At 50.1% G+C, this 60,948-nt stretch overlaps 1 protein-coding gene across 1 annotated transcript; it reads left to right on the plus strand.

The window, feature by feature from the left end:
• The first annotated feature begins 38,814 nt into the window (after positions 1-38,814).
• JDP2 (Jun dimerization protein 2) lies at positions 38,815-57,095 on the plus strand. The gene is made up of 4 exons (XM_074909226.1): positions 38,815-38,938; positions 49,438-49,661; positions 54,451-54,555; positions 56,069-57,095. The coding sequence occupies exons 2-4, from the start codon at positions 49,461-49,463 to the stop codon at positions 56,252-56,254; spliced, it is 492 nt and encodes a 163-aa protein (XP_074765327.1). The 5' UTR covers positions 38,815-38,938; positions 49,438-49,460; the 3' UTR covers positions 56,255-57,095.
• Positions 57,096-60,948: the final 3,853 nt, after the last annotated feature.

The raw sequence follows: 60,948 nt of genomic DNA on the forward strand, positions 1-60,948 counted from the left end.
TAATGCAGCAATCTCTGCCTGGAATGGATTACTTGCATGTGCTTCAATTATAAGCTGTATCTGATACATCACACAGATATCGGTACAAAGCTTTGTGAAACAAAACAATGGGACGAGATAAGACAAGCAGGTAAAACACTTGCATTGTTTCGGATGCCTCCTGTGCTCCTGATCCTACGGCGTGCAGTAGTGTAATTCATTCTTAGAAACGAAACTGCAACATAACGCAAGGAATAGTGAAATTGTTATTATGAATTACAAAAAGTAGAGCGGTACAGCTACAGTACGAAGAGCGGTAAACACGTTTATAAGAGAGTAGCACAGCAAAGCAACCCCGGATACCGGAGGGCGCTGTGGATTCGGGGTTGCTTCGGTGCTGACAGAAGCTGCAGTCCCGACACGGTCCTGTGCACCCCCCCTCACGCCTCGTCTCCAGCGCTCCTGCCCCTCGGCTGCGGCGGGGCAGCCGCTCTCCCCCGCCGGCCCAAGGGCCGGGCGCAGGGGCCCGACAGGGCACCACCGCCGGTACCTGAAATCACCGCGGAGGTTCCCAGCGTCAGGCCAGCCCCAGCGCGACCCCACGGGGCTCTCTCACGGAGCCGGGTGAGCGGCGGGGCGGCCCAGCGCGGGGCTGAGGCGGGCCTTCCCCGGGACCCTCCGCGCTCGCCAGGGGCTCCGGGGCCGCTCCCGGGAGCCGGGCCGCCGCTCCCGGGCCCGCCCTGCCGCAGGTACGGCCGCCCTCCCCTCAGGCGGCCGGTGGGTCGCCCGGGGCCGGTAAGGGTAGCAGGTAGCGGGACGCTGCGGATCCCGACGGCAGCCCCGCGCCGCGCCCCGCCGCGCCTGCGCGCCCGCCGCGCCCCGCCGCCGCGCCCCGCCCCACCGCCGTGTTTACTGTTTGGTTGCCAGGGCGCCGCGCGGCGGGCGCGCCAGGGACGTGACGTTCCGCTCCCCGCGGAGACGCTACGAGCCAACGCCGTGACGCAAGTGCTTCCGGCCGTGCCCATATATGGCAAAGCGGCGGCGCCCCGCTTCCCGTGGCGAGCGCTGGGCGCCGGTTGGCGCGTGCGGCGCTGCGGCGGGAAGGTTCCAGAAGGGGGGGCGGGCGCGAGGGCCGGGCCCAACAGCCGGCGCGCGGGGGGGCGGCCGTGTTCCTCGGCCTGGCCCGGGGGCAGCGTCCCCGCAGCGGGGGGCAGCGTGCCGTGCCCCGTCCCGAAGCCCGTGGCTGGGCTCTGTGCGGGGCTCCTTGCCTGTCGGTGCCTATGGTGGGCTGACAAGGCTGCGTGGGCTCTGTTAGCCCTCCTCCCGCGCACTCGTCCCCTTCGCGGGCGTGCGGTGTAGGAACGGGAGCTTCCCCAGCTCCCTGCAGTGCTGGGCGCTGAATCCCGGGCGGGTTCACGTGTAAGAGCCTGTGGCTCTCGCTGTCCCTAACCAGCGTTCCCTAGCATCACCTCTCCGACCTGCAGATCTCCGTGATCAGCTCTTAGCTGGAAGAATTAATTGACCCGTGGCAGTGGGAAATCAAAGGTGATACAATTTGACTTAATGTAAAAGTTTCATAATAACAATTAGCTTTTATCTCATGGAATTAGGTGGAAGAAAACAGTTACTGTTTTTTTACTTCACTTGCAGTACAAGAGTGACCCGTTGAAACCTGACTTCAGAGTAGCAGATAGCACCTGTGTCCTTGAACACTTGTTCTGCCAGTTCTCTTGTCATTTATTTTGTTGTTACTTTGCCAATAAATCTGACTCTTCTGCTTTCGGTCGAAATAGAACAGGAAGCCAGCCAAAAAAGTTGTCAGAGCCAGTGGACAGTCAAAAATAAATGGATTGTTCAGAGGAGATAAGATTCTAAAAAAAAATTAAATTAGTATTTTGTTCTGTGCTCACTGTAGAAAAACTTAAGAGATTCCTGTGCTTATACTCGATTTTGTGAAAGATTTATCAGAGGGTGTGTCTCAAGCTGAAGCATCTGTAGAAAAGGTTATGAAACAAATAGCTAAAATAAAAGGCGCTGAACAGTTGGACTTCATGATATTCATCTAAGAGTTCTAAGAGAAGACAAGATTAAATAGCTGAGCTGCTTACTAATGGTTTTGTGTAACATCACATTTAGAAGCGCTTTGATAACAGAGAATGGGAAGATAGTGAATATGCCAATTTAAAAAAAGGTGGCTAGAAAAGTTCTGGAGAGCTGATGAGTGATGAGCCTGTTACCTGTACCAGGCAAGTTAATGAAAACTCTCTAAAAAGGTAAACTAGTGGGCAGGGGGAGAAAATGGTGTACCAGGAGAGCTGGCAGAACTTTTCTAAAGAGAAGTCCTGGTCTCTCACATTGTTGGAGTCCTGTGAGCAGTTGGCAAAGCATGTAGACAAGAGAGATTCAGCTGATGTCATCTACTTGGGTTTCTAAACAAAAAACCCTTGGGTTTCCACAAAATCTGTCAGCAAAAGCTTCTGAAGAAACTATGGAATAAGAGTTTTCACATGGGTGGATGACACTGGCTTAAAGACAGGTTGCTGTAAGCCAGAGCAAAAATGTTTTCTCAGTGGAAGGAGTCAATATGTGAAGTTCCACAAGGATCAGAATTGGAGCCTGTGGTCTGAGAAGAACTTTAGTAAAAGTAACAATACAAAATGAGTGGGTGATGCAATTTGATGTACATAAATGTAAAATGTTTTGAATGGGAGATAAACAATACTAACTTCAAATATACAGGAACAGCCTAGAAGCTGATTTATCACTTGAGAACAGGATCTTGGCATAATAATAGTCCTGTGAAAATTTCAGTTTGAGGCTTGGTAAATGAGTGAATCAAATGCTAGGAGGTAAGAAAGAAGAGCTAGAGAACAAAGCAGAGAGCATCATTATGTCACAGGGTAAATCTGTGATGTGCCAGTGCTTTGAATGCTGTGTACAGTTCTGATCTGAGCTTCATAAGGACCTAGAGCACTGTAAGAGGTACAGAGAAGTAAATAGGTGCTCTGAGGTGTGGAACAGCTTCTGGGTGAGAAACATAAATTAGTAAGGACTCTTCAGCCTTACAGATACAAGTGAGGGGAGATTCCTTTCAACATAAGAATAATGTGCGTTGGAGAAAATGTGGGATAAAACCAAATTTGAGGTCACGTTCCACGTTGTGGTTACTTGTGGAAAATCTTGTTGCATGATTTTTGTGGATACTATGAGAGGGGTTTTTCTGAGCTGAAAAGAGTCCATAAAATGAACAGAAGAAAAAAACTAATGAGGATTATTAAATTTAAAAATATCTGCTCTGGCTGTGGAAGTCCTGATTTTTGTAAATTTCTGGGGCCTTGGGGAATACAGCAGGAAGGCAGCACTAGACCCTGAGGGTTGTCTTTACAACTGTCTTCGGGGGGGTTGCTGTCAGGTAGTGTCAGAAGCCTGTGGCTGATAGCAGAGAGGGGGAAAAGGTGTGCTTGATCTGATCAACTATATCTCTTCCTATGTGGGTTTGTAAATATTTAGCTGAACTTTTGCTCTTAATATGTGCTTCCTTATTGTAATGGTATTTGAAAAATGTTTAGATGTGATCTCATATGTCCGTGCTCCTCACCTGCTCAGATCTTTTGTTGATAAGACTGTTCTGTGACGCTGCTTCCGGCAGGTTTTCCAGGCAGGATAGATAGGCTGATGACCCGGTGAGGTTCTGAAGTGAAACTAACAACACTCGTTCTTCTCATTTGGAAACAGCGGATGTCCACAAAGGACCTGGATATTATATCAACAGGATATCATGGGAAAACAAAAGGTCATAACTAGCATGTGGACAAAGTATCTATTATTTCCAATTATGGATCTCTCTCGGTCTGGTTGCGTGTGTGTGTGTCCCCCCTCATCTTTAGTCTGCAGAACAACAGATTTTCAGCTCCTCTTCACTGATTATATTTGAGCTCTGTTTTTATACAAATGTTGTGTAACTTGATCCTGTGGGCTAAAGACAACCAGCTGCAACATTAAAGGAGTCATTTTAATTCTGATTGTATCGCATCTTCCATTTGGTAAGGATTTAGCTCTTTTTAAATAGCCCATCTTGAATCTTCTCATGCTAGGGAATAAGGGAAGTGAAACCAACTCATAATACAGTATTTATCTGGTTTTATTTGCAAAACTAAATATTTGTTTTGAATAAGTAACAGTATTTCAAAGGCCATAAAATACAGTGTCAGTTTTAAAGCATATATTCTGAAATGTACAGGATTCAGGTATTACCAGTTTATCGGGGGTTTTAAGTAAAACACTGTTTTGACACTGCTCTGAAGTGTAGTGGGTGCTTCAACATGAGAATGATGCGATTCCTGCTATGAAGCATTTGAACTCTAATTGTAAGAGAAATTACAGTTGCCAGTAGCATACAGTAGAAAGAAGGATAAGCTCTGTTACAGCATTTAAGCATGAGGTATGGCAATTGAATTAAAATAGTAATGTAACCTAATGATGATGTGTCACTAACCTCGAGGACACCGAGGAAGATAAACCAAAGTAGTTTGCTGTCATTACATAAGAGTTGAGTGCAGAGCCAAGAATGGGGTTTCGGCACAGATAAGGATTTCACTTTGAGACTTTTAAAGAATTCAGCTCTTCACAGCTTTAACTATTCATCAGAGTCTCAGATCCTCCCATCATCTTTTTTTTATATCTTTTTTTTTTTTTTCCTGCTTTTTGTCAGCAAGTTCCAGGTGCCACAAGCCTGGGTTCCTTGGCTATGCTGCTAAATCAAAGGGGGTAGGTAGCAAGCTTGGGCATTGGACTGTTGATTTTCCATCCTACTCTACTACACAGTAGTAACTCTGGTCCTTGAAACAGTCTTGGCCTGTGTCAGCTGGCAATCTCCAAGACAGTGCTTGGCCATAGTTCAGAGGGTAGCATGTGTCTGATGAGCAGTGGGCAAGACTACATAAACCAAGCTCCCTCTGCTCTACTGGGTCATCCAGCAATATCCCAGCAGGTTTCATATGATCAAACATAGCTCTGTGCTTTAACATATAACAAGTCCTTTAGCTTCATGCTGTAAATAGCCCCTCTGGGCTACAGCACAGCCCTTATTTCTTCAATTCAGTGTGTTTGAAATAACAGCCCTCAAATAATACTTACGCCTTAGGACTACAGGGACACCACATATAGTTTGGGGGTGACCGCGGGCCAAGTGCAGTGTCATGTGGATGTGATGAGTGTACCGCCTGGCCCTTCCACCACAGAGCAGTTCTTGGCCCTGCTTCATTTGCTATTGTAGATGCTACCTGTGTCACCACTCTATAAATGAGCTTTGGCAGCTTAGAGGATTTACCTCACTGTAAAGGGTTGTATAGGGTGTTCAGTGCTCCAAAAGGAATCCTGATGACTACAGTGTTTGGTAAACTACCCCCAAATCATCTTAAATATTGGGTGAGATTTAAGGGAAACATGAACTAATGTTTTTCACTGAAAGGTAGATACATAACTGTAACTGGAGACAAATACAGTGAAATACCACACAAGAGTAACAAACATGTTACTCTACCTGGTTGTTTATCTTCAAGATCTTTGTTTCAGTCTGCAAGCTGAACTGAGGGGCATGGCAAGCTGATGGGATGGTTTCCACAGCTTTTAGAACTGCAGAATGATACTCAGACAAGCTACCTCCCCCAGAAGGCATGTTCCAAATTAGGAACATATATTTGCGAAAAGTTTTATGTATGCTCTACATACCTCTATGTTCCTAGGGACCCTACTGACAGCTTTACTAGGTATGGCTTCTGGCTCTTAGTCCAAGAACATTTGGTCGAGACCCAGACTTGTAATCACTTCCCTAATGAAACTCCTTTTGTTGTGGCTTTAGTCCTTTATGGAAAGGTACTACAGGAGTGCAAGACTCTTGTTTGTTACACCAGAGCAGGATTAACATGGCTTCTTTATAAACCTGTCATAATGATGTAAACATAAGTAATTTTTGCTGAGGACTTTAGCACTTCAGAATTGAAACGTTTAATTTTTTTCATAATTTTTAGAACCTATAATTTGAGAAACATTTTACTGTGCAAGTATTTTCATGCCAAAAATAAATTAAGGTTATTTGCTGATGCCTTATAGAGAGTATTAATAAGACAGTTCTGGAATCTGTGATACTTGTGTGTTTGTGATCAAAGTGCCAACCACTTCCATTTGTTGGATATCTGGAATTGAGTATAACTCCATACAGTCAAACCCCAGCAAAATCTCCTTTTCCCAAACCCCTTTATGACCACAGTCTGCGATGTTTTTCCTCTCCGTGCCACATTGTCACTTACTGTTGTAACATCAGACACTGGCTGCTGCTAAAGGCCTGAACTGTGTTGTGCATGTGAGAATGATTATCATAGCTAATTTAAGGCACGTGTAGTTGTACAGGGAATGACCTCACAGCTTCCAATCTTGTCATAAATATAGCTTAATTACTGGATACTGCATGACAGATTGTGCCCTGCAGGTGATCAGGCACAGAATGTGGTAAAGACCAGCTCTGACTCTTAACCAAAGGTTTGTATTTCCTTTTAAGATACATTATGCACTGAAATAATCATCTGTGTTTATGAGGACAAAGTATATATTCTATAATAATTTCCATCTGAGGATCTTGGAGCTCCTTATGAGCACTAATGATTGAAGTGTTCTGTTCAATTCTGCAGCTTACCATGAGCCATTCAGAGTACCATCAGAGTACTCTTCCATGAACCTCAAATGTGACTAATACACAAATTTGTGGTTTGTTCCCCTCTCCTCTCCCCAGCATAAATTGTGTTGCAGTGTGTATACTTTGCAGGTGAAAGCAGCACAGCTTACAGTCTGGACAGGCAGGTACCGAAAGGGTCCCTACTCCCTGGGGAGCTCATTCTCCAAATTTGGACAATTCCTTGGAAAATGGGGTCTCTTACAGAAGCAAGCATTACATTACTGCAGTCTTCTTGTGCCAGAGGGTCAGAGTTGTTGCCTACAGTCTATCTTGGTGTTTCAGGAGACCTTTTTTTAAGACGTGCTGGTGCCAGGCCACCCTTCTGTGATCCCATCTTAATAGCCAGGTAAATTGAAGTGCTGAAACTACAGTTTCAGGATATCTTAAATCCATCTACATGTGTGGTCCTGCTATCTTCTCTGCTCCCATCCATCTGACTTTCCTTCCTGGCTTCTACACAGTTACTTATCTGACCTCTCAATGAAATGGTTTGGGAAGTTACACTGGCACAGCAAACATATTTATGTGGGAGGGTTAAGTTCCAGCTGGTCTGAGTCCCTGACCAAAGTTACTGCAGGATCAGGCAAATGCTAATACCAGAACAATGGAAGAAGCAGACCCTGTAGCTGACAGAGCTGTATAAACTCGTGTGGAACAGCATATTGAGGGCACAAGTGATTTGCCTAAATTCAGTTTGTAGTGGTGACTCTTCAGAGTGTGTGCCAAAATCCTAGTGTTTTACCATGAAGGTGGTCAAACACTGGAGCAGGTTGCCCAGAGAGGTTGTGGAACCTCCAGTCTTGGAGGTCATCAGAACCTGACTGTCTGAGGCCCTAATTAGCCTGCTGTAACTGGCCCTGCTTTGAGCAGGGTTGGGCTCGGTGGCCTCTAGAGACCCCTTCCCAACCTACATGATGCGTTGGGTCTACGATCGATGGGATCAGTTGGGTCAGGGAGAGTAGAGGAGTAATGTGTTGGTGGCGTGTGTGAAAGCAGCCAAGTGGTAATGTGGTTTGCGGCAAGGAACTACTCCAGATGTATGAAGCGTCTCTATGTATATGTATGAGCATCTCTAAGATCTGGATGACATGCTCTGACAGATCTAACTAGCAGTTTAAAATATCATCTTTGCTTTCTGTAGTGGGTTGCTAGCTCTCACAGGTGACAGAAAGGAGCCTGTGCGAACCCACCCCTGTCCCCAGTGCTGTTAGCTAACCAAGCGACTGAGGAAAGGGGCTTGTGCAGAGCTCCCTGATACACAGCGACAAAGGCTGATGTTCCCATTCCTTTCTGCCTCCCCTGGAATGGGTGTGTTAACCCAGCCTGGGAGAGCAGGGTGGAGAGACTGGCATACTGGCATGGGAATGCCTGAAACCACCCCAGCCAGTTGCATCAACACCTGAGGCAGTGCTTTTAGGCTCAGCCACCTCTAAACCCAGGTCTTTGGGGTCCTGAGATCAGTTCACTGGGATTTCTTTCCTCCATGGCTTATTTCCCATACTTGTCATCTGTGGGTAAAGTGCTGTAGTTGAAACCAATAATGCTACAGTTTTTACTGGATCTCACAGAAGCATGCGAATGTCTTTGTGGCCTCGGTGTTGTGTGATGGATGTGAGCACAATCCTGGGCTGTAGGAAAATGGCACAGGGCTATCTGTGTCTCCTGGGTCCTCTGTCAGTGGAAGAGTCTTGGTGCTACTCGGGATTTCATCATCCCAGTGCCTGGAGTCATGTGGTTATGTAAGAATTTAAATTTCGGTTTTTGTTAAGCATGTATTTAGATCTCAAGATCAAGGAGGAGAGTTGGGCAATCTGAACCCTGTAGCCCCAGACGCTTGAAGCAACAAGCAACGTTCAATGCATACAGCCGCCATACCGAGGCCATCTCGGGAGTAACTGGGGATCTGGCTCGTGGGCTGGCACCCGTGGGTGCAGCGGGCCCCCCCGCCTGACTCCCCGGCTGAAGAGAAGGCCCCCCGCCTCTCCGTGCCTCGGCCGGGTCCCCCCGCAAGTCCCCTCCTGCCACCCGCGGCTCCCCCGCGGCTGCCGCGGCCGGGCTCCCCGGCCGAGCCCCTTCCCCGCCCGGCGGGAGCCCCCCGCGGTGCTCTCTGTTGGCCGGCGACGGGCCGGGCCCCTGCCCCGCTTCCCTGGGCTGTGCTCTCGCAACAGCAGCAGCCCTGGGCCGCCCCGGCGGGTTTTTTGCAGCCTTGCAGGAATGCTGCTGGGCGGGTGGGTAAGTTTTCATTCCTCGCCTTTCACTGCTCCCTGCTGGTCTCCAGGAAGCTGAGCACTGGGGGAGGGAAGCAGAAGCGACTCATTCTAGTTGAGGAGTACTGAATCGGGATGCTATGACCCCGGACGTGATTACTGCCCCCCGCCCCCAACCCCAAGGAGGTCGAACAAGACCTGTGTGTTGCTCACAGTGCTGTCCAGCTGGATTCTGAATGACCCTGGGAATGGGGGTCCTACAACATCTCTGGGCACCTTGGACCAGTGTTTGACCAGCCTCACGGAGAACAATCAGGATCTTGGGGACATACTTTGAAGAGTTATCATTTCCCTGTGTTTCCAAACTTTTTGCAACTTCCAAATGCTTTTTCAGCAGAGTGGCTCCACAGCCAGGTGGCACCCTGTACTGTTGCATGGAGTTATTCCCTCCCAGGTGGGGGACTTTGCATTTGATGCTTTTTGAAAAACTTCCATGAGGTGCCTATCAGCCTTTTATCCAGCCTATTGAGATTCTTGAGTGGTACGACTGCTCTCTGAGTATGTCAGCTACTACCCCTCATTTGGTATTGTGCATGAATTTGCTGGCCATGTGCTTTGTCACATCATTCTGGGTGTTAATAAAGGCATCACAGAGTATTGGCCCCAGTATTGACCTTTGAGAGATGCTGCCTGACTCCACTGGTTGTCAGTTGGACTTTGTACTGCTGATCAGCTTTGAGCTTGGTGATCCAACCGGTTTTCAACCCACCTCATTATTAATGTACCTGGTGACTATCTCACTAATTTGGCTGTAAAGCAGATGACATTGAGAGCCTCACTAAAGTCAATTATCGGCTCAGTCAGAAACAAAGACCTGATGCCCCACCCCCAGTGTAACAGCCTGCTTTGCCAGCTGCCGCAGAGAGACCCTCCAGTCCTCTCCACAAAACCTCTACATCAGTCACTCACCTAATCCCATCTCCAATCTGCACTGACACTGCCCTCTGGCTGCCCTCCTTGCTCTCACCCGTCTGCTTTCCAACCATTGCCGAGCCTCACAAGGGTACTTCCTGGGGCAGGATCAGGTAAGCAGGTAGAGTTTTGATGGAATGGACAGGTTGTTGATACATGGCCAGACTTGCTCTCGGAGTCCTTTGCTTTGCTGTGTATCTGCTGTGCAGTCTGATAATTGAAATACCTTCTGATGAAATCTTGTTCTTAATCCTCTCAAATATGTACATGTGCTGATACTGAGTCTAGTATCAGCCTACTGAAGCTTTGGATAGAGTGGTCTGCTCCTGTAGACATCATGCAGGCCAGGGGCCTGGCAACCTCTTATCAGATTTTGCCCTAGGAAACAGTAAAAAGTCTGAGAGAGACTGTGGGGTTGGGATCTGGCACTTTTGAAAAGTGCTGAAGACTAAAGCACAGCACACAGGGAGCTTGGGCTCCCACAGGCTATGCTAGTCAGGGGCAGAGCTTTGCTTCTGTTTACTTTGTGAAGTCTTTTTGACTCTTTGAACTGTGTTCTGCAGGAAGGACTTGGGGAGATCTTGGGCTAAGCCTGTCTTGGACCAGTGAGAGGGCTCAATACTGAACGGCCGACAGAGGGCAGATCCTTGAAGGAGTGTCTTGCTGTAATTACTGTTCTGGCAGAGAATGTTCAGGTAGCACTGAGGCTTGAAGGGCTCTTTGAATATAGAGGAGACTGTAGGGCTTGTTGGATTCAAACATTGCACTGTGTGTGTAAGTTGGGGGTGATTTCTGAAGTAAGTAAAAAGGTAGGAAAATACAGCTCTGGTGGAAGGTACCTCAAAACTTTCTGCACTGCTAATAAATTATTTATGTCCTTGCAAAATCGATAGCAAGAAAAAAACCCTGCCCACATATGGCTCATGACATTTATTTCTGATCTTTAGCACCCAGAGCAGGAATCCCTGTGTGGCAAGAAGGGAAGTCGGGAGTAAAACTTGGGTAAGAGTTTGGGTAAAGTGTGCAGTAGAGCTTCCTGCTCTATGAGCAGCAGCACTGCAACCAGATCTGGAAAGTTAGCTTGTCTTCATTCCTTGCACACTGGAGGAGGGAAGGCAAGTCAGAAGACTTCTGAACCCAGCACTGATCTGTTGCTTCTGCTGCTGTCTGTGATGGCCAGGACTTTTACATGGTTGAAGAGTGGGCAGGGGACAGATGCTGAGGGCAGCTTGGACATGGCTGTGGAGAGCTGAGGAGGTGAGGCACTCCAGAGGCAGCAGCCTTACAGACATGCCAGGTGCAGCATTAGACGGGTAGCTTCCTGAGCCTGTAAAGGTCTGTCCAACCCGAGTGACCACTGTGTGATAGGTGCTACAGTGCTTTGCTGGGTCTGCAATTTCTAAGGCATTTCCAGAAGGTCATGTTTCTGGCTGTTTTTCTTTCCTTGCTCTCACTAAAGAAGCACCTATAGGTTTAAACTAATCTGATCTCTTGACTTCTTTTGTGCCTGACAGCTGCTCACCATGCCAGATCAGAGAACTGACCCTGTGTAGTTTCAGATACATTCCCTTCATTGCACTTGGTTGGGTTAACTGGCCATTCGTGTCTTGTCTTCAGAGTGGCCCATGGAGGTGTCTCTTCAAAACCAACATAACTAATTTAATTATTTTCTTTTCTTACTGAGGACCGTCTTTCTTCACGCTATCTGCTGCCATTCAACATATTGAAAGCAGAGCAGTGGGAGCCCTGGTCATTGCAGTCAGCCGTGCCATAGGAATGGCCACTGTTGAGCTTGTAATGATGGTTGATTACCTGAGTTTGAAAGGAAACAGTTTGTTAGCAGTTGTGCAGCTACAGAGTCCTGCCTGTCTTACAAGCTCTACTCTGTTCTCAAGACCTTCAGAATAAAAATAGAGACATAGTGAAATGTACATGCAGTAACAAATGCTGTCTGGTTTTGTTGATGCTGGGAGCAGGGGTGTTTTTCTGTGCTGAGTTTCCTTGAGAGTGAAGGGTGTTAGTTACGGGGAAATGGTCTTCCTCTCCTGAGGACTGTCAGGCACATTCTGGCCTTTCCCTTTGGGAGCCCTGTCACTGGAGTTGCAGAGCTGTAGATGGTGTCTGCAGAATGATCTCAATGATGCAGAAGGAGTGGGCTTTGCTGAGGAGGTCTAATAGCTGCAGTACCTGAGGAGCCTCCTCCTTCTGCTGAGCCTGACAGTAAGGTCCTTCTGCACCTCCCAATGGCCTCTGCCCAAATCCCTTGGTACATGAAGTACCTCTTATCAAAGCTGGAGGGGCAGGATGAGTCCAGCCAGGTGTTTGGCTAATGCTTCACAAGGAGCAAGTATTTCCTTTGCTTCCCTCTGCACTGCAATCCTGCTGACAGGCAAGATGTTAAAATAAAGGTTGCATGGTCCGTATTGATTCTACCTAAGGCTTTTTTTTTTTTTTTTCCTGTGGAAGCCTTACACGCGAAGTCTTGCAGTCTTGCTCTGTGCCTTTCAGCTCAGGCTTTGGATGAAGTCTTGCAAAGATTGGGTGCAGCTGCAAGACTGCTGGAGGGGTTTTTATCCTCACATCAGATGGATCTGGGGAAAAAAAAAAAAAAAGGGTAAATCACAGAGCCAGCAACTTTCTTGGCGTCTCTGGGCTTGTGGCTCCTCCTGCCCCTCCAGCCTTCAGAAATGTACTCGGCAGAGCTGCCCACATAGAAAAACAAATGCATCCCAAACCAAAACAAACAGAGTTGGGTGTTGGTAGTGAATGGGCCAACACTGTGTGCTGGCGTCATCTCTGCCCACTGCCAGCACGTTGTCATAGGAACAGCTGGATTATTTTACAATCCAGCTGTGGAGCCAATTCTCCAAAGGAGTAGCCTGGAGGGAGGAGAGAGGGGTGGGCAGAAGGGAGCACTGCTGCGTTTTCTGGTAACTGGAGGGAGGAGGAGTATTAATGGAGAGAGGGAGGGAAGGATTACCAGTGAGTGCCATCTATCACAGCCTGAAACCGCAACCAGTCATTTCCAGATAACTGACTCTTTGCTGTTAGCTGCATCTGGGAATTACGAGCTGCTCTGTGGGAGAAGGGGCGTGAAGAAAAAGGCAAATCATCTTTTTGTGCTGAGGCTGATAATGTGTGTACCACAGCACATTGTCCTGCAGTGACTGTGGCTTGCCCGCTGTGGGAAGTGCTGTGCACCTGTATGGGGCCCCACCACCCCAGAAAGTTGGAGCTGATCAAGTAATGGGTGTTAGCTCTCCAAGAAAAAGATTCATCACTGTTTCCCTTGCCCTCTTTGAAATATTTGTTGCCCTGTTTCCTCTCTGGAAGCTCCTTGGATCCTGTTTTGAGGCTGCAGAGCACCAAGGGCATTGTAGGTACCTAAGTGGAGGTTTAGTCTTTATGCTGGTGAAGGCTATTGTACCAAAATGAACGTGCCTGGCCCGATGGCAGGATGTTTGCTCTGTAAGCGAGCTCGTCACGCTAGTTTTGTGCTTGACGAGTACCCTGCAATGAAGATTTGGTGACAAAAGCTGAGGCTGCAGCAGTTGTGAGAACAAAAGCAGTGCCTTTGGTCTCATAGAGCTGGGGCTGCTGCTCTCCTAGAAGGGGCGTCCTGGCAGAAGGAAGATCGCCTGCCTGCAAGAGGGCTCCTGGCTCAGGTGGGAGGCAAGGTAAGGCGGGAGGCCGGACTGCAGGTCGGTGTGAGCGGCTCTGTAGTGTGCCGTCCCCAGGACGCGGTTACACTCGTGGTGCCTGAAATGAGACACACCCCCCCCGCCCCGCCCCAATCCTGTTTTAGCCCGTTTTAAAGCTAGAAGTGGCGGCACGGGGTTCTGGGTGGCGAGGGCGGCGGGAGTCGCTGGCGCCGCAGTCCCCGGTGATGCCTGCGGGTCGCGGCCGGTAGAGGGTGCAGCCGGCCGGGCCCGGCGGCGGGGGCGCGGGGCAGCGACCCGGCCCCTCTCCCGCCCGGGCCGTCCCGCCGCAGCTCGCTTCTGGCGCAGACCTAGTGCAGCTCGGCCGTGGCGAACAGCTCAGGGAGACTCGGGTGGCCTGGGCTCGGGTTAGCGCTCCTGCAGCTGGGGCTCCTCCGCGTTATCGGGCACGGGCCTGCGGCTCCAGGGGGACATGGCCAGCCACCCCCCCACGCTGCACCCGCCTTACCTGGGGAAAGAACCCAGGGCCTGGCCGCTGCCTTCTGTCAGCGCACTTTGCAGCCTGGCTTGGCTCTACAGAAATTCCCCTTGTATCAGTGACAGGGAAGGACGTTGGAGCAAGAGCTGAGCACGGGTTCACTGCCAGGATAAATGAATTAAACAGTTGTAGAAACCAGGGTGTTGCTGCCCCCTTGCCAAGTCTTCTGACTGCTCTGATAGGCCTGGGTGGCTCTGGAGACCCCTTCCCAGGGCAGCACTCTCGCAACCAGCCTTTGCCAAAGCTGGAAGGACAAGTCCAATTTTATTGTTTGATTTTGAAGTCATGAGTGCATGACAGGTAAGAACCACAGAATGCCAGGAAGCTTGGAAGACTCTGGCATTGTGATGTAGCCCTTTTTCAGAGTTCAGAAATGATACTGAGCCGTTTTCCATGCTTTACTTGGCATTTTTATTTATCTCATATATATGGATTAATGCTGTAGATGTAGACTAGGGTCTAGGGCAGATTTGAAAAGGCAGTATCTATTCTGTACCTTACTGGTTCTTAACATTTTAATAAAATACAAGTCAGAGCTGCAAAGAAGTATTTTAGGCCTTGCAGTACCTTCTCCCATGTCTCCTGCTTTCTCCCTTCTTCCAGCTCCTCCCAGTGGTCTCTGGTGACCTGGCCAGTGAAGACTTGCAGCCCCCCTTTAGGGGCACAGTTGGCAGGGCTTTGAGTACTCATATCCAGCTGAGCTTTCAGCATGTGGGCTTCTTTACCAGTGCATTGCCAAACTTGTGAGAGAAGCTCCAGTGAGAACTGACAGCTTTAAATTATTTGCAGGATTTGGTCTTACTAGTAAAGACACCTGTTTGAAAAAACGGCTTCTGGGCTTTTTCAGTAGTGCACTTGTGGACCTGGTCCCTGTTCTGGAAGAGTTATTTACAGATGGAAATAGCATTGGAGAAGCGGTCAAAGTTTGCCCTGTAAAATATACAAAGAAAATTCTTTGCCTAGCATCTAACTGCCACACCAGTTATTTCCACGTTTGTGAGGAGAGATTCCTCTTTTCTCATTGTATTTTTGGTCTCTACTGCTTTGGGGACATGTTTGAGGAGGCAAGCTGCAGGCAGTGACTAATGAAGTGTCTCACATGTCTTTCCACGATGAGACAGCCACTAGTGTGGAAAATACTGCCCTTCTTCTGGGGGGATTTTTTTCTCTTTGCTGTAGGGAACCCACTTTCTTGTTCTTCCTTATTTTAGCCTTCAGCAGGGGAGGAAGATCTAGGGGGGTTTCAGGTAGGTCAGCAGGACCCTTTTTTCTAGAGCTTCAGCAAATTCTCACCACTGTGACATTCAGGTTAATTTGTTTCCAACTTATCCTCAGTCTCAGCTGTTACAAATTTACCTGGATTCATCTCCCCATGCAGCCCATCGCTTTGATGCTGTGCCATCAGTTGGTAAGACCTGCCACCTGCCAACTGTACTGCTGTTGCAAGTAGTGTATTGAGCCAAGTGATTTGGCCAGAGCTGTGGCACCAGGCAATGTGGTGAAGCTATAGCAGTGGTAGCCCCCAGTATGCTGATATCTGGGATGTGCAGGCAGGTGGCTGTTGCCAGTGCATGGATCGGCTCTTGCGATGTGTGTAATGAGAGCAGCAATTGCTGGGTCTGTGGATTTAGCATGTATGCCATGTAGGATCTCTGGTTGCTTGTCATACACCTGTATGGGGCTGTTATTTAAAAGATTGGCACTGATGGGTCATAGGACTGTCCATTGTCTGAAGATGAGATGTGGAAGCTGGGGCAGAATGCGGGAAGGAAGCAGAGAGAAGAGAAAATTAAATTCATATAGGGTAATTGCAGGGGGACAGGGGAGATGTGACTTTGGCTTTTATGGGGAGTACACCCCCTTGGTGTGAGTTCAGGGAGGAGCAGGTAGCTGAGGACATTATTGTCCTGTGGAATTATTTGGGCTAAGCCTGATCCACTCCACATTTTGAGGGTGCCATGTGGTAGCTGGAGCCCAGCTCTGCTCCAGGAGTTCCCCAGCAATGACAGGTCACTGGCAAGGTGAACCCAAAACCCTGGAAAGTGACCCAGGGTTCAGCACTGCTCCTGCCAGTGGTGGTGGTGATGCCAGTGCAGGGAGCACATGCAGCAGAGTTAGAGCATGCTTCAGCCCAGCTCCTTCTGCCTTTCAGGTTCTGTCTTTTCTAAAGTGGTACTGTGCAAAGCACTCATGGACAGTCATGGATCTGGGCCTCCTGTGCTTGGTGCCGCATCTCCAGAGAAAAAGCAGTCCAGCATGAACCAGGGTTTAGCTGCACTTTCAGACAGAACTGCCCATGCAAAAAGGAGCTTCAGGCACTCCAAGGTATTGTTTGTCCAGATTTTCCCCAAACTCCTGTGTTTGAGAGTATCCTGTAAGGAGTCCAAATGCTTTTTTGAAAAGAATCATTAACAGACAGTTCTTCAGAGACCCCAAATGTGTTTGTTACCTTGAACTGGAAATGTAGGTAATATGGTGTTCCTGGGTCTTGGCATTTAGTGCCATTCCAAGCATCAAGTAGGACACTGGCCTTTGAGTAGTAAGGCAGTAAAAAATAATTTTGTAACATGTCTGAGGTGATTCCTCTTCCTCTGTTTGCAAGAACTTTTTTGCTTGCAAGCTTTTCAGTCTCCTAAGCTAGGCATTGGTTGTAAATTTTTTTTGTAAGGAAACACGATCAGATCAACTTATTGGAATCACTTGATGGTCACAAATAAAGATCAAGTGAAGACTTTCTCAAAAAAACCACACGTGCCTTTGCTCATCATGCTTACAAGCTTGGTATTGCAGCCATGAAATCCTGTGAAGGAGAAGAGCTTAAAAGCATGGACAAATGTGAGATTAATTAGCTTGGTGTCGTTGTCTGAGCTGAATAAAGTGCTGAAAGAAAATAAACATTCGCAGTGAAACACAGCATGGATCTAAACAAATTCTTTCAGCTTTAGTAATAATCTGTACTGCTTCCTTAATAAATGAATGAATGGAGAATTTTTTATTTTAAAGCTCGGGTTGTACTCTGACACCATCACTGCCAAGTTTGCACTGCTCAGCATGGACCTGCTTTTCCAAAGTGATTTTGCCATGGAGGCTGGGCCAGACTTTCTCTCTCTCCTGTCAAAGTGTTTCTTTGTGCAGGCAGTTATGCTAGCTGCATGTGTCAACTAAGCATGCAGCTGCAAGCACAGCTTTTTTACTGTTGCTTTGGACTCCTGCCTTTTAGAGATCAGGTCGTGAGTGATTATGGGTTTTAAATTTGCTTTGCAACTAGCATGATTCCTGAGAGTGCCTTCATTTCCAGAAGTAGCCGGTCAACGGATTTGTCTTTAGATGAGGAATTTTCTATACTCTTCCCTGAGTGGAGCTTGTCAGCTGCAGGGAGGATTGTAGCTGCAGTTATGTCTGCTGTGAAATTCCCAAGATTCCCATCACCACCCTCATTTAAACATCCCCCAGCCCTGCTATAAACAAGTGAGAGACACTCACCCTGCATCCTGGCTGGGAGCCAAGGATATTGGGCGCTCAGGCTGGAGACAGAAGGGGAGCACACAAAATAGTGTCAAGTCATGAATCATCTCATCCAGGATCGAGAGCCACCATCAACAAAACCAGACAAATCTGGGATCGCTGCTGCAGTTTCTTTCTCGTTGAAATTACAAGGTGCAGGTGGAAAGGCAGCAAAGCACCACTGGCAAACAGCTGCCTATGCTCTATGCGCATAGGGCACCTCCTCACCATGTCCTGTTGCAGTAAGAAAGATACCTGTAGGGCTGTGGATGTAGTGTATGGGCCTCTCAGCTGTTTCTGGCCTGTTTTCTAACGTGACAAAGCCTGTGTAAGCATGCTGTTTACCATGGGGCCCTTCTGACAACTTTTGAACATGCTGGATAGTTTCAACCAAATTTGAGAGAAGAGTAGAAATTTCCAAGATTGTTACATTTCTACATGCATGGCACTCTACAAGTGGACAGAAGAATCAGGCCCAATTCAGCGCTGTGCCATGGGAGAGGCATGGAGAGAGCAGCTGGTATGGACCCTGGTCTGGCAGCTGTGACCAGTGCCTGCAGGGTGCACGTGTTGGTAACAGCCAGCGCACACATCCATCAGGACCAGCCAGAGCAGGGGATGGGGAGAGGTGTGAAGAGAAAGCCAGGATTAACGCGGTGTGGGAGAGGTGTACAAAGGCAAAGGACACCAACGTGGAAACTGGCTCGCCAGCTGTTTTCTTCTGTTCCAAGATCCTTATCCAAACTGGCTTGTGTCTCTTAATTCTGGAAAGAAATCTAGACATTCTGTGCTCATGAGTGAAGATTTAGATACAGCTGTGTAGCTTCATGCACTTGAGTTTGAGACTCACTTGGTTGACTGCATCCTAAGCTCCTCTTTAACCAGGGTTGAAGCTTGAAAGTGGTGCCTCCTCCTGAGGGACTATGGGGGGATTTAGGTGCAGCCCAGCAGCTCTTGGCAAGTTTTCAAGGTGGCGTGGATTCTTTTCTTGGGAAGTCCTCACTGCCTGGTCTATATATGCTGTCCCCTTGCCTCAGGTATATGGGACAACAAAGATGAGGGGGGTGCTACACAGCCTATACAGCCTTATGGATTTCTTTTGGCATAAACAACATCATACCCGAGCAGGAACCATAGTTTTTGCCTTACAGAGTATCTTACCACATTACTCTGGAAGAACTGTAGCTCTGTTTTGCAAGGTGATCTCCTGCCATACAACTGATGCCAGTGGATTCTTGCAATTAACTGCACAACCCCGGGGGTTCCTCCTTCATCTGTGCCACGCTGCAGTGCTTCTCAACTGGGCTGATTTGCTGGGTCATCTGTGAGCTCTGTGACTCTGGGGTCACCTTGACCAGCCTCCCTCTTTTCCATTTGAATCAGGAGTGCCTGGCCTCTTGTCTGTGGCTGGAGGGTGCAGCCAGCCCACTCTGGTCGCCATGCCCCCCGCTTCTGCAAGGTTATACAAGGAAAACTGAAACTTTCTTGCCAGAGGCAGGGGAGCAAATTCAGTCTCCAGCAGACCTGGAACAAGGAACAGCTTGGAGAAGGTGTGCTTCCAGGACACGTGCCAGCACTGAACCAGCACCAAGAAATTGCGGCAGGTTTACAGAAATGCCACAGGCAAAACGAGAGCTCTGGTAATTCACAGGCTCCCCAGGTTTGACAGGCAATCATCCAGCCTCACCTCTTGTATAAGACTGGCCCCTTCATTTCATGTAGTTACCCCTGTCCCACACCCAATAATACATGCCTGCCAGCAGTGCTTTTGGGAAGTTAACCAGCCTCAGCACAGAGTCAAATGGAGTCAGGGAATCTACCATGTCTACAGGTTGATCAGCCACACTCTGCAAAACAGTGGTTTGTTTCTAATCAGAAATTGCCTGGTTATGGCATCTGGCTGTGGTTCCCATTCTTACTTTCTTCAGGAGATTAAAGACGTTTTGAGTGCCCCATGTTTACTCCTTGGGATTACAGTGGGATAAAGGCACTTTCTTCTGCTTGAGAGGCTGAACAGGCTGAGCTTACTATGGGGCAAATAGTGCAGCTCTCAGCCACTGGAATCTCTCTTTCCCCTTTATCCCTCAGTAGTCAATATCCATTTTAAAGCAGGGAAGTAATGCTTTTGTCAGTGCTGTACACTGGTGTCATGTACCTTCCTTTACCCCTACATGCCATGTCGTTCTCTGAGTGTCTACTGTGAGGAGTCAGGCTCGATTTTAACCCATGTTCCCAAAGGAAAGTGCTTGGAGCCATTTTATATGATGCAAGGTGCATGCTGAATCAGAGAGGGACAAAACCAGCAGTTACAGAAAATCTTTTCTGAGTTGTAGGGACCAAAAGGAATTAATCACTTCAGGGAAATGGGCTCTCTCCTCTACACAGAGGGTGGGAGAGAGAGAAAATAAAGTGCTTTAGAAGGGAGAAAGAAAGAAAGGTCCTTGAAGTATCCCTGTCAGTACCAAAATAAATCTCTGAAGAGAGAGAGAGAGGAAACAATAGCAGCAGAAAGCTGCCAGAGCAATGGTGGAGCAGATCTCTTCCTGACTAAAGCCTGCCAGCTCTGGACCTTTGTGGTTAGTTTGCTTTGGTGAACCCAGTAACCACTGGCATGTACTTGTCTTTCTCATCCGTGGACTGCTTGCTAAACAGGCTGAGTGGTGATACTGAGGGCAATATCCTGACAGGAATGTAGCTGAGCCATTGGATCAAATACTGGATTTGAACCAAACCAGTCCTGTTTTGGAGCAACTAAACTGTCCGGTGGGCTGGAAAAAGCTCTGGGGAACCTTGACCAAGGTTGCTAGAGAGCAAAGTAGCAGAGAGTTTCCATCCAAAAAGGATCCAGGCAACATCTCCTTACAGTAAACAGAGGAAAGCCTTGCAGTTCTGTGATCCTTAAGCATAAGGGGGAGTGGATGAGGCTGCTGGGAACAGGCTGACAGCCCTGGGAGGTTTTATACTGACAGAGCACATCTGTAGAGGAGAGCTGCCAGGCTGTCCTGCAAACCCACTGTGGGACCATCTCACACTTCAAGCACATGCTGTCTGCATCTCCAGGGGCTCCTCACACCTTCCTGGACATGACTGCAGGCAGGGAAGCAGGTCAAATCAGCAGCATTATTAACAGCAAATCTGACATCTGGGCTGGCCAGTGGAACAGCCCAGGCATTTGCTTTGTTTATTTTTCTTCTGCCTTTGGCACTTTTGCTCTTTACAGAAGAAGGCCTGAGTGCGTTGCTAACACACCGCTTGGGGTAAGTGCTGAAAGAGACTCCCACTATTTTGAGGAACCCAGTTCAGACATTTTTAAAATAGCTGCTGCTTTTGTGTGATTCTTAGACAAAACTAAAACCTCTTCTTGGACACACTTTTTTCTGTGGTGCTGGTAGGCTGCTCTGTGGTTGCAAATCTCCGACATACTGACGTACCCTAATTCTGCTCACTTGGCCTAACTTGACACTCTGGAATAATTGCATTAATGTCAGTGGAGAAGTTTCCTTTTTATGCTGGTGCAGAGCTAGCTTGGATGTAAGCCCCCACCATACATAGAGGAGAGCTGCAACTCTCCCCTCATGCAGCTAGCAAGATCTGTGCAACAGAGGTGAACTTACAGGAATGCAGAACATGAGCACGTAACTGCTGGGGACTAGGGAGAGCAGCTCTCCTTCCTCTGGCTTGCAAGTGACTTTGCCAGGAGCAGATTTTCAACTGGGAACTGTTGATTTCCCTGATATGTGCTCTACAGGACAAGGGAAACAGACCTTCACATTGACTGTGGCCTGTTTGGAGATGTTCTTCTGACACCTGCTCTCCTCCTTTTCCTCTCCACTTCCAAACCCACCCATCAGCATCTTGGTGCCTGGCATCATGAGCTGCTTCCTCTTATGACAGTGGGGCTCAGAGTGTTAGACTCTTTGGAGCAATTAGGGTTTATTTTTAGCTGAGTTGCTTTCAAGAGCAGTTGAATAGGTGCGGGTACAGTGACCGGGGATGAGTTCTTGGGGGCTTACGACTGCTGAGATGCTGAGCAGAGTTTTGGTCAGTTTGGCAGTAGGAGGTTCATTGATCCCTCTGGGGGTGTTGCAGGGAGGGGGCTCGAGTGGGTGTAGCTGGTGATACATATAGGCAGCCAAAACCTGGTGTTGTAATGTCTGAGACGGTCTGAGTTTGGAAAAGGCCCCGATGATATCACCCTGCAGAACTGTTAACGGCAGAGTGCAGGAAAGGAAATGTTCACAAGTCCTCTCCAAATCTGTAAAGGAGAGGAATTAATGCACTCTCTTCCCATCCCCACTGCTCTGCTTGGAAATGGCTTTCACTTACTACCAGGCAACAAAATGGTCAGTTCTTTCTCTTTTTTTCTTCTTGCTGCTGCCATCTCTCTACTACATGTAGCAGAGAGGGCTGAGGGCAGAGTGCGAGAGCAGTGACTCTTCTACTCAAGCTCCCTGTGAGGACACTGAACTCTGCATAACATCCTGCAGTTTTGCTTAATCCTCTTCCAGAAGTGATAAGCAATGGTGCTTTCACTGCTGCCCCAGAACATGCAAAAAGGAGATTAAGTTCTGCAGGAGCTCTCCCATGCTACTTCTCCTTTGTGGCTTGCTCTCTGCAGCACTCTGTACCCACTGGCTGCCCTGCATGACTGCCAGCCCCCATCTTAGCCCCTTCCAAGTCCTGCACTGGAGGCCTGATTGGCTGCAAGACCTTCCCAGTTCAGTGTGGCTGTGGCCAGCACAGTGCAGCCCCCCTGCTTAAGAAATCAGCCATTTTCTGGAGGTGGGGAGCAAGACCATGCAGAGATTGCTTAGTTGCTCTCAGATCTACTTTTTTAATGTGATCCACTCGCTGTCACAGGATCCTTGGGAGGATGGGAAGGAGAAGCCCGAAACTGGAGCCAGTTAATGTGAATTAAGTGAGCCATACCCTGCACGACACAAGGAGCCTGAAGAATGATGTCAACCAGTGACTGCAAGAACTAGGCAATTATCTTTGTGATTTTTCTCAACCCAAAACGTGGAGAATGTGTGTGAAATATTTCCCCCTAGAACTTCATGCGGCAAGACCTGCAGACTCACAAGGCTGGTGTGTTGTACTGAGAACAAGTGAAAGCAGGGCCTGTTAAGTTGTTTGAAGGGAGGAGCTTTCTCTTTTAGCCAATTGCTCACTGCCAATGCACAGTCTTGCTTTTACCTACCCTTCCTCACTGCTCAGGAGCATGGGCTGGGCTTCCTTCCAGCCTGATGAGATCGGCATGGAGTTCCCGCCTTCCTGCATGCAAAAAAGCCAATGTTTTGGGCAATTCAAGGAAGGGGCAAGGCCGATAACAACCCTTCCCTATGGCTTTCATAAAACCTCATGTTCTGGAGTCACTTATTCCAATGTGGACACTTGTCTGCAGACTGGCTGCAAAAGCACTATGCTAATTTATTTATGTTTATGAGCATCAGCTTGGTAGCAAGCATGGTCCTACCCTTATGGAAACAGAAAGATAAAGGTGGAATTGACTTTCCAATAACTTTCACTGATTTTTGGCGTGCAGCCCAAAGGACAGCAGTGGGGAGCAAGTCAGGCAGAGGATCTGAGTTGCATTATGGCTGCAGGAAAGGTCAGGGTGATTTTCCTCTCTGAGGAGGGGAGTGAGAGTCTTTCTCTGAACATTTCACCAAATAGTTGCGATCTGAATTGGGGACAATGGAACTGTTGACAGACTGAGCATAGTGCTAACCAGTTTAGCCAAAAGATGACTAAGGTAGGGGAAGCATTGTTGTCTCCAAACATCTGTGAGGAGATGGGGATTATGTTAACAAAGGAGAAAATTTAGACCAAGCATCAGGAAAATGCCTCCTAGAAGTGAACTGAGTCTCCTCAGGGAGGGGGTGGGAGTCCCATATCTGGCAAGATGGGAACAGCAATAAGTAATAACAAGTCTGATTACTTGCCATGTAATGATAACAAATAATGTAAAATGAGTCTTGTTAAAGAGCTAGAGTTCTCTGATAACAACCAAATGCACAAGCCAAGGGATGAGTAGGGTGGGACTTGGGGGGTTTCTGATGCTGGCAGAGTGCCCCTGCAAGTTCTGCTGACATCCTTGGACCATAAAGCCTGTATTTAGGCTTTTGATCACTCAGTACTTCAGAGTAGAGGTAAGTTCAATTCCTGGGCCCCTTCTCGGAGGTTTTTAATTTGAAGGAAAAGGAATCTGGTACAGAAATTATCAATTTATGCTTTATTTGCTGGCAGTGGAATCTCAGAGACACACTGCTTCCTCCCCCCATTTATTTCACTCCCATGCTGTTTGGAGTGGAAGAATCTCCCAGCAGAGAATGCAGAAAGGAAAATTCATGTTTTGGATGGGGGCTGTTCTGTGATACGAACCAGTGGCTGGAGTGGAGTCTTAAATAGACAACCGCATCCGGGAGTATGTGAGAAGCATCTCCTCTGAGATGTGGCCAAGACCCTAGATAGCCTGGCCAAAGGGAGCCCTGCCTACAGAGCAGGCAGAGCTATAGATGAGAAGAGCAACTGGGTCTGTGGTCCCAAGCAAGCCGCAGACACCCATGTTCTGGGGCCAAGCCCCCAGGTTGCTCTGCAGATAGTTTCTTGGAAAGACACTAATAATGATCTCCTATTTATATACCACTCAGAAAGATGGGGTTAAGGCCAGGGCTCTTTAGTGCTTTGGAGCTTTTGGTTTTGGTGAATGATGAGTCCTTGATATGGTTTGGTAGACCAGGAGCAAGATGGCAGCATTTTGTCTTCTTTGCAAACTTGAAGCCTTGGGGTTTTTTTAGCATGGGCTGTAGTGCCATCCCTGGAGGGTTAAAATGTGAAAGGGGAACACCCTTTGCTTGTACCCTTGCCTACTTGGTCTGACAATGATTATCTCCTAAGTGGTAGTCATAAAAGGGAAAATATGACTGAGAGGGTGCTGGGAGAACTGCACCAGTTCTGTGCATCACCTGCCCCACCAGTGGAAGAGGAAATGTGTGACTCAGGGCCTGGGAGCACAGCAGGGGCAGGAGGGAGGTGGAAGCTGCCTTATCGGGTTCTGGTTGAGAGTGGCTGAATGCTGTCCACAGGGGTCTGCCTCTGTCCACCAACAAGCTTTGTGAGCGATGGAGAGGAGTTTCCAGCCTGGCCTTACAGCCACCACACCTCATGGAAAAGTCAGACCAGAGGGCACTTGACCATGTGAATGTGAGACACAGGCAAACGTGGGGAAGAAAGACAAGAAAGGTGCTGGTAGTTGAAGTCACTTTTTATCCTGGAACAGGTTTGTCAGAGTACAGTCACATCTGCACAAGGTATTCTCTCATAGTCTATACGGAAGCAAGCACAAAGGGAAGATAAACTATAAGAATTAGGCAATTCAACAGCCACATCAGCAAGACTGTTGTCCACAGTTATCCCAAAAGAGGCTGCATCATTTCAGAGACACTTCCTCTCCCCCAGTCCTGCTACCTTCACCCAGTAACGAGACTTCTAGCATGCTCCTGCCAGGAACTTGTTAAATTTCCATGTAGAGCTTGGGGTAGCTGAGTGCAGAGAGTGAACACTGGGTGCTGGGTGGGATGGGATGGTCAGTTAGGGCAGGAGGAGCACAGCATGCTTGCGTGGAGATCAAGCTGGAACCTCATGGAGGCTCCCTGTTCCCCCAGGCTCAACCCAGCACAGCCTGGCCTGGCACATGCGGGATGGCTTCAAACTGTGTGTTGGTTATAGGGGCTTCTGAGGATACTTCTAGCCTGCTCTGATGTGCAAGCCGTACCTCCTGTTCCTCCATGGCCCTTCCTCAGCTAAAGACTCTCTTCCTCTTTTTTCTCCTGTGAAGGGTACAGTCCCTGTGTCCTTGGGGCTGAAAGGACAGAAGTAATACCCAACGCCCTTGGGTCCATTTTCCATTATAAGAACCCACATAGCTCACCCAGAGCAAGCTCAGTACATGGAGATGGATCATATACCACAAGAACAAGTGCCAAGAAGAGCGGGACAACCTGTGACAGAGCCAGTCTGCAATGGGATGTACCTCCTGTGGAAAACTGGTGGTCAGCTTTTCTTCCAGGTGCTACAGATACGTGAGGGGAGCCCCAACTGTCAGGATGCACACCACGTGCATTATGAAAGGAACCTCAGAGCCACGTGAAACCCATTAGCAATGTCACCTGTCCCTTTTGTCTGGCTTGTGGATGGCCTGACTGAGAGCTGACCAGCTGTCCTATTCCCACCAGCCCCACCTCTCTTTATGGGACAGGGGTACCTAAACTAAGCAAGTGTGGGTAGCCTTCCCCACATGTAGCTGCTGAGCTGGTGTGACACTGCTCAGAAATGTCCCGCAGCAGGAGGCCAAACTGATCTTGCCACAGGAAGAGGAACCACCACAGCCAGCATGGCCCTGCACACCCTGACCCTTGCTACAGCACCAACCAACCTGGCGTTGCAGACCACTAATGAGGGCAAGCACTGAGGGGAATGGTCATCCCTCCCCTTGCCCTCCCTCCAAATCTGTTGCTAAAGCCTGGCCTGATTTGGATGCTGGGTACTAAAATGTCTAAGGAATAAATGGAGAGTCCCATGAGGCTAATGCTGGGAATGATCTGGAGTGTGAATTTCTCCCTATCCCTCCCTAAAGCAGACCTGCCCTGGGTGCCATGAGGGCCATGGAGAAGTTAACTCCGCAGCTGGGGAGACATCTGCTATTTGGCGAGGATAGGTTCTTTCCACAGAGGCTGCTAATTCTGCATGACCTAATCTGGGTTTGCTGCTTCTCTGTGCTGTGAGTCACGGTGTGCACGGTCCTTTGGTCACTGCAGCAGGCTGCAGGACTTCGCAGTGGCCTTTTGCTCTTCCTAGAGAGGATGACTCTCTTTAACTTGGCTGCTGTGTGCTGTTTGACACTTTCCATTTATGTGTAATAAGATCACTGCGATCTGCAGCAACAGTAGATTGTCATCCTAAGATCTTCTCAGCGACAAACAATGCATTAGCTGGCTGGGAGTCACACTGGTCCAGAACGATGCCTGTATGAAAAATTTCCCCAAAGGAGCCATTGACAGTTCTTAGGAATTGAAGACCTTGGAGAGATACAGCCAATAGTGCGGGGCAGCCTGTCTTGTCAAGGTAAAGCTTTACAGAGCTGGGTGGAGGGGAAAAAAAACTTGGTATAAAAATAAAGCAGAAGCTGATAATTCATTACAAGATGACCACTGCCTGCCTCATCAGCCTACCCAGCACCCATGGAAAAGTTGTTGCCATCAGTAAACCCAGCCCCCTGACCGGAGGACTCTCTGTCCTACCCTGCACCTACTGGGGCACCTGAGCCCCGAGACTGTGCAAATTCCCAAGCTCCAAGCACTGGGCCATGGGTACCAGATTAGCTCTTTTTATTTCCTTTCATTTAGCAGGATCCTGCAGAGCTGGGCAGCTGCCAGTCAGTCTGTCAAGACGCAAACTATTTTGGGAATTTTTATGATGGAACAATATTTTTTCGGTAAACAAACGGAAAGCCGTTAAACAGGGACCTTCACCTCACAGCTCCCGGTTCAGCTCCCTCACTGCTGCGATGCCACAGTGACTGTACTGTCCACTCTGCAGAGCTCCCTTCATGGCTCCAGCAGGGGCTAAACAAATAGCAGCCTTTTTTTTCCCCTTTTCATGAACTCCTCAACAAAAAAAAAAAAAAAAAAAGAAAAAGGAAAAAAAGAAAAAAGAAGAAAAGTGAAGAAAAAGAGTAATTTTGGTTTAAGCAGCAGAAGTGTTTTCTTTGTGGACTTAACCCCTCATATGCCCAAGATCAAGCTGTGTATTGGCTCTGTGTGCTGTATTATCCAACCATGCAGCACTTAGCCACATCCCAGGCTGGATTTCCTCAGGACTGCTGGAACATGAATCCAACCAGCAGTGACACAGGGCTGACTGTACACAAAAGGAAGACTTCCTTTTTTGCAGTGTCTTTTAATAGGAAGCACTGATGAAATCAGAGTGCACAGAGGAAGATGTTTGTAGGGAAGAATTGAACAGGGAAAGGAAGGGCAGAAACCTTTCCCACTCTAAAACAGAGGTACTGCATTTCTCAGGGGAAAAGCCCATAAGGGACCAGTGAGTCCTCCTTCTGCCATGGGCTAAAATTGGTTTCACGGTTCTTATGTACTGGTGGCAGCGGAGAATCCAGTCTCACATGGTATGTATTTGCCCCAGCCTTTGGGGCCTTTGGGGGAACTGATTGATGACCACCAACTGGAATGAGCCAAGACGTGTCCGCTCCACACATGCTTTGTCCACGTCACGAAGGCAGTTTGTGGTTTTCCTCAGTTCCTGGAAAGTCCAGTCCAGCTTGTACAACATTGCTGGCTCACGCAGGCCCTACTGGCAGGCCGTTAACTCCAGAGCATGCAGATCGCTGAAGCGTCTCAAGGGATGGTGTTCTGCTTCTCTCCTATGCCCCTTGTTCCACTGTCAAACTCATCAAGGAGTTGTAGTTTGCCCCACTGAAAGCACACACAATGGGATCTTTTGCTTGCCCTGTCCTGATTCTGCCTCGGGATCTCTCCTGTAACTCATTAACTGTTCTCACTCTGAGACTCTGCTACTAATGACTTTTTCAGAGGAGCCTTCAGTAAAGTTGCTGGTGAACAACTGCACTTTCTCCCCAGCCAGCTGTCTTTCCCTCTCCATGGGCAGTCGCAAGCCCTTCATTTTCCTCTCTCATCCTCCAGTTTCTCAGGTTTCTTCTGTGTGCTTTTTCAGCCTCAGCAGGTCAGCTCTAGCACCTCTGTCCCTTACCCTTCCCCATTTCCCTCTGGCACTTCCAGGGACTCCTCCTATTTCTATTCATATGTGTGACCCTCTTCTCACCTACAGGTCTTCAGCACCATTCTAGGGCTGCTTCTCCACCCCACTGTTACTTCTCTTCCCGCTTTCTTCACAGAGTGAGTTTCCTCAGCACTGTGGTCTGGTCTAGGCTGTGTAGGAGCAGAACTCACCTGGTCCCATCATGAGAGTGCTTAGGGACAGGAGTCCCAGGAGTGCTGGGAGGACACAGGGTGAGCATCTCAGGAACCGCAGCAGGGATGCACACCAGTCCTCAATCTCTCTGGCATTTAAGGCATCCCCATTCTGCAGCTGGATGTACAGAGACTGATTTACTCAGGCCTTTTGTATCCCGAGTCTGCATTTTAAACAGACACCTAAGCTGTCAAAATCCCTGTGGCTCATATCTTCTCTGATTCCAGCTTCTGCCATCTGTTATTGGTGTCCCATTCCTATTTCATCTTCTTGGTTTGGCTTCCCTCTCTTCACTCACTAACTTCCCCTCTCTTCATTGCACCCCACATTTTAGCCCCATGAATTAGACTTATGTGTGTTTAGCTGGTCCATCTGCCCCACAGAGAACATATTCCATCCCCAGTAAATAGCCCAGCTCTCCTCCTTTTTTATCTTTTTCTCCTGAACTGATTATGCTCTTCTGCAGGGCGTTATCTCTTTAGTGCTCAGTGGCTTACCCAAATCAGTGTTGCTTATGCCTATCACTCCTGTTCCTCCTGCTCAGCCTCATTCCTTCCCTATAGAAGGCTTCTCTTTCTGCTTCAGTTTTATTCCTACAGCTTTTATGCACCTCAGTCTCCCCCAAGTCCAGCTGTACTTTGTCTTCTATGCCAGCCAGGAGCTGTGCTCCAGAAGGGTCACCACACTGGAATGGGGACAATCTTACAGCAAGTCATGCCAATATAACCTGTTCTGCTTATGTCTGCCTTATGCCTTTCTGGGCCTTAGCCTCTAGTTGTCCAGCTCTGTCTTCTTCGTGTCAGGCCATCAAAGCCAGCTTTATGATCCCAACTTTGCTTTGAGCACTTGCACATGGAGATGCAGCAGAATACATGGGTTTTGTCCCAGCAACTTCTCTGCTGTGACTTGGCCACAGCCACTTGTAGCTCTAGGCACTGGGCACTAAAAGGACCCTTTGCATCTATGGTTTTTATGGCTGTTCCTTCAGTCAGGCTATAGATAAATACACCCACAAAGCTGGAAGGCAACTCAGCCCCTCTGTGGTGGTTACAATAACCAGCTGGACTACAGGGTCACTGGTGGAGGCCCTCCCACAAGGGTGCCTTGTACTTGGGAGGAGCAGGGAAGAGGTCTCATATGGTGACACTGACAAAACCAGTGCCTTGGGCAAGAGCTCAGAGTCCTGCCCTGTTTTCACTCAATCTGCCTGTGCCTTTGCGAGACGTTCTTTCTCTCAGCTTCCAACCTGCAGGCATCTCCTGGTCCTCTGTTGTTTATGATACTGCAGTTTGTTGCCTTGGAAATAAGTGCTGTTTTATCCCAAACAGAGCCTACAGTTTCACAGTGCAATCAAGCAAGAAGAGCAGATGGTTTCCCCCATCTCTTCTGTTGTATTTCCCATTATCCTCATCCACAGTTGGATGACAGGAATCTATGATTCAGTGCAAGTATCTGTGGCCAGGCTATATCTACCCATGTAAGCTGGGAAGCCATGTTTCTGCTAGGATATGACATGCCTTTGTCTCTAGCATCACCATTTTGGCTTCTTGCAAACAGAACTTGACCAAAAGCCTAAAATAAACAACTTCTTGCTGACTTCAGTGATGTCTGTGAGTGGTGAGCAAAGGGAAGATTCAACACCTGCAGTTGCTGTTTCCCAGGGCTTTGTAGTATCTCTTCTTAAACTTTCAACCTGCTGCAAGCTCATTTTACTGTTTTATATGTTGAACTTTGGACAATGTATGCCTTGTACTCTCTGCAGACACTGGTATGATGGTGTCCTTGCTCTCTTCAGACTTCTTCCTGGTCTCATGTTTGCTTTCCCTCTTTTCCCTGGTTTCTGAGTTTTCTCAGAAGGAATCCTGTGCTCTGGCCTCCTCAGGCTGGAGTGTGGTGGTGTTGTTTTTCCTTTCCTGCAACTCTCCTGGCCTGAAGCTCAGCTGCAGTTTGGTAGCAGCTGTGCTAGGTACGACTCAGGGAACAGGGTAGGGGCTAGGTCTTCATGCAAATGTCTTTTCCTGGAAGTTGGTATCAGAAGAGCTGTTGGTACAGGGGCACAGTGGGGTCATGGCTCTAATATGCACTTGGGGAATCAAAGATATGTGGGAGACTCTGTAGGGCTGAGAAGCCTTTGGGATCTGAAATGGCTGAGGAATCAGCAATTCCAAGCTCAAGATTAATCGCTTTGCAAACAGTTCTGCTTTCATTCCTTGGCGTTATTCTTTGTGATTCAATCTGAGTTGTTTGAATTCTGTTCTGAGGCTTATGTCTTACCCGGTACTTTGCTGCTTGTGTGCTGTCTTTCATTGCCAGAGCAAAAGGGAATGAGTAAATTTAGGCTGGAGATTAACAGAATATTTCTTCCTTTCATAGCAGTAGGTTCCTTGAGCAGCTTTCTAGTGGGAAGAGAGAGACCAAAACCCCAACTGGTTTCAAGATTGAGCCTGGTTAGTTTATGAAGGGGATTATATAAGTGATGCTGTTAGAGCTTGTGGCTGGATTTAGCGATCAAGTGTCTCTTCCTGTTCTACCTTTCTGGGAGCCAGCTATGTTTAAAATTCATTTGAAGAAGGAAAAATTAGCCTCAAGGTTCAAATGTTCTGAATTAGAAATGGAAAATGGAGCAGAGGCAATTGAAAACTTTGGTTCTTGGTTATCCTTGCCTAGCAGCAGGCAGGCTGCAAAGCCAGGGTGAGTGAGAAGGTTGGCTTGTAGAAAGAACCAAAATTCCTGTAGGTCAGTGTGGAGATATAGCATAGGGAGGGCAAGGCAGAGCCCTGGGGAGGGTGATCATGAGTGATGGGGCAAGGAAGGAGGGCCAAGTGCAGTACCGGTGTAGGGGGTGCAGGCCCATGAGATTATGGGAGGAGGAGAAAGGAAAAGAGTTGCCTTTCCTGTACATACTGTATCTGGCTCTTTTGCTTATCACTGAATTTATCCTTTCTGCAATGAGTAACTGACTAAGGCTCCTTGTGCTGCACCATTAATCTGTGGCTTTCCATTAACAGGCAGGTGCTTGTACCCGGGGGACCACCATGCTGACTGCCAGAGATTCCTGGCACCGGGTACTATGGAGTTAAGCAGCCAGGCTGGAGTGTGCAAACAAACAGCAAGACCTGTACTAACAGCCCTGCTTTGTGTTAGTGGGAAGCACAGGCTCCAACTTCTTCCGATTTCTCACCTGTCCAGACTGGTACAGGGAGAAAATGCCTCTTGGATTTGCAGAGAAAACCACACCTATTTACAGTGGATTCCCCAGGGCCCTCCTGTGGGGTATTAACCCTTCAGCCCCGGGCTAACAGACTCCCTTTGGCATGGAGAATTCCCCACCATCCCTGGGGAAATCAGCCCTTCTCCCTCTGCTGCAGGGACTTCTCCTGTTTGTGACCCAGGGCATTGACCCATCCACCTGGTAAAGCAAGTCACTGCTTTCTCATCCATCTGTACAGTTATCTCTGTCCTTTGCACTGGGGTTCTTTCTGTGGAAGCTAGGCTTCCTGACCCAGCTCCTTCCCCAAGAAAGCAGAACTTGCTCCGCTGTGTTTTGGTTGGACCTGTGATTGTGTCTCTGTGTTTGTCTCAGACCCCACCAAGTTTCCCTGAGATACCAGCTCATCCCTCCCCTTGAAATATCCTTGCTCTCTTCAGACTTCTTCCTGGTCTCACTGTTTGCTTTCCTTCTTTTCCCTGGTTTCTGAGTTTTCTCGGAAGGAATCCCGTGCTCTGGCCTCCTCAGGCTGGAGTGTTGTGTTGTTGTTTTTCCTTTCGTCGCTATGGGCAGGGATTTTGAATACTGAGCCAAGGAGAGGGAGGGAAGAAGAGAGGCAGTGAAAGGAGGGAGTACAAGGGGAGGGATGAAGAAAGTCAGGCAAGTGAGAAAGCAAAGTGTGCAGTGGAGCGGGGTAAGGAAGGGACTGTGGGGGGGTGAAATGGGGAAGGAGGATAGAGGGCATTGTGGAGAGAAAGAATTTTGGATAAACATCAAGGAGAGCTTTTTCATTGGTTCTTTTATTAATAACGCTATTGCAGCAGACAGCACTATCCAGAGGAAGGCAAGGACCCCCCCGAATCTGCCTAGGACACAAGGCATGAGAAGTTATTCAAGGCAAAGATATCCTTCAGAAAATGGACATCCAAGCCTAGAGCAGCCAGTAGGAGCGCAGACAGCAGCAGGGAAAATGTTAGATAGGAATTTGATGGGTAGGGAGAGAATGTGAAACAGAGAAACCTGGAAAAAATTATAGGACCTTCTTTCAGTCTGTTGGAAGTAGGAAGCCTGGGAGAGGGCTGACAGGTTTTCTGGGAACATGGAAGAAAGGAGAGCAGCTAAGGAAGCTTAGGGCACTGCAGGGAAGCTAAGTAATTCCTATATCAAAGAGAAAAAAGTTAATCTCCCCCTAATAGTGCAGCTCAGCTACTACAGACACCATCAGGCAGTGAGAACTTCTGAAAGCAAAGGTTGGTGTCTTAGAAAACAACAGTCCCCAGGACTGGGCACAGCACCTCAGGAACAGAGCACTAGCAACCAGCAGTTGTATGCAGAATTAGGGGAGGGCAGGGAGAGCCAAGGAATTGTGGACATGGGCCTTATTTTGATGCCAGGTAAATTGCTGGGATGCTCATTAAGAATATACAGGTCCCCTCCACACACCCACCTCATCTGCTACATTACAGCAAGAAATCTGCAGCTTGCTTTCCTCTGTAAAGGAAAATCCTGCTCCTGGAGCTCCTAGAAGTTATGGAGTGTTTCCTGCTATAGGAAATACGAAGAACGTGGATTTTCAAAAAGCTGTGAGCAGTGTCTTTCACGAGAACTTCTCGATGAGGCTAAGCGGCCATGAGGTGATTTGTGCTGGCACTGCTGAAACTGCAAAGAAGTAGAAACCAAAGGCCCTGAAGGCTCAGAGCAGTTAATCTCTGGGAGCCATGCAGGAGTGGCTTTATAGTAGGATGGAAACTAATCCAGAGAACACTGTAATGCCACTGAGTGAGTGCGGGGTAGACCTTTAGCTCCAATACTCTGTGTGCTTCTTATTATCCTTGCTGGGGAAAATAGGGGAGATACAGACAGATAAGAAAGTTACTAAAAAGATTAAGCCCCTTCCACATGAGCAGGGATTGCAAGGAATGTAACATGTCAGTTTATAGAGAAGATAAATGGAGAAGGGATATGAATTAGATAGGACTATAACTTTTTTTTAGCAAAGACTATCTATTTCAAAGTCTAAGCCAATGCCTAACTGACGAGATAAGAAGGAAATTCCTCTCTGGAGAGGTTATTCCACAAATGTCCAACATAAAGATTATTTAATTTAAGGATCCAGCTCTGTCAGAGACAAGCTCTTGCACATCATTTGCCAGCCCTGGTATCTAATCAGTCTTGTTTTTATAAACAAGCAGCCTGGGGATCAATCAGACCATCAGCCTGTGTCCATTAGGGTGCTGTCTGACCACTGTGGTGGTGACTGCTCTGGCCTCAGCATTACCACCAGCCCAGACCCAGCTGCTTTTCTCCAGTGACTCAGGGGTAATTTACCATCTTCTCACTCCTACTGCTTCTGTGATTTGTCTCGTTGCTCCCCAGCCCAATTCTGCAAAACGACTGCAAGTGACTTTTTTTTAAAGAAAAAACAGACTAGAAATGAGATAGGGTTGCATGAAAGGAACAGCTAAATCAGAACTGAGTCGTGGCTGGTGGGGATGGTGTGACGTGCAGCTAGAGGTAGCCGAAGGGCAGCTACGTTTTGACTTGCATCACCACCACCCTCCCCTGCAGGCTGAAGCTCTTTCTTGCTCCAGATAGGTACTGTACTCTGATTTACAGGAGTTTGAACATGTAAGTTCTAGGTTGCATCCTTCAGTGGATGGTTTTCAGTATTGACCATCAGGATTGCAGATAATCCTAATACTAAAGGCACAGATCAGGAAAAAGGGAAGCAGATTCATGAGGATTTGGGTGATTTAGGTGGATGAGTAACAGATGAAAAGCAGCGTTTCATGTAGCAAATGTTAGATGGCAAGTGTGGAAGCAAGGAGCCTCTCTGAGGAATCCCAGCCAAGCAGAGCCACAGCACAGCTCTCTGAGCCTCAGTGGGTGGGAGTGGAATCATCAACCCTGTCACCCTGTGTAGAGAGGCAATGCAGGAGGGAATTTTCCATGTAGGAGGTCAATGTGCCTTTATGTCTTCCAGCCATGTCCCACGTGCACATTGTTGTGCTAGTCAGCCCTGAAGAGATTACAGAAAGGAGATGAACTGGAGTGGCTAATGTTCTGATTAGACCTAGAATATTAATTAATATCAAGCACATAAAACCGTGCTTGGACGTGCAAGAGAGATATTTGTGTCTAGGGTATCATTGGCTTCCTTGGCCACGAATGTCCCAGGGAGGTTACTGTAAGCTTATCTTCACTGATGGTGGTGGCATCAGGAGGGTGTGGAGGGTGAGAAAAGGACTAGCAGTGCTGAGGTCTTAAACATGCTTTCAGTGGGCTTGGAGGACATGGCACATTAAATGTCGGGGACTCTCAGGAGCCTTGTCAACACTCTGGCTCTATCTCTGTGCCATGGACAGGGCTGCAACATCAGGAGTCATGCTGAAAATCCTGGCAAGATGGACCAGTACTGACTCTGCCTCCACTGCCCACCTTAAGAGGACATGGGCCTGCCCCAGGCAGCATCCACTCTTGCTGTGAGATGGCCATCAGACAATCCAGAAGAGAGGGATGAGAATAACAAGGATGGCTGCAGAGCTATCAAGTGCCATCCTGGTCTAGGCCTGACTCCAGGTGATGAGACACACAATTCATCCATGTGGGGAAGGCAGAGAAATGCATGCTAGAAGGCAAAAAGCAATGACTTTTCCCAAGGACTGAGAGCAACTCCTTTGCAATCAAATTCCTGGGGTGGTGCAGCTCTGTTTTGCTCTAGAGTTCACTCTGTTCCTGACGATAACTTTCTGGCCCCATGTTGTGTTGCAGAGGCTGTGTTTCCATATCCATGAGCCTTCACCTTCCACACACTTTATTTTGGACAAAAATATGCAAAGCATCCCTTTTGTCTGAGGAGAAAGCTGTCTTCCAAGTGACGAGGTACCAACAGCTTTTCATATTCTGTGCAGTGGAACTTTTGCTTTTTTCTCAGCTGCTCCTGTCTCCATTGCAGATGCTGCCATTCCCATTTGGTTAATTTGTCTTTGTCAGCACATATTTCCACAGCAGTGGCAAGACTGACCAGCCCTGGTAGGACCAGCCATGTTTACCCGATCATACTGCATCCTTCAGCAAGCAGCCTGTTGTTGGTGACTTTTCTGTTCACTTTTACCCACTGAAGCCACAAATTCTCAATGAATTCTTATGCCTTTTCTAGCCCGAATGAAACTATCTGAAAAGTAAACATGTTTGGTGTTTACATGAGGCAAAACCCAGCTTGGGAAAAGAACAGTTCGAGCACAAGCAACTGCAAGAATGAGGAAAATTCCCCTGTGAGACAGGAGTTCCCAACTCAAGAAAGAATGATGCAAGTTTGTCCCTTTAAAACATGTGCGTAATCACTGTCCTGAACAAGGATGCCTCCCTGGAACTAGCTCTTCAACAGTTAAGACTAACGTGGATTATCATAATAATGGAGGCTCAGCTGCTCCCAGGACCTGCAGAAGGGAAGCAGGGAAGGAAAGATATGGTAGGTTGAAGAGCGGGATTTGGCTATACCCTCTCCTCCATGCTTCCCAGACCTTCTTCAGCAGTCTTGAGTACACAGCCCTGAAATCGGTGAACTGCAAACATGCTGTGAGTGCTGGCCTGTATACAGACTGCTAGGTGTGGGGTCCCTGTTCTCATCCCGTGGGGGCCGGCTGGGGTGGAAGAGCACCCATGAAGAGGCCAGTACTCAAGTCTGTGGCTGTAGATGTCTGTGTTGCAATGAAGATCTCCCAGCTGTGCCCACTAGAGAAAGGGAAATGAAAAGGGAAGAACAGTGGAAGAGAGAGCAGGGAGAGCTCTTTCTTCCAGTCCCCAGCAGAGAAGGGGAAATGGCATTTTCCCACCTTGCCCAGGGCAGGGCAAGGCTGCAGGAGGAACCTCATGCTGGACTGGACCTTGCTCAGCCAGGTCATCAGCCTCCTCTGAAATCTCCCTGGTTTTCCCTCTCCCTCCCTCCCTCAGGATGCAGCAGTTGCAAAGGAGCAGCCATGCCCTGAAGGCAATTTGTGTGAATTGCTAGAGAAAGATTGTTTGTCAACCACATTGGGATCCCCCCAGCTTAAGGCACTAGAAGAGTCTGTCCTATCTGATCTAGGAAGATGAAGGAATGCATATGGGAAAAATACATCTCAGCTTCCACTTCTCCCTTCCCCCCGAGGTGAGGTGTCAAGATTAAAGAAATATTGGGGTTGTATACAAAGATTTATAGAAAGTTATGCTGCCTCTCTGAAAACGAAAAGGAAAAAGAACAACAGCATGAGGAGAGTAGGAATGAGGATATGTGTGCAGTGTCCTGCTGAGCCAGGCTGTTACCTATAGGTTTGTAGGACAATTTGGGCAAAGTATATCCTATATTGAACGCAGCGTTCTGGAATCCTGTTCCTGCTTAGCTCCCCGACTGAATTCTTTTTCTCTTACTGAGACACAGGTGAAGAGGACAAGGCTGGAAGAGACCTTGTGGAGGATGAATATGCTGAAAAGAAACAGTGACTGGCAAGCCAGGAGAAGGAAAACAAGGTAGGGTGGATGGTGCTTCTCCGTGCAGCTGGGTAAGAGGGGAGGATAGGGCAAAGGGATGGCAGTGTCACTCAGTTTTATGACAGACTCCTCTTGTCTATAATGACCTGCCCACAGGGCCCAAGGACATGCAAGAGGTCTCAGAGGAATTTTCTGGTTGTGAGTCCTTGCTGTGGTTCATCCTGTTTGGGAGATGCATCTCATCTCTTTCCCCATTTACTTTGGGCATAGGATTGGGCAGAGGGAGCTGGGTAGTGCCACTCAGCCTGGCAGTTTTGCTAACCACCCTAGTATTTTTTCTTTCCAAAGAAAAAGGAGCGTTTCTGTCCTGAAGTGTTTTAGGAGCAACAGCCCTGGAGCATCCAGTACCTGTGGCAGGTCCAGCAAGGCCCTGCGGCTGTGCAGAGCTTTGCTTCCCAGAACAGTCTGGCAGATGCAGGTGGGAAGAGGCCAATATCAGAGGGAAAAAGGAAGGAGGCAATTCAAATCTATGCAAATAAGTTATTAGGAAGGCCCCAGTCTACCACCTGCTCCCTTCTCTCCACCTGATGTCATGGTGTTAGAACATGGGGGCACCATGAGTGTGCTTGTGCCTCAGGCAATGCCCCAGTGATGGTAAGAGAAGACCAAAGCAGCTGGGCAGGGGAGCCTTGAACCCCTCTTCTTCCTCCTGGCTCCTCTCCACCCCAGTCAAAGGGTTGGCGGAGCTGGGGCTGACAGCCCTTGACCTGTGTACGGGGGAGACAGCGTCATGTGGGGCGTGAGCAGGCTGGGCTGGGCTGGGCTGAGAAGGAGCTTGCTTCCCACGGGGCAGTGGGGTTGCCCTGCAGCCCCCCGGGCCCCTGTGTCTTTGCTGCCCTGGGTTAGGTGGGGTTGGCGCTGGGGAGCCCTGGCCAGTCTCTCTGGTCCTTTTTGCCTCCCTGTGCCCAGGCGCAGGACTGAGGAGCGGGGGCTCCACACAGAGCCTGCCCTGCGGGCTGGCCCGGGCAGGGCTGCGGCGGCACCGGGCCGGCTCCCCGGGGCTGCCTGAGACCGGGTCCGGGCGGGTGCACGGGGGCGAAAGCGGAGACAGGAGCGCGGGGGGAGCGCGCCCGGTCGGGGGGCGCGAGGTGCCCGGCACCGTGGTGCGGAGGGACCGGGGGGAACCGGGGCTGCCCGGCTGCGAGGGCAGAGGGGTGCTAAGGACTGACGGGCGCGGGGTGCGGGATGCCGGGGTGTGGGCTATGGGGTGCGGGATGCGGGGTGCCGGTGCCCCGGCTGGTCCCACCCCTGCACGGCGCTCCCCGCCCCGCGGCCCCGCTCCCCCGCCCTCCCTGACGTGTGGCGCTGGCAGCCCGGCCGGTTCCGCATTCCCGACCCCTCCCCGCAGCCCAGGGGCCGCTATATAACCGGGGCTGATGCAACCCACCCCGCCGCCCGCCACAGCCTGCGGGAGGCGCGCACCGGGGCGGCGGGGGGCGGCGGGCCGAGGCGCCCCGGCGGCGGCCGGCACGGACATCGGCACCCGGCGGAGCCCGGGGGTCGGGGCAGCGCCGCGCAGCCGGGCGGCGGAGGCGGCGGCGGGGCTGAGCCTGCAGCCCGCGCCCGGCCCCTGCGGCCGGGGCAGCCCGGTCCCCCTGCACGGTGGGTGCGAGCACGGGCGGGGGCGCCGGGCGGGCCAGGATCGCGGAGGGGCGGCGGGGGGCCCCGGAGGAGCATCCTGGCACCCCGCGGTGGCGGGCAGGGTGCTGCCCTCCGGGCGGTGAGGGCTCCGATCGCCAGCGCCCGGGCGCACGGCGGAGGTGTGGGGAGACCCTCCGGGGGGGGGGGGGGGGGGGGGGGGATCGGGCAGAGCCGCGCAGGCGGCTCAGAGCGAGGCTGCTGCCTGCCAGCGAGGTGCTGCCCCCGGCCTGACCGGCTGCAGGGGCGGTGGGGCGCGGCCTCCCCCGCTTTCGGGTGCCCTCCCGGCCTCCGCTTCACCTGTCGGCCGGGCGCGCAGGTGAGGTGTACGGCCCCCCCCGGCCGCCATGGGAGAGCTGGCGCTGCGCCGAGACGTGCCCCCAGCCCGCGGGGCCCTGGGGGAGAAGGGGACCCGGAGGTCCCCCACCGCTCGGTCCCAAGTCCGCTTTAGCAGTCAGGCATGGAGTTGAATGGGAGTTGCATTCTTTTGCACGATCTGCTCCAGGAGGCACTTTTCTTTTTCCATGGGAGGGAAATAGGTTTGAGAGCAAATTGGGGGAAAGGGAGAAATACCAAGAGAGCAAGAGCCACATTATGTTTCCATTTTCCTTTAATGAAGGCCCTGTGGAGGTGTATTTGAAAACACAGGGTCTCCTATGCCTTCAAGGAGGGTGAGAACACTGTGCTGGCTGGTTCCAGGGCCATATGCAGCGTATGGTGGCCAATGAAACGGGGCCTGGCTCGTTCTCTTGCTTGTCTTGGCAGCCTGTTCCATGGCTTGTATTACCAGCCCTGGAACACAACCACTGCCAAACTGTGTGTGTGTGTTTGGACTCTGAGAGCTCAGCAGAAACAAATGCTTCTGCAGCTCAGACCAGGATTTTTTAGCTAGTTTTGAGAAAACTTGCATGAAAAACTGTATCTGGAGGCTGTTGCCAGAGTCTGCACTGGGAATTTACTGGTGAGTGCTTGCATGGGGACATGTGGGAATGCCAGTCATTGGCGTTCAGATTCTTAGTATGACTCCTAGTGATTTAAAAAAGCAAAAACCTGCTCCTCTCGGGATGAGTGGGTGGGTGCTGGAGCTGCCGTCCAAACTGTCCGTGTCAAGCAGTGATTGGTTGTCCCAGGTTCCTGGGGTCTGGGGGATTAGCTAGACCTGCTGAGAGTTACCGTGAAGGTTGCTGCCTCTGTCTCCTCACTGAGACATCTATGGATGCTTCTCTCTCCTCTTCACAGCTGAGCATTGAGCGTTTCCTTCCTTACAGGATGCAGAGGTCTCTGTGCTGCGCGCCTTGCCAAGGAAGAATGGGTACTGCCTCACACCTCTTGCCTCCAGCTGCCCTCTCCATCTGAGCAGTGTGTCCAGCTAGGCTGCTCAAGCGCAGGCAGCCCTGAGCATCTGTTCTGCGGTCTTCTTCCCCGTGCTAGTGTTTGCTGCTTCAGCTGCATTGCTTGGGCCAGGTACTTGGCAGCGTGCAGTGTCTTGAATGTGAAGTTGTTGAGAAGGTCTTTTCACAGCAGTAGGCTGTTCCCGGTGGACCTGGCCCCAGGACCAAGGGGGGCAGAGCCATGGTGTGTGGCATGGACCCCTTGCCAGCCTGCATGTGTCCTGCAGAGCCAGTGCAGCAAGGAGGGGGCATGGCAAACCTGATGCCATCTGTCTATGGCTGCTTACTTGGATTTCTCAGTTGCTTGGACTGTCCAGAGTATCAGTACAAACATTGCAGGCTATTTTAGCATGCAGCCAGAGAGCTGAAGGTCCATATGGGCCTCTCAGCTGAGCAGGGCTGTTGCAAACTAGCCAGAGCTGATCTTTATATGGATTAGAGGCCTTTGTGGATGACCCTGGCATTCAGGGCATAATTTTGATGAGTTTGTAGGGGGCCCTCTCATCTCTGAGGCCATCCTTGGCCCCTGAGGGCAGAGCTCTGTGCCAGAGTAGGGTTGTCTTCTTGAAGAAGATTCCAGCCCTGACCACATGTGGTCATGGATGGTCCTGGGGGATTTCAACAAGTCAGTCGTTAACCTCAGTGTCTGATCTGCAGCCTAGCTCAGACCAGGATATTCCTTCCTCCTCAAATTTCTTTGAGCTGCTTCAGGCAGAACTAGGATAGTTTTTTACCTTTCTGCTCTGTACTGCCGTCCAGTGGGTGGTGCAGCGTTATTAAATATCTGCCACAAATAATTAATTGTGATCTCTACTAAAATACAGTGATCATTAATTGCAATTTTTTGCAGTTATTGCAATTAATTGTTGCAATAGAGGAGCCTTGCTATGCTAGGTGCTGTACAAAACCCTGCTGTCATGGGTTGCTTGCAAGTCAATCACTGCATTGCAGTGGTGGGGGCAGTGTAATGCTAAACTAGAGCTTTTTACTACCCTGTGAAGATGTGGAGGAAAATGCTCAGGGAAAAAGGACTGTTAGCTGACTGCTTTGCTAATGGCAAAGGGGGGGTTATTTCTAAACCTGAGGACTTGAGGACCAGTATCCCCCCTTCCTCATAATGGGGATAAGGAGTCAAAGCATCAGACAGGCAGGTGTGGAGGCCTGATGGTGAGACTCAGTTGGATGGGGAGCTGCACTTCTGAGGCTGTCTGCTCTGAGCTGCCCTGAGGTTACAGTGTAGGGAGCTGTGTGCCTCCCTGATGGAGAAGAGGAGGGAGGCAGCAAGGCTCTCTGCATTCTTGTTTTCAGAAAGCTTTTCATCGCCTTCTGTCTATGAATGACTCGGACGTTCCTCCTGCCATTTGTGTGAAGCTAGAAGTGCAGGACAGAGCCAGACTGTTCCCGCTCACAAAATGGGTTCCCCTTTCCATCTCCTGGGGAACTGTCCTTCACAGCTCCTTCTTCTTCTTAGCATTATAGCCCTGCAGTCCACTCACTGGAGCTTGGGAGTTTGGGATGGGACATTACATGTATGGATGTTCACAAACTCAGCAGCTCTTCTCCCACCACATGGGGTTGCATGGGAGAAGAAGGAAACAGCAAGAGCAGCAGCTGGGTGTGTCTGTGGGAAGGGCACAGATGCTTCTTTGGCCCTGCGACCCCAGGGCCTGGTTGCAGGAGCGCTCTCCCTCTTGGGATGGAAGTGGGATGTAGAAGAGCAAGGTACTACGGTGTCTAGCATACTAAGGGAGCATGCTGCACCTCCAAGTGGTAAGCTGTTCTGTGATCGTGCCTTAAACTGGCTTTTAAATGAAGGGGAATCTGCCTGATGCAGTAAAACACTAATGTTAGGTCCTTGGTAAAGAGAGGGCATGCGCAATTTTATCCCAGTGGGTGTCACTGCAGCTCTTCAGTACAATACAGGTGGTGGGTTCTTGGTATCAACAGGTTCAGCAGATGAATGAATGAATGAATGAATGAATGAATGCACAGTGGCTGTTGTTTAGAGTTTGTGTGTCAGCACTACAGCATGGGTATCTGAAAAGGCTGGTTAAAACCAAAGGGTGTGTTCTGATGGTTGGCACATAACTTCAGTACTGATAAGTGTGGCCTTTGGCACTGGCACTGCAAGTTACTACTTTTAACAATGCAGACCAGAAGAAGCTAAACAGGAGATGGGGTGACCTGCTGTAAGGTACTGCTTGAAACTAGATGCGTATAGAACAGACAGCAGTTTTGTGGGAATGGGAAAGTATCACATGTTAGACAACAGAAGAAAACAGTAATTGCATGGCTCTGTACTTGTGGCACCAGGAATATGGGGTAGTGGCCTTCTGCCTTCAACTTCATCATGCTTAACTTGGCACTTACTGGGGGCTGAACCTTGAAGTGGAAGAAGGTCTGTAGGCTCCAGTCACCCTCAGCACCCTACAGTCTCCCCAGCCAGAAGAGTCCAGATGGAAAAAAGCAAGTGGCTCTGTGCTTCAGAGAAGGAGGGATAGCCAACTGTCCTGTCTTTGTTTAGGAAGTTACATTCTTGGGGCATGAGAAGTTGGGCATGTCAGGAAAGGGCTTTCATATAAATCATCATTCTACCAACAGAAAGGACATACAGGCTGAGTGAACTTAATAGCTAGGAGCTAAAAAAAGTAAAAAATTACAGTAAAGCCATAGTAAAGTCTAAGGAACCAGAAGCTGCTTCTAATGGATGGTAGTGCTACTTCTGATCTCCACAGCGGCATTACTGCCTATTGGCCAGGAGCAGATGAAAGGCCGATTGCTGTGCCTTAGGTGCTCCAAGACAGTGTATACACATGGTGATAGTATGCTAACACACTGATGAAGAGATCAAAGATCACTTTGGTGTCTTGCGGACCTTGGCAGTGCTCTGATGTGTGGCAGCTGATGGTAACAGCAGGCACCCAGGTGGAGCCTGGAGTGAAAGAGCAACAGGAGTACAGCCTTGGTTCTGCAGGCAGCATGGAGAAGGGCTGGTAGGACAGATTTTGCCTTAGTGCAACACTTAATGTGGGCAACAGAGAAACATGCTGGTATTTACAGTGTCAGAATCTGCTGGCTGGCAATATTAGGTGCTAGACTGGCGCTCTGAGCATTGGAAGGGTACTTGGATCAACCACTGCAGATGTCAGAGCATGTAAAATAGCTTATGTTAGAAGAAACTGTGATTTATAGACAGCAAAATTGAAAATAAGGTTGCAAACAACCCTCACTCTTGCCAGGGAAGCTGACAGCAGAGATAAGACAGTAATGGCAATTTAAATAGAAGCGTGACTGTCAGACTGCTTTGGGATGTCATGGTCCTCTCTGCATGATGATGCTGTTGATGCAGCAGCAGCTGCATTGGGTTTATAAAGAAGCAAACAACACCTCTAGATAAGTGAGGATGCATAGGATGGTCCTGGGGGACAGTGGATACAAACTAAGGCAGTTTCTGCACAGGAAAATGAATGTATGATTTCAACACAGGTAGGCATTCCTGTGCCAGTTTTAGTCTGTGGGTAAGAATAGCACTGAAGAGGTGGCAGGAGGGGTGTGAATACAGGCTAGCAACTGGAGTACAAGCCCCTGGGGACCCTGGGTTATGTGGATTATGCCTACGCATGTTAGATTTATGCCATAACTGCTGTGCAAACATCAGCTCCTTCAAAAAAACAAACAGAGTCCCAAGAAAAAACAGCAGCAAAATCAGTGTGGGAAGAAAAAAATAAACCAACCCCAAGCAAATGAAGATTAGAACTGCAGGAGAAAGAATAGGAGGGTGTGCAAGAACAGTGTCACCAAGGAAGCTGAGCAACTGCACAGAACAGTAACAACTTGGTAAAGCTTCTTCCCACTAGGTTGTAGGCTCCAGAAAATAACAGACCCTGACAGTAGGAGAAAAACTGAGTAATAGGTGCTGCTTTTAAGAAATATGAAATCAACCAGTGTCACAGACTGTTGACCATAGGGGTGTAACTGGGGGACAAAGTACAGAAACACTCATCACTGATGGGAAAGATGCAGCAAAACCAAGGTGAGCAAAAGAAGCTGTACTGTTAGCTTTTTGGTGATGAGACTGCTGATAAAATAACTGAGCTTAACTGAGATCACACCAAAAATGGTGCCAAAGCAAGGATGCAAAAGTGACTGTAATAATTAGGAGGGTTTGCAGACATTTCGGCAAGAGATCAAGTCTTGTGTTACAGCATTTTAACCAGAACCAAGGGGATTCTAGAGGCAAAATTAAGGAAATACAAACTGAGTTTTGACCTGTGAAATCATGTGTTGACAAGATTTTTGCTGCAAGGGTAGTTGCTGAAGAGAACATTGAATGATACAAGCTGCTCATCACTGAACTGAAGTTTTAAGAAAGCCTTCTCTGTCTTCTAATTCAGTCTGGAGCATGTTGATGTCGTGGCATGAAATGATGGATAGCATCAGTGCAGAAGGCACAGCTACGGTGAATGTAAACTTGAGCAGCTGGCGTCACGCAGATCCCAGTGTCAGATGTAAGACTGCACATTCTCTTTCCCTTCACTGCTTTGCTTTACTGTTGGCTTCATTATGTGAAAAAGCATAGCTGATACAATGCAGGAATTGTGTGGTTCAGCCGTAGGACACCAGAAAGCTAAGTTTTACTGAACTCACAATGTTTCTCAGCTTGTGTAAGGAGACATTGAAAGACTGCCTGGCACCGAGGAAAAAAGACTCTGTTAATGTATCAGTTATGAAAAGAAAAAGAATCTAATAAGAAGCCCAGCTAAAGCACTGTGCTAGAAAATGAAGGAATACAGAGGTGAGTTGGTTCCTGTACCTTAGAAATAACAAACACTGCAAAAGAATATCCAGAAAGGAATTGGGAATTGGCAAGGCACCAGCCATATTCACCCCATCCAGCAAGATGTGGTTATTGAAAAACTGCAACTTAAAGGTCAAACTCAGATCTTGAGCTTCAAAGTTACTTCTGCCCTACCATGCAAACGTGGTAGAAATATGCTGGAGCTATAGGCAGGCATGTCAGTGTCTTCCAGAGTAACAGCCTTAGGAAGAAGACCGAAGTATTAAATACAATTACATGCCTTGGCTTTTTTGACATGATTGAAATACAGCTTCTTACCTCTAGCATTAACCAGAAAAGAAGGTTAAAGTAGCTGGGACTTCAGATGAAAGAAAAGCCTCTCTTACAGGAGGAAGAGGCAAAAGGAGTGGGACGAGGGTCCCTCTGATCAGCAGGAAATGACAGTGCCTATGGCTGAGGGACACTGAGATCTGGGTGGGGTCATCTGTCGCTGCACCCCTGATCTGCAGAGAGGGATGGCATCTCTCCTTGTTACCTTATTTCTGTGGTTATAGCCGTGCTGGAAATGGTTTTGTGTTCCTCTCCAAGGTCTAACTCAGCTTGACTCTTGGCAGTTCTCAATGTGCTCCTATCTTCCTGACCCCTGAGCAAGATTTTGCTTGTAGAAGTCACTTTTGCCATTCCCACCTAGTTCTCAGCTCATCTTAATGTGCAGGTTCATCCAGGTGGCTCCTGGTGCTTTGTTTTGAACAGCTTTAGATTTAGTTTACACTGATGCAAGTGTGATGTGGGCTTTGGCAGTGCAGTCAAGGATGGTTTTAGAGCATGTTAGATAGTGGGCCAGCTTCTTCACTCCAGCCTGTGCCTGCTGTCCCACTGGTACACAGGCTATTTCAAAGTATATTAGGCTACCACATTGAAGTGGCAGAGAAAAAAAGTAGGCCAGAGAAAGCACAGTGTTTTCTCAAATCTTTAGCCACTTGTCCTCAGGGAGCTGCCCTAGGCTCAGGAGTGCAGGGAGGTGCTCAGTGGTCAGGTAGTCCCACAGTCTGGAGGACAGATTTCTCCTCTCTCCTTATTTCATAAAGTGCAGTGGCCTGAATTTGGTCTAGCTGAGGACCTGGACTGTGCCACCCAGTGCCTAGGTACTGTCAGCTGCATGTTGTGATGCAGGACAACAAATTAAAACTAGGTCCCCCAAGTCTAGGATGGATTTAGTCATCCAGTGCTGGGCTCAAGTAATTTCCTAGCCTGAAGCCTGTGAAAGGATAGGTCAGGGTCCCACATCAGCATGTGCCATAGCAGCTCATGTGTATTTGCAGGAGGGGACTTCAAGAGGGTGTTCATATACTTTAGCTACTGATTTTTGGTGGTTTTTTTACTTGAGCCCAAACTGTTCAAGCTGGGGATGGACATGTATGGGATTGCTGGTGAGGGGGTGTGCAGCAGCTGGCCCAGGGTGTGCTGCTGTTGGCAGGCTTCTTCCCTAGTGCCACAACATGTTGTCTTAGTGGCAGCAGCTGGGAAATGGCAAGCTTGGCAGTGCATGCAGCTATCCCAAAATGGTAGTTTGAATTTAACTCCACACAGCTGAGTCCTGTGGCAGTATGTCCTGAGAAGAGTCTCTGGAGTCACCTCCACTTTGCCATGCCACCTCACTGACCTGCTGCTTTTCTGCTGGAGAGGGACAGTCTCTGAGGAAGATGATAGGGATTTAGGCTCTGTCCCCAAATAACTTTTTTGCATTTTTCTGCCTGGAGCACAGCCTAGGGTAGGATGGTGCCCAGTCTCTGGAGGAGTGAAGCATCTTAGCTGTGTGTAGGCCTGAAAGGAAGGGGAGGGAGGTAGCATGGAGCTTCAGAGCCCTGCTGTGAGCAGGCATCTCCTGCCACCATACAAGGCAACAACTGCAGATGTGGAATTACAGCTGTCTGATTTAGAGATCTATGGAAGAATGAATACTTTGGATCAGTTTAGGTCCTTGCAATCTCAAAGTTGACATACAGTCTTTTCTAATGTTAAGTATCATTACCAAGTATTTTCTTTCTCTTCTGTCACCAAATGGGCAGGAGACCATTTCATCACAGTAGTATCACTTTGCTTCAGCAGTTACTTATCTCTCCTATCTTTCCCATCTCCTTTTCAGGCTTTAATGCCCTTGTGCAGCACACCTCCCCCAGGCCCAGCTTCCACCCCCCTGCATACCAGCACTGCTGAGCACTGACCTGCTCTCCCCTTTCTGGCCTTTCCTCCTGAAGGATGACTGGAGCAGAGGGCTTGATTCCTACTTGCCACCTCTTTATGGTCAGGGTCTTGCTGGATTTGATTTCCATGCTCCTTCTCAAGTCCTGTTGGTCAACTCTGTTGTCTGCCAAGCAATCTCTGCCAGGGGACATCCCATGCTGACAACCAGACACCTTCAGTGGCAGATTAGAGTGTATGACAGCTCCCAGAGTATTGCAGCTTGTAGGTATGCTCTGATGCAAATCCCCTTGCCTGTCACACCACTACAGCTTGCACAGCACCTGTGCTGGAGCTGTGGAGCTTGCATTAGCCTCCCCACCCTTGACTGTATGATTGGCTTTCCTTCCCTTCTGCTACATATCTGCTGTTCCTTCACATTAAAAAATATACCAAATAATCTCCTGGGTAAGGAAATGTGCCAGTGTCAGGAAATCCTTAACTTCTTGGCTTGTCATCATTAACCCTGTTCAACCTGCTCCCACTGACCTTGCTTGAGGAGGGGGGTTGGACCTGGCGATCTCCAGAGGTCCCTCCCCACCTCAACTGTTCTGTGACTCTGTGATCCCACAGTACTATCTCACATGCAGCTTTACTCAAGTTTTCAGCCTGGTACTGACATAGATTTGTCACCCCAGGATGGTAAGTGATGAGCAACAGTGGCAGCTGTCTTGATAACGTGTGTGTGCCTCCACTTAGCACAGCTGTACTGCCTGGACCAAAAGCTTGCATTGCCTGCTCAGCAGCTGAGAGTGGATGCTTTGGAAAGAGCAGGGCAAGTGCATGTTATCCCTTGTTTAAGTCACCTTCTCACTCTGGCAGTTGGTGCTGTCACCTTCCAGGAGTTTGTGCAGAGTGATGTGACTGATGGCCCTTTGTGGACGCCTCTTCCATGAGTTTCCCCAACTGCTCATTGAATCGTGTCTTCTGAATGGCTCTAGTGGTTGCAGGAAGCTGCTCACGGAGACTTTAGGTCTGCTCTATTAGCCTGTTTCTCTTGATAATGCTTGTCCCTCCACCTGCTACACGAGTGCCTCGTGGCACAGGGGCAGGGTGGGGTGGATGCCTGGAAGCTCCCAGGGTGTGCTGGGACTGGTCTGCTGGGCACAGCAAGGAGAGCAGTGCACAAGCACTGGGACACATGGTTGAGCTGAGGTGGGGGGAAAATGATTACTGTGTGGACAGAAGGTGACTTTGCATGTTGTAACTGGGTCACTTGTGAGTGTCCCAGTCCAGTTACACAAGCAGGGTTGTACTTGTGCTGTAGCCAGTGATCACCTGCTCCCTTTGCTTTTTGGCTGATATAACAGCTCCGGCTCTATGGGCTTCCCATTTTAGGTATAACTTTGTTTATCTCTTAGCTATTTGTTCTTCATGTTTCCTTTCTTCTGCCTATAAGTGGTTTGCCAAAGTTTGTCCCAATCCTATTTTTGCTTGTGCTGCAATTTTTTTTTTTTTTCTTTCCTCATAGAAGAAGCCTTTTGCACCTTGCTCTGTTTCCCCTCTGCTCCAGCCTTTGCTTCCTCATGTCTGTGCTGGGAGTGTGTGCTCATTGGCAGGTTTTTCTCTCATGGTTTTATCTCTGGTCTTCATGTGCCATGTCCCAGCCCTGACCAGTGGGCTGAGCCTGCCTGGAAGAAATAGAGCTTGTCCTAATAACCTGCACATTAATCAAAACTCAGTTAAGAGCAAACCTTGATCTTCTGTACTCCAGTGACAGGTGTGCCAAAACTGGTAGTCCATGGGACCACATCACTGTTGCTGCAGCCAGCTCCTGTTCTTCTGATGCTTTGCTTCTCAGGTCTCTTTCTGTCCCGATCTACATACCACAGCACATCCTTCCTAGCAGGATTCATATATTTTGATTTCTATCACCCAGATTCTGCTTAGTCCTTGCCTTTGCCACCCTTGGGGAAGAGCAGCTGCTTTCCCTCGTTTGCACCCCATTAGGTGATGGACTGTAGAATAAATTTGGTTTGTGTTGTGAGTCCCTGTAGCTGGATTGTAATGGCCATGTCTCGCTCTCCCTCCAGCCGACGAAGCTGTTTCCCCTGCTATGATGCCAGGGCAGATCCCCGACCCGTCCCTGACGGCCGGCGCACTGCCTGGGCTTGGCCCCTTGACAGGACTGCCTGGCACAGCCCTGACCACTGAGGAGCTAAAGTACGCTGACATCCGCAACATTGGGGCCATGATCTCACCACTTCACTTCCTGGAGGTGAAACTTGGGAAGAGACCCCAGCCCGTAAAAAGTGAGGTGAGTCTCGGGGGCTGCTGGCTGCAGATGGCCCTGCAGGGCTATTGCCTGCACCTGCCTGGGTTTCTCTCCTGCGTGTACTTGAGTTTCCTGCTAGGGTGGCCAGAAGCATGTTTTATAAGTATGTCATGCTGCTTGTTTGGTGATGTGCACACGTGTTGGCAGCTGCTCCACCAGCTACCTCTTTGCTATGCCTGAATTTCTGTCCCTGCAGCATGGGCTAGGAATGGTGGCCTCAGTGTCCCAGGCCTGACCAGTCCCATGCAGCCATTGTCAGCCAGCTAAACTCAAACCCAGCCAGGTCTGGCACAGCCAACATGTCCGTATGTCGGGGCATGCACCCAAAGGAGAAGCCGAACTGGCCCATCAGAGGGCTTGCATGATGCTTTCATCCCATCTCCAGTGCCAGTGAGCCCTTGGTGCTGCTGGTGTTGGTGCTGCCTTTCCTGCAGGGATGAGGTGCGTGGGCGAGTGGCGCTGAGTGGCAGCAGTGACTCAGTTTGTGCTGCAGGCACTGCTGGCTGGGGGCTGCCCCTGCCCTGCTGCTCGAGGGGGCCCTAGCTTCACCTTGGGGCTCCTGGGATGAGGAAGATGGGCGGCTTCCGCTCAGTACTGCGGGCTGGTATGTCAGAACCAGGCTGAGGGGCTTGGGAGACACGTGCATAGTGTTTTCCTTGTATGGCTGTCTCATGTGTTGGTTGTCCAGTCTTTGACTCCTTGACCCTTTTGCTGTGGTGAGTGTTTGCACCTTCCACTACCTGTGGGAGCTGGGAACCTGTCAATTTGGAGGCACCGTGTTGATGAAGGTGGTGGCTGCTGTGATAAGGTCTGATAAACAACCTCTCTGAAGAGTGCATTTGCTTCTGTGTGAGGATACCTCAGATAATGCTGTGTGAAGATGGGATGGTGTGCATTCTTCGGAGATGTCGGTGAGGAGGTGCCAGATTATGTGAAAAGCTGCCTGTTATGAGCTGTGAGATGAAGGGAGTAAAACATCAGTTCCAGGGGGCAGCCCTCTCTCCAAATGGTGCTGACACTTGGCTTGGCCCAACTCTTACTGAAAAAGTGCAGCAGCACCCAGGGCCACCTGTCAGGAGGGTCTTGTTCCTTTCCCTCCAGCCTCTTGTGGTGGACTCCTTGTGGCTAGGACTGGTACAATGGGCTCCATCTGATCACCTTGCACTGGAGCTCTGTGACTGAGGGGGTGTCCAGTCAGCTCGTGCAGCATCCCATGGAGATCACCTGGGGATGGACTGGGCAGCTCCGTAACGGCAGGAGCTGAGGCCAGGATGCTGCAGGAAGCCATCAGAAGGGCCTGGGGAATGCTGATGGCCTCTATGGGCAAAGCAGTCGTGGGTTAGAAGCTGAAGCCAAATGCTGTCCCAGCTCTTGGCCTGGGTATCATGCAGCAAACGTGGTGCCATGCCTGCCTTGCTTCATGGATTGGGGAAGAAAGGGGGAGTCTGTAGCTATGCTGTCTTCCCAGGCACAGCTCCTTTCCTGGGGTGTCTCAGGCAGCTCTGAGCTGACCCTGCAACAGCTGCTTTTGCTCAGTGGACATGGGGATGTCGTCTCACTTGCCTCTGTGTAGCAGGGACAGAGCTGCCCTCTGCCCCATAGCAGGTAGTGGAAGTGCTGAGTGTCCTCTGAGCCGGTTGTTGAGACGCCATGTGGAGGAAAGATAAGGGGAAATCCACTGGCAGACCCCGCACAGCTGCCTTCCCTGCAGCTGGTTCCTCCCCTGCATGGCCTGTGAAGCTGAGGAGTTGAGGACAGCAAATGGAGCTGCCCCTGGTACAGGCTTTGCAGTGAAAGCCTTGGGGAGCTGAAGCAGTAGCTGCTTATCCCATGAGTAGCCAAGAAGCTGCCCACGCATAATTTTGCAATGCAATCTGCAGCTGCCTTCCTCTCACAGGGAGCCGTAGCCCAGGGATGCTGGGTACTGGCATGCCATGCTCTGTGCGGTGCCTGGGAGGGCAGGCCGCTCCCCCTGAGCTGGGGCACAAGCAGCTTTCTCTGATGTGCTATGGGGACCAGCATCTCTGGGCAGCAAGGTGTTTGTCCCTGGGAGCGTGCACAAAACCCACCCAGTGGGTGCTGGGCACTGGCTTCCCTGCAGGGTGGTGGACAGCACCACTGGGCAGGCTGCCCTCCTCTTGGGGCAGTGGGAGACAGGTGCTGCTGGGCTCTTCCACCATCAAAACCCACCTGGGGTGCTCTCTCTGGGACACAGCCCTGCCCCTCAGGCTGATGATCACTTCTGTCCCTGATGCTGCTGATTGAAGCAATTCAGGAGGCAACCCCAGATCTTTTACCCACAGGGCTCCCCTGGAGATTGGCTACTGAAACGTGCTGTGGGGTGGTACACCCTCTCTGTCCCTCGTGCCTCTGAGTCCTAACCCCCAGAACCAGGGCCATGTCACATTTTTGAACCGAAATCAAGCAGAAGCAGAGAGGGGGAAACCTGTTTTCTTGAAGTTACAGGATCTGTGGTCAAAAAGGAGAACCAAGAGTTCAAGCTGCTACTATCTGTGCTGAGCCACCCTCCTTGAGCATCTGTACCCCATCTAAAGGACATGGCCTTTTACTGGGCCCTCTGTGGGGTGGAGGGTGGAGCTGAAGGGCACAGGGGCAGGTCACTACTTTACTTTGATTCTCACTAGATGGAGCAACAAGGCATAGAAATGTGTCAGGCAGTTCCCAGGGACACTGTGAGGCTTGTGTGGTCACTGCTTGCTCTTCCAGTTCCTGCAACAACCTGAGATGTACCTTGCAGGAAAGTTTGTGGTGTGTTTCTTAAGCTGTGAGCATGCATCCCCTTTCTGCACCCTCCTAATAATCCTTAAACTAAAAGGCCAAGAAGTTAAGGGGCAGATGAGTGGTTGGTAAATGTGCGGTGGGGAATGGTGACTACCCTGATGTCCATCTCCTCTTAAACTCTGAGTGGAAGTTTTGTAAGAGCTGCTTGTGCCTTTGCTGTGGGGTATTCTGGTCCTGCCAGGAGGAAAAGGCAGCAGAGCGTGGAGTTAGAGCCTTCCTGGTCACTTCTGCTAACGTCTGCCACGTCTGAGTTACATGGGTGTAGTGAGAGCTGGCTGTTTCTAGCTGGACTTGGGAGCATCAGTGCAGTTCCCATCCTGGTTCTCCCAAGCATGGTGCATGATGCCCCATGGCACTGTTTTGGCAAAGAAATGGTGACAGCCTGGCATTACAGAAGTCTGTGCATAGCTTGTGCTGACTTTGCTTAAAATTTTAGTCCCAGGTAAAATAGCAACTTTAGTATAATGCTTAGGAAGTAAGGTAGAGGAGACACAAAAGCTATTAGTGCTATACAACTTGTACATTGTCTTCTAAAGCATGCTGCATATTGGACATACAGCTTACTTAATGTACCCCTTTACCCTAACTCTGATGAGTCAGTGTTTCATCCCATCCTTGCATGTCACATTGAGATGTTTTTGAGATGTTTGGGCTAGTGGGCTTTGGACTTAGTGAATGTCAGCAGTGTGCACAGTTTGCTGTGGACAATGGCACCTGAAGCTTTCATTTCCTGCAGGCACCTGTGGGGTCATCTGGTGGCCCTCCACTCCTATTACCACTTTGGTCTTGGCACTGGAAATCTCTGACTTTCCTTTTGAGGTGACTAAGACCAGGTGCTTGAGCAACAAGACTGTTCAGATGGTGTGTGATCCAAGAGGCTTGTCTGGGAGATGTGTCCCTCAGCCCCACTGAATTGGGGAAGTATGAAGGAATTGAAAACGGGAGCTGCCCTTAGAGAAGGTTCAAAAAGGCTGTGGAAGTGCTCATAAAGCAAAAGTTGCTGCCACTGCATTTGAAAAGATGTGTGCTGTCAGGTATCAGCTGATAGAAATGAGGCAGTTCAGTCTGACATCTCAAATTTCAGAGTCCCAGGCCAAATGTGGATGAAGACACTGGGATCTTTTCTTCTCTATCCATGCTACAAAGTGAACCTGGGTTCTGACTTTGCAGGCCTTTCTAGCACTCGGATATTTCTTTTCTTGAAGGAGTTGGTTTGGGTTCTCAGATGTAAGCATACCATAGGCCACTTACATAGACTTTGTAGTAAATATCCTTAAATACTTTGATTATGGGTTTCTAACCCATAGGGCTTATTGGCCTGGCCTGTGTGGTTTGAGTCAGATAGCACAGAGCAACTGAGTAATGGTGAACAGTGCAGGCACTGCCATGTCCTGCTTCTTTACAGGGGATGTGGGGCCTCTCTCCACCTTACCATGGTGGCCCTGTGACTTGGCCAGTGCTGAAGCTGCAGCAGACAGCCCCATGTACTGGAATGGGTGGGACAGCCAGGCCCACCTGGTGGATCTTTCAGGTTTCTCTGCCTCTCACCCTTGGCTGTGTGTGTGATGCTTTGAATGACTGTGCTTACAGACTTGTGCCTGTTAGATGTCAGTGTGACAAACTGTGCCCATCTGTGCAGGATGGAGTTTTCTTCCCCTTGTCTCTGCCCTCTCTCAGGGAGGGAGCAGCCCTGCAAAGAGCTGTCTGTCCCCGGCCATCTGGGTCACCAGCTGTTGGTACTGCACTGAGCTCTCTCCCCTTGTCCCCACAGAGTGGAGTTAGAGGCCATGGCAGCAGCATGCCTGGTTACTGGTGAAGATTAGACCGTGTTGCTGGTGGCCACTGGCATGGGTGGCTGCCACCTCTCCTCCTTGCCTGGCCACTGGTGGGGCTGCTGGGTGCTCACCCCCACCTCCTACCCTGCCCCACACCTGCCAGCTCTGACCTGGGCTTTTCTGTCTCGTTGCAGCTGGATGAGGAAGAGGAGAGGAGGAAAAGGCGTCGAGAGAAAAACAAAGTAGCAGCAGCACGATGTCGTAACAAGAAGAAGGAGAGGACGGAGTTCCTGCAGCGGGTGGGTGCCCTGACCTGTCCCAGGGCACAGTGGAGATCTTGGCAGGGGTACCTCCCTAGGAAGGTGCCCCAAATGCAGGCACTGCTCCCTCCTGAACTGCCTCTCTACCTCCCCTTGCTCCCATGCCCTTACCTGGTAAAATACAGGCCCCTTTCCACAAGGCTGTGAAGGTGGTGGCCATGTGTGTGCCTGGGCAGAGCTCACGGGCATCCCTATGCCTGTGGTACGAGGGATGGACAGGGCTGGGGGTGAGCTCTGGGCTTGGGGGAGAGAGGGCTGATAGTGTCCCTGCCTCAGTGCTGGATCAGGAGCACCTGTGGAAGTGTAGCACAGGACAGGGACTGACAGCGTGCTGGCCTCTTGCCCAAATTCCTGAAGGTTTCCCTGTTCAGAGCCCAGATGGCCTCTCAGATGTGACCCCAAGGCAGAAGAGCTCTTACAGCACCTTGCTGCTTTTCTGCAAGGGGTGGTGGGACATGGGCAAATGACCCAGTGGGGAACAAGGAGCCATTTCACAAGGGCAGATCCCTGCGGAGGGGGGGTGAAAACTTAAAACACAGATTTGTTTCCAAACATCTTTCTAGACCATGGAAAGCAGCCAGGCAGGGTTTTTGCTGTGGTGCAGCAGAGACCTGTCCTAGGAGGTGGCTGTGTATTTCCTTGCAGTGGCACTAGGTAACACAAGGCAGCAGCAGTGGGCCTGGGGATGAACTGCCTGGAGGGACCTGCTGCCTTGGCAGACCTTCAGGCTGCTCCTGTGCTGCCGGGGCTGAGGGGCAGCACTGAGCAGAGGTGGCTTGTTGGCCAGATTCACAGAATCACAGAATCAACTAGGTTGGAAAGGACCTTGAAGATCATCTAGTCCAACCATTAACCTAGCACTGACAGTTCCCAACTACAGCAGATCCCTCAGCACTAAATCGACCCGACTCTTAAACACCTCCAGGGATGGGGACTCCACCACCTCCCTGGGCAGCCCATTCCAATGTCTAACAACCCGTTCTGTAAAGAAATGCTTCCTAATATCCAGTCTAAACCTTCCTGGGCACAATTTGAGGCCATTCCCTCTTGTCCTATCGCTTGTTACTTGGTTAAAGAGGCTCATCCCCAGCTCTCTGCAGCCTCCTTTCAGGGAGCTGTAGAGGGCGATGAGGTCTCCCCTCAGCCTCCTCTTCTCCAGACTAAACACCCCCAGTTCTCTCAGCCGCTCCTTGTACAACCTGTGCTCCAGACTCTTCACCAGCTCTGTTGCCCTTCTCTGGACACGCTCGAGTCATTCAATGTCCTTTTTGTAAGTGAGGGGCCCAAAATTGAACACAGTAATTGAGGTGCGGCCTCACCAGTGCCGAGTACAGGGGTAAGATCCCTTCCCTGTCTCTGCTGGCCACGCTATTGCTGACACAAGCCAGGATGCCATTGGCCTTCTTGGCCACCTGGGCACACTGCTGGCTCCTGTTCAGCTGGCTATCCTCTTGGAGTAAATTCACACATGGTTGTGTTTCTGTCCTGCTAGGAGTCTGAGCGTCTAGAGCTCATGAATGCTGAGCTGAAGGCCCAGATAGAAGAGCTGAAACAAGAGAGGCAGCAGCTGATCCTGATGCTGAACCGGCACCGTCCCACCTGCATCGTGCGGACAGACAGCATCAAGACACCCGAGAGCGAAGCCAACCCGCTGCTGGAGCAGCTAGAGAAGAAGTGAAGGTGGCACTGGGCCAGGAGGAGAAGACAGTGGTGCAGGGTCTTCCAGGGTCTTTAATGTATGTACTGTATGAAGAACTGTGCACCCAGGCCTGGTGCAGCCAGGACCCAGTGGGCTTCCTTGGGAACTATGGACCAAACAAATATGGGGACAGAGAAGATCAGGAACCTGTCAACCATGTACTCTGAGGCTGAACCCGGGAGCAGGGCTAGTGGCGCCGGTGAGGGCAACCTCCCTGTGATACCTCATCCCTGCCCTTCAGCCTGCTCGCGGCCCTAGGGACGCACGTCCCACCAGGACCACGCGCCTTGTGGGGAGCAGGGCCCGCAGGCGGAGGAGCGTGGCTGCGTGGTGCTTGCCGGCGCCCTGCCCAGAAGCTGCTGCCGCTCCTGGCACACGCTCCGGAGGGAAACCCAAACCCAAGAACCGCAAACACTTGATGCAGCCCCGTCTGGTGGGCAGGCCTGTCGGGGCTTGGTGGCGCAGGCGCCCCCCACAAGCACACTCTCAGTATAATGTTTACAGCCCAGCTGTCCGTGTCGGCCGTGCTTTTGAATGCACATTTTTACACTTTTTTAAAATATTTTTTACAAAGTTTTTATACAGCAATCTCTATATGGATTTATATAATCACTAGATGTGATCCCATAGAAGTGTATGTTATGATGGTCTGTTTGTTACAAACACATATGCCACAGTTATCTCCATTGTGTTATGTGTCTGGCTCCTTCCCCAGTGTGCTGGGAAAGGGGTCCAAGCCGCCCTCCGCAGTGGTGTCGCTACCCTTTCCATTCATGTATGTCCTTCATAATACTCAGTTCTGTATCTCGCAGTAAATGTTACCTTTACGTACACCATCCTTCTGTGCTGTGTCTGGGTCAGGCCACAGTGGGCTCTGGCCAGAGTTTGGCAGCATGTGCCAGGTCTGACCATGCTGTTCCTGGCTGAGTGGGATGGTGGAGCTGATCCCAGAGCCAGTTTTGGTAGTTCTTTGTTAGCAGCCGTAGGCCAGGAGGATTCACCCTGGGGAAGCTGGGAACCTCAGAGGCAGCTCTGACCATTGTCAAGCAAGAAGTAGCTCAGTGCTGCACCAAAGAGGGCAGACAGGGCATGGCTTGCTGGCTGGAAAGGCAGAGGTGTGAGGGAGGGAGATCATCTCATGTTTACATGGTCTTTGTTTCAGGCCTGAATACAGCAGCTTGAACTCATTATAGAGACAAGAAGGAGAGGAGGGAAGCTCTCATAGTGTTCTTGTGGTGATCCCTACATGGGAGGAGGTGGACAACCGTTCCTCTGGGTCTTGGCCAAGTCCTAGCCTTGCCCCTAACTACTGTGCTGGGAAAGCTCCTAAAGCTTGCCCTGGGCTTCAGCTAGTGCTGAGCACAGGGGTGGGGAGGCTGAGAAGATAATCAGCCAGGTGTGCTTCAGATGCTAGGACTGAAAGAGTTAGCGTTCCCATATGAATAACCAAGTCCTGACACTATTTCTGTGTTCCTGACTCTTAGATATGAAGGTGGTGGGAAGGTGCCTTGGTCTGGACTGTGGCAGACCCCATCTCACACATCAACACCACTGAGAGCTGTCTCAGAGGAGCAGTGGTGCACCCAGTCTTCTCCCAGTTGGTGTCCTACCCATTACCAGTGAGGATGAGGCTATTCTGATGCAAACTGCAAGTGAAAGAAGCTTTCAGGACCTGGTACAGATACACACTCCAGTCAGGAACACCAGAGCAGTGTTGGGGAGAAGATGAGCTTGAACTAAACAAGACAAGAGCATGGGAAGAGGTCTTTCTTGAGCATAGCTGCTTCTCTAGTGCATATTTCTCTCTCTGTAGCCTCCTTTGCCAACCCTTTAACCTCCAGGGATATCTGACATTAGTCCTTTCCCTGTTTCATACTTACTTTCTGGATTTCCGCTTCCTTTCCATAACTTACGTCTTTGGGACCTCCCAGAATGCTGCCAGCTGCCTTATTTAGTGTGAAGCATGTTGGATCTGTTAAAGGCAGAGTTTTTGCCCAGGGTGGACTTGTTGGCTGAGGTGCTCTAGAGGGATGTGCAAGGACAGGACCTTTCCAAAGCTGGTGGAAAAAAGCAGTATCTGGCCTGGCTGCCACCGCCTGCCATGCAGCCCTTGAAGCTGGGCAGCTGTCCCTCTGCGCTTCCTTTTGCCCAGACCCTTCAGGGGTGGCTTAGACCTGACCCATTTCTCCATTGCTGTCAGGGGCCAATCTTCATGCTTTGATTAACACAGTGCCTCTCATCAAGCTCTGCTGAAATGACACAGAGCATGTGCTGGGCCCGCTTCTCTCTTCAGGGCTGTATTTCCCTCTGCAGAGTGTACATGGTAATGAATTTCCAAGCTCCTGCAAGTATCAGTTTCCTCTTTGGTGGTCAGTGGGAGCTCCCTGTTAGGGCATCAGATAGTACAGCCACAGGCGTCTCATGCTTTTTGCTCACCTGGAGAGTCTGTGTGCTCATCTCCATGGTGGGGACTCGCCCACCTAGCATGCATCTTCCAGCAGCACTGGTAGTGCTGTGGGTGCAGGCAATGGCCCCATTCTGGCAAATGGCCATACTGCAGTAAAACTTCCTGTTATGAAAAGAGAAATATAAGGTGCCCTTTGAAACCAAGCATGGTAGAAGCAGCTAGCAAAGGCAGCAGCAAAAGAGTGATGGATCTACATCAGTTTAATGCTCAGCTACTCTAGCCAAGGCTTAGGCAGGAGCTATCTGAGCCCTGGCAGTGGCCAGACAGGGTTTTGCCCAGGCTCATGTATATCCTCCAAACAGCTTTTTGCTGTATTCCAGTCAGTACCAAGGACTTTTCCACTTTTCAGGGGACTTGGTTAGGCCATGACCCAAAAAGCTAAAGCAGAGGGTGTGGGCCTCTATCCTGTAAGTTACAGCCTATGAGGGCTGAATGGGAAAGGCTCCATCTCTGCCACCTCCCAGGCCCCTCCTGGTCCCTGCAGGAGATGGGCTATTTGATGTTCCTGACTCTGGTAGCATGTGTCCTCTCCAACTGCCCCTTCTTAGAAGAGGCACAAATAGTGCCATGGGACAGGCAGTCCTGCGGGATACCTCTCAGGCTGGTGCATTACAGTAGCATCTCCTGGGCAAGGACAGGAGCAGTGGGCACGTGCTCAGCACAGCCCATGTTGCTGCATGCCAGAACGGTGCTCCCAAACCTAAAGAGCAATGGTTGTACCTGTGGCAATGTCCTTGCATCTACGTCCCCTTCATGCAAGGGCTGGTAATGCAGATTTGCTTGGAAAATACAAGGGACACTTCTCAAAGGTCAGGCAGCCACCTCCTGGCCATCCCACACCCACATATCCTGTGTGCTGGGTGCTCTGTGGGCCACTATGTGAGCAGAGCTGATGGTATCATGTACTTCTGGGACAGGGCTTGGGGCCAGTGGTGCTGGCGATGGATGTGAGAGATGTGATAGACATGCTGACAAACGTGAGGCTGCTGCCAGCCCCATCTCCCACGGTCCAGCCAGTCCTTAGGCTGAACCCCTAGACCTAACGAATGGGCACACACGCACAGCCCCCCCCACTCACCCACACAGCCAGCCCGCCACACACCCCCTTGCCCCTCTGGATGCCTCCCATAGCTGGTTTTAGATGGTCTCCACAGTTGCTGGCACCAGGCACAGGAGCCCTGGAGGACCGCAGCCCCGTGGCAGCCGCTGGCACGCAGACCCCTTGACCCACTCGCTGACTAGTCCAGCCTGAAGTTTGCTCGTGCTCACATAAACCTGCCCACGAGGTGCTTGTAAATAGGTTTTTCATGAGCCCGCAGCCAGGCTGCTGCGGTGCTCGTGCACTGGGGAGCCGAGGGGCGCGGGGAGCCGCTGGCCGCCTGCGGCCGACCTCCCTCTGCCCGCGCCAGGCCCTCTCAGAGCCACCGCGGCCCCGCCGTGTCCCGCTTGCGGGCATCCCCTCAAACCACCCCATGGGCCGCGTTGCCCGCCGGCCCCGCTCCTCGCTCTGGGCCCGGGAGCTGGCGGAGGCGGCGGCCGAGGGAGGCGGCGGGGCCGGGGCCGTCGGCAGGAGGCACTGCGGAGCCGGCGCGGAGCGGGGCCGGCGCGGAGCCCGGCGGACGCCCCTCGGGGCTGAGCCGCTGCTGCCCCCCGGCCCTTCTCCGGCTCCGCCATTGCCGGCCTGTGCCGGCGTGGGAGCCCGGGTGCATGTCCCGGAGCGCGGCTCTGTGTGGAGGGGTGCGGTGTGAGAGCCCCCTGGAGCGCTGCCGCCGGCGCCGGGGGCACCGGCACAAGCCACGGGCCTCGCAGAGTGGTCTGGAGGAGGCCCGCCGGGACGGGCAGCGGGCTGGAGCAGCCCTCCTGTGAAGAAAGGGCAGGAGAGCTGGAGTGGCTCAGCCTGGAGGAGAGAAGGCTCCGAGGAGACCTTACTGCAGCCTTGCTGTGTTTAAAAGGGGCTTGTAAGAAAGGTGGAGAGGGAACTTTTACCAGTACCTGTAGTGACAGGACAACGGGCAACAGTTTTAAACTCAAAGAGGGTACCTTCAGACTGGATACAAGGAAGAAACTTTTTATTATGAGGGGGGTGAGGCCCTGGCACAGATTGCCCAGAGAAGCTGTGGCTGCCCCCTCCCTGGCAGTGTTCAAGGCCAGGTTGGACGGGGCTTTGGGCAACCTGGGCTAGTGGGAGGTGACTCTGCCAGTGGTA

The sequence above is a fragment of the Athene noctua genome, chromosome 6 (assembly GCF_965140245.1).
Source record: "Athene noctua chromosome 6, bAthNoc1.hap1.1, whole genome shotgun sequence".
NCBI lineage: Eukaryota > Metazoa > Chordata > Aves > Strigiformes > Strigidae > Athene > Athene noctua.

Coding starts and splice junctions, on each gene's coding strand:
- JDP2 (XM_074909226.1), top strand. CDS start 49,461: ATGATGCCAGGGCAGATCCCCGACCCGTCCCTGACGGCCGGCGCACTG. Junction 49,662..54,450: donor CCCAGCCCGTAAAAAGTGAG/GTGAGTCTCGGG, acceptor GTCTCGTTGCAG/CTGGATGAGGAAGAGGAGAG. Junction 54,556..56,068: donor GGACGGAGTTCCTGCAGCGG/GTGGGTGCCCTG, acceptor CTGTCCTGCTAG/GAGTCTGAGCGTCTAGAGCT.